The sequence below is a fragment of the Adiantum capillus-veneris genome, chromosome 12, assembly GCF_014529385.1.
Source record: "Adiantum capillus-veneris isolate H3 chromosome 12, ASM1452938v2, whole genome shotgun sequence".
Classification (NCBI taxonomy): Eukaryota; Viridiplantae; Streptophyta; class Polypodiopsida; order Polypodiales; family Pteridaceae; genus Adiantum; species Adiantum capillus-veneris.
The window spans coordinates 47,388,574-47,460,662 of NC_140942.1; the positions used below are offsets into that span (position 1 = coordinate 47,388,574).

The 72,089-nt window shown below is 41.9% G+C and overlaps 1 protein-coding gene and 1 pseudogene across 2 annotated transcripts; one reads left to right on the forward strand and one right to left on the reverse strand.

Annotated features, from left to right (window-relative positions):
- Positions 1-21,303: 21,303 nt before the first annotated feature.
- LOC147445704 (protein CANDIDATE G PROTEIN-COUPLED RECEPTOR 7 pseudogene) lies at positions 21,304-23,132 on the forward strand (annotated as a pseudogene). The gene is made up of 2 exons (XR_015189803.1): positions 21,304-21,444; positions 21,539-23,132. The product of XR_015189803.1 is annotated as a protein CANDIDATE G PROTEIN-COUPLED RECEPTOR 7 pseudogene (transcript).
- A 2,249-nt stretch (positions 23,133-25,381) lies between these two features.
- LOC147445705 (uncharacterized) lies at positions 25,382-26,841 on the reverse strand. The gene has a single exon (XM_086525146.1). The coding sequence runs from the start codon at positions 26,726-26,728 to the stop codon at positions 25,703-25,705; it is 1,026 nt and encodes a 341-aa protein (XP_086381272.1). The 5' UTR covers positions 26,729-26,841; the 3' UTR covers positions 25,382-25,702.
- Positions 26,842-72,089: the final 45,248 nt, after the last annotated feature.

The following is a 72,089-nucleotide window of genomic DNA, read 5'->3' on the forward strand; positions in this document are numbered from 1 at the left end:
ATGAGTCTTTCTTTTGTGAGCTCACTTAAAGACTGTGCTAAGAACAAGGATTTGTACCAAAGCAGCAGGATACATGCTGATATTTGCAATAGTGGGTTACTTGAAAATAACACGTACTTAGCCAACACGTTAGTCAATTTATATGTCAAGGGTGGTGGACTTGTCTGAGTGCACCTAGTCCTTGACAAGCTTTGGGTTGTTTTCACAGATGGGAAGTGAGGGCCTTTCTCCAAATGCTATCACCTATGCGTGCATCTTGAAGGCATGTGGCTCTATGCAAGATGCTATTGAAAGATAAATCGTGCTTGGCACTACCTTGTTCGATATGAATGTCAAATGTGGTGCACTTAAGAAAGTACAAAAAGGCTATAGGAACACACACACACACACACACACACACACACACACACACACACACACACACACACACACACACACACACACACACACACACACACACACACACACACACTCAATTTTCTCTATGCAACAAGCACTGGTTTCATTTTCCCAAGGCAGAGCAATATCCACTACACAATCAAACATGAAGAGGAAGAGATGAGTCTTTCTTTTGTGAGCTCACTTAAAGACTGTGCTAAGAACAAGGATTTGTACCAAGGCAGCAGTATACATGCTGATATTTGCAATAGTGGGTTACTTGAAAATAACACGTACTTAGCCAACACGTTAGTCAATTTATATGTCAAGGGTGGTGGACTTGTCTGAGTGCACCTAGTCCTTGACAAGCTTTGGGTTGTTTTCACAGATGGGAAGTGAGTGCCTTTCTCCAAATGCTATCACCTACGCGTGCATCTTGAAGGCATGTGGCTCTATGCAAGATGCTATTGAAAAGAGAAATCGTGCTTGGAACTACCTTGTTCGATATGAATGTCAAATGTGGTGCACTTAAGAAAGTACAAAAAGGCTATAAGGAGCTTATTTTTTGGAACGGTGTGCACTGATGTGGGATACGCAGCAGGGCCAGAAAGCTCTAGGCTGATTTCAACTGATGCAAGGTGAGGGCCTCTGTCTGTGGGGGTTGCTTCGGAGTGTGTAAGAGAGGGAAGGAGAAGGGGGAAGGGGTTGAAGCACATACAGACAGGGAGTTGGGTTAGCGGAGAGGAAAGTGAGAGAGTCAACTCTCTCATTTCTCTTAGCTTTTTAGATGGGTACTCTGGCTACAATCAAATCACAACTGCACTAGAGGACCAAGCTAAAATGTCTTTTATAACCGAATTTGAAGTGTTCGCATTTCGTGTTATGGCTTTTGGCTTAACCAATGCCCTTGCTACCTTCCAAAGATTAATAAACACAGCTTTTAGAGAATATTTGAGGGAGTTTTGCGAAAGTTTCTTAGATGACCTTTGTGTTTATTCTTCTTGGAAAGAACATCTATCATGTTTACAAAAAGTGTTTCAAAAGTGAAGATTGTATTGCATCTCATTAAACCCTTTCAAATGCCAATTTTGGGTTAAACATGGAGTCATTTTAGAGCACATAGCGTCCAAAAATGGGATTTCCACATATGAGAGCAAAAGTAAGTCCATTCAGTGATGTTGGGGTAAGCCTTAGCTTACACTCACGGTGAGAACACTCCCTAAAAGCCAAGCATGCACCATAAAAGTGCATTGTCACATTTTCCCTATGGAACCTAGAAAGCCTCACACATGTTGCTCATTCCTTAAAACACATGCTACACACTTATGTCCGCATGCCACTTGTGGTAGCTCACGCTACCCTTTCCATTTCCACTTGTGGTGCATATCCATTCAACCATTGATTGCACTTCTCTACATTGAGCCTATATATGGCCAATACCCAAATCTTGTAATCTCTCTCTCCAATTCTAATCAATCAAGCAATCTATTTTCATTCTACATTGTGTATCGAGCTCACTCTCTAGTCTACTCCTAATTATCAATTGGCTATGGTGAAACCATGAATACCACAATGTTGTATCCACCATAGCTCAACAAATCACAATATATAAATCAAAATAGAATGTGGAGGGCTATGCCCAAAACATGAAATGTGGTGAGAAGCTTTTGGCAATGCAAAGACAAACTTCAAATTAGAATTATATGACTATTACCCAGACAAACATTTGTTTGATAGAATCTGGAACTACGTAGCCCCTCTTTGTCTTTCCAAGAGCTCATTGTGATCGTTCAATCTTGCTAGCAGCCTAGCTAACAAAGAAGCTCTAAAGGCAGCCCATGATGTAATATGTAATGGAAATGGCTTTTCAACTTTGAGAATAGTGGAATTAAGAGAATTAGAGTGAGCATTTTTGTGAGACTACTTTGAGAACATAGAGGGTGAACTTAATTAGCGGTAGCAACATAGCCATTATACTTAATTAACTTGGCATGAACAATACTTTTGCAAGAGAGAGAGTTAGAGAACTTTACAACAATTGAGGACCGGATTTATGTGGAGCCAGTCCCCCTAGGATTTTGTATTATAGATTCTCCCATCAAGAGAGACTTGGTACAATACAATCTTTGTGTTCCTTGTCACCTAGGTGATGCAATGAAGATTGAAAGCTTCATGCATCATGAGCATAACATAAAATTTTTAAAAAGCATTAACCATCCCCGGCCTCAGTCCCAAGGCCTCAAACACCTTCAAAGGTGGAGAGAGCTAGCGGGGAATGAGGGTAGGGAAGAGGAAGAAGAAACATTCATAGGAGAAAGAAATAGTTCCTCACTTATCATCACTCTTGTTTCTTATCATAGCATAATAGCATAGTAATGAAGATGAAGAAAACGGCAAGCTTAAGCATCAGAGCATGGCTCTTGGTTGGATTTGCATTGCATAGCCAAGAGTGTTGGTTTAGGCTCTCAACTTCTCAACAAGCTTGGAGAAGGAGATGGAGTTGTTGCACTTTGCCCAAGTGAGAACGAGCTTGTGAGTGTGTGCGTGAGAGAGAATATACCCCCCCAAGAACACCCCTAGCTTCACTTGGTCGACCCCTCCTTGTAGCTCATGAGAGAATTTGATTGGACCCCTACAAGCTTAGCCAATCACATGCTTTACTTAAATCAAGCAACCATGCTAGCCTTGGGACATGTCCCCCTTTCCCCTTTGGGAGAGAGGACTTGATGAATGCATACACAATTAATTAAATTAGCTAAATTATCATTGGACCCCTTGAGAGGCGGCCAATCAATAGGCTTTAGGCACATCATGAGGGCAACATGAAGAGGAACTTGACAAGTGTCCTAGTTGCTTCTTTAGATAAGGCTTGACTTGTGTGAGGGTGTGTCTGTTCTCTCTCTAACTCCTACAATGAGGGCTCGCCCTCCCTTGTGTAGAGAAAGGTGAAATTAGGCATGATTTTACTAAAATATTTCTATGTTGATATGGTAACAGGAAGGGCTAAGAGCCATCCATTTTCGAAGGGCTAAGAGCCACCCATTCTTGAAGGGCTAAGAGTCCTCTATTTTGGAATGGATAAGAGCCATCTAGTTGTAATCCATTAGTGATTACTTTTCAGATTGAACAATTACAGCTAGTTGTGTACCCATCGATTTTAATGGACAAGCAAGAGTCTTGCCATTACTATTTTTGTTGGGTGTTATTTTAGTGCTACACACTTTGAATGTGAAGATTAAGTTCAGTTTTTGAATGTCACAAATTGTTTGAAGCACATAAATACTTTGGACTTCGCTTTAAGCGGAAATACCCATGCATGCCTGGAGTAATCATCAATGAAAGTCAATAAGTAAAGGTAATTGCTCAAGGACGGAGTTTGCATGGGCCCACAAACATCACTATGTACAAGCTGCAAGCTGCATGTGGCCCTAACTGAACCATCCTTTGGAAACTTTGAACGCTGCATCTTACCCAAAATACAACCTTCACAAAGCATGATTCATGAACTGGATAAGAGGCATTGTTGACACTGCTTGATCAAGTGATCATTAGCTTTGCAATAATGGCAACGCATCTTCTTTTTTCCCTTATCACCAAAATTTCCAGACCAATTGCTGCCAGCAGAAGCATTAGGAACATGTGCTTTTTCACTCGCACAAGAACCATAAGAAGTGGCTGCATTGCTCTTACCACCTTTTCTTTGAGCAACAATAAAGGCATGTTTGACTGCACGCTGTCTAGTCCTATTTTTTTTGGAAAGTGACTCTTGTAACAGCAATGTGCAAAAATTTTGTCAGTGCCGTTCTCTGCATAATAGGTCTCTTACAATCTTCTATGGTTTGTTCTATATAGCACGTGTTGTTCTCGCTCTCCTTCTCCTCTTTTCGGGCTATTTTCACATCAGGTGCAACATTTACCATGGCTCTGACAACAACACAGATGTTTCAAGATGTTTGTTGGTGATGACAGATTGGATGGGGACAATTACCCTATATGGGCTTGCAACATATTCTTGTGGCGAAGGGAGTTTGGAACATTGTGCAGGGCATTGATGTACATCCTGGTTCTGAGGATATAGGCAATGTTAAGGATGTTGCAGGTCTTGATGCAAGGAATGCTGCTGTTAGAGTTGTTTTGCCTACGACAGAACAAGCTCGTTGGGATGTAAAGGATGCACAAGCTCATGCATTGATTGTGTTGTCTATGAAGCGCACCATTACTCCTCACATTTGTTAAGCAAAATCTACAAAACAAGCTTGGGATATTCTGGCTGTTCTTTATGTAAGTTTCAATGAGGTTAAATTGCATTCCTACGTAAAGAGTTGGAATCAAAGATTATGCATGAGGAAGATGATATGGACACTTTCCCTACTGGTGTCAAGGACATCTCTTGTTACAAAAAACACACACATCTTGGAGAAGATGAAGGAATCTCAAGGCGCACAATAGAGAGTGTATTACTTAGTGTACAATGGAAAGATATATAGCCCTAGAATGAATGGGTGTATATACAATGCACAAGGGGAAAAAACCTCCTAGTGAGAGAAAAAATGCCCCGACGGTCCTAAATATGTTAACACACATCACTACCCATGTATATGGTAACGAGAGAGACTTGGTACAATACAATCTTTGAGTTCCTTGTGACCTAGGTGATGCAATGAAGATGGAAAGCTTCATGCATCACGAGCATAACATAAGCTTTGTAAAAGCATTAACCATCCCCGGCCTCAGTCCCAAGGCCTCAAACACCTTCAAAGGTGGAGAGAGCTAACGGGGAATGAGGGTAGGTAAGAGGAAGAAGAAACATTCATATGAGAAAGAAATAGTTTTTCACTTATCATCACTCTTCTTGCTTAGCATAGCATAGTAATGAAGATGGAAAGCTTAAGCATTGAAGCATGGCTCTTGGTTGGATTTGCATTCCATAGCCAAGAGTGTTTGTGTAGGCTCTCAACTTCTCAACAATCTTGGAGAAGGAGATGGAGTTCTTTCACTTTGCCCAAGTGAGAATGAGCTTGTGAGAGTGTGTGAGAGAGTATACCCCCCAAGCACATTCCTAGCTTCTCTTGATCGACCCCTCCTTGTAGCTCAAGCTGAAATTTGATTGGACCCCTACAAGCCTAGCCAACATGTGGCTAAGCATAGGGAGAACTTGACATGTTTCCTTGTGCCCCTTGAGGAAGGGGTGTCCTTTGGGTGAGTGAGGAGTTGGTCAAATCATTCCCCTAGCTTTGGGGCCGGCCCCCTCCTTTGTAGGGCAACTTTTTGACTCAAGCCCCTCAAGCACCTTACCCTCCAAGCATGGGAAGCTTCTCAAGCACCTTAGTCAGCAAGTACAAGCTTAGCAAGAGTATGGGCTCTCTCTCTCTCTCTCTCTCTCTCTCACACACACACACACACACACACACACACACACACACACACACACACACATGCTTCAAGGGCTCGCCCCCTTCTTGTAGGGATTGATTTGAACTTTAAAGCTCATGCCTAGCTTAAGCATGCACCTTAGTTATCAAGCAGCTCATGCACTTTAATCATCAAGAACCTCAATCATAGGCCTAGCTTAACCTAAGGTCTAAGGACTTTTACACAAACCTTTGGAGGTCTTTAATGAAGCTAACTCTAAGGTCTTTTAAGCCCCATTAACTGGCATTGCTCTTTGATAGATCATCTCCAATTTGGATCCATTATCTTTGGTCCCGTGCTGAGATACATCTAAAAGCACATGTCTATATTCTAACTCTTGTTGTCGTTTATTCTCCCACATTACATGATCAGGTTAATATGAGAAAATCATTTGGGTCTAGTTAGATATTAGATTTTATGACATTGAGGTTGATTTGTATATTTCTTGGTGGAGTTCTAATACAATCACTTACAATTGTGAGTTTTGCCCCAAAAAAAACAAGTGAAAGGGTCACAATGGCTTTCTAAAACAATAAGAAAGTGATAAAATCATTAGGTTGAGTTTAACTAGAATTATATAAGGTGAAGCAGCGTTCGGGAATGTCTCTTTTATTAAGCGATCGAGTTCTTCCTTGCAAAGAAGTAAAACAAACATATAGCAATTTTTTTGAAATTTGTAGGATTTTGAACTAAGTTTTGACACCATTGCACCCATTTTTCTTCTCTTTACCATGGTTTGCTCATTAAAATAAATAAATAAATAAATAAATAAATAAATATATGTCTGTGTGTGTGTGTATAAATAGATAACTAAATAAATAAATTTACATATAAAATAAAAAACTCATTAATATACATTATATATTTACTTATTTATATTGTGTGTGTGTGTGTGTGTATATATATATGTGTGTGTGTGTGTGTGTGTGTATGTATATGTATGTATAGAACTTACTAGAATTATGCAAGGTGAAGCGACACTTTATCATTCTAAAAGAATAGAATGCTAGAGAAGTCAAGCCATGTGAGGAAGTGAATGAAAGGTGAAATAAAAATATCCATTTAATACTTAAAACTAAAATAACATTTAAGGTAAGTCTCAATCATCACTGAAAACATTGAAAGTATGCCTAACCCAACACTTCTCCAAGGCTTCTTTTAGAAAACCAAAAAGAGATAGACAACCTTTTTTTCCTCCAAAAGCTAAATAGAATGGGTGTCTTAATGTGATTGTGCTTTCACTCCACTTCTTAAGGGTGGAGAAGGAGGCAATCAATTTTGAACTTAAGCCAGTTTAGATGGGGTGACATAAAACCTTCTTTGTTTTTACGATGGCAATATATCATCGGGCCAAATTGTAGAGGAAAATTTTTGCACCCACAAAAAGATGGGTGACCCCCTCCCCCTCAAAAAGCACTACGATTGTGCACTGTTCAGCGCCGAACATGGAGGGCACATATTGATCTCGCATCAATGGTCAAGTGGGTGTTGCTCTTATCGTAGGGCTATCGCATATCGGATCCTTGTGTCTTGGTCATGTTATTATAGAAGCTTCCTCCACTTCTTGTGAACACAAGCCATGGAGGCAATTGATACCCATGCCATCTCCGTCGGGCTTGTATGAACCTAGCCTTAATTTGCCCAAATCCATCATTTGAATAGAAAGAGTTCTTGAGAATTGGAAACCGGTTGCAAAGCAAGCCTAGACCCTTACTACTTAGGTTGAGTTCAGACAAGACAAAGGAGAGAGCGTATGCACAAGGTGCATGTAAGAAGGCTCCGCGCATAGCAGGGTGGGGGTTGGAGGTGATACCACTAGCCTCGTCTTCTTGCTATCGAGAAAAAAAGAACGAGGTGGGGGTTTGTGTAACTCTGCCTCCTTTGGCAGACTTACAGTGATAGGCATGGGTAGAAAAGTCTAGAGATGACGTTGATAGCAGGGGTTACCCCTGGTGCGAAAGCCTCTAATTTGAGGTTTTGCTTCAATCCCAAGTGTGGGCTGCATAGATTGAAGTATGTTGCTTCACCGTGCAGTAGCACCATGATTGGTTGAAAGTCACAAGCACAAATATTACCTCCGTCCTTTGAGAAACTAGGATGGAAAAAAGAGGAGAAAACATGGTTGTCGATCGTTTAGTCTGAACCCAACCTCAGAGGGGACCTCACGAGAGAGGGGGTAATTTTTAAGATTAGAATGACAAGATGTGACGTGACAAGCAAAACTCGCACACACACACACACACACACACATACACACACGAAGACGGGAGGAGATAACAAAAAGGGAGGAGATAACATGGCCATTTCTAACTGCACTCTTTTTTACCCCCTCTTAGGGGACGAGACAAGATTTGAAGGCTACCCCAGATGTCTAATGACAGGCACGTGCAATTTATGCCCTTCTACATTGAAGGGCAAAATTTACAATTGCCCTTCTAATGAACATATTTTCTTTTGCAACCATCTATATCAAGATACCCAAAAAAAATTCATTATTAGATAAGTTAATACGTCCCTTCATAGCCTTTTAGATAACACATATTGTGTATCTATATCTTTGGCACACTTACTCTTCTCCCTTTCTACAAGCCAAGCTGTCATGAAATCTAATATCTAACCAACCCAAATGATTTTTTCATATTAAAAGGATCATTTAATGTGGGATAATAAACGGGAACAAGGGTTAGAATATAGACATGTGCTTACGGATCTATCTCAACACGGGGGCCAATGGTAAAGTGGTCCAAATGAGAGATGGTCTGTCAAAGAGCAATGCTACCTTATGGAGCTTAAAAGACCTTAGGGTTAGCTTCATTAAAAGACCTCCAAAAGTTAGTGTTAAAAATTTCTTTCACCTTACGCAATCTAGGGCTAACCTTAAGGTGAGAATCGTACCCAAGCATGAGGTGCTAAGATGTTTAAAGTGGTTGTGAGAACCTTGCCCAAAGCTTGAGGTGATTTTTGTGCTTAAATGACTAAGGTTTTTGAAATGTTAAATTCAAAGATAAATTCCCAGAGGCATGAACGTCCATGTCCATGCTTGATTGATTAAGACTTGAAGAATTCAATTCAAAACAAATGACTTAAGAAGCATAAAAGACACATGCTTTCTTGATCGACTAAGTCCTTGAAGTATTCCATCAACTAAATGACTTAATAAGCATAAAAGACATGTTCAAATGATCCTCCACATGTGGCCCTCATGATGTGTTTGAATGCTATTGGATAGGTTTTAAAAGGGGTCCAATGAGAATTTAGCTACATAAAAATAGATAATTAAGTTCTCTCTCAAAGAGGAAAAAGAGGACACATGTACAAAGGGAATAATAAAATAATATAAGAGAGAGAGAGAGAGAGAGAGCGAGAGAGAGAGAGAGAGAGGTGTGGACCAAGCATGAGAGGGGGGTATACTCTCCCACACACACATACACACATTCTCTCATTGTGTAGAGTGCGAAATTTAAGAGCTCCTTCTCCTTATGCAAGTTTGTTGAGAAGTGGAGAGCCTACAGTAGCACTCTTGTCTATGGAATGCAAATCCAACCAAGAGCCATGCTTCAATGCTTAAACTTGCCATCTTCTTCATCTTCATTACTATACTAAGCAAGAAGAGTGATGATAAGTGAGGAACTATTTCTTTCTCCTATAGAATGTTTCTTCTTCCTCTTCCCTACCCTCATTCCCCGCTAGCTCTCTCCACCTTCGAAGGTGTTTGAGGCCTTGGGACTGAGGTTTGGGATAGTTAATGCTTTTTGCAAAGTTTATGTTAAGCTCGTGATGGATGAAGCTTTCCATCTTCATAGCATCACCAAGGTCACAAGGAACATAAAGATTGTATTGTAACAAAGTCTCTCTTGATGGGAGAATCTGTAATACAAACGCCTTTTGGAGGGGGGACCGGCTCCAAGTAAATCCGGTCCTCATGTATTGTCATGTTCTCTAATACTCTCTCTGTTGCAAAAGTATTGTTCATGCCAAGTTAATTAAGTACTATGTTTATGTTTCTACCATCAATTAAGTTCGCCCTCCAAGTTCTCAAAGTAATCTCACAAAAATGCTCACTCTAATTCTCTTAATTCCGCTATTCTCAAAGTTCATAGGCCATTAGCATTACATTGGTATCAGAGCATTTGGTTTCTCTTTTCTTGCTTAAGAAGAGAGGTCCTTAAGTAGCCTATTAATGGTTGATTTTGTTAATTATATTAGGGTAAGTGGGACTGGGATCTATTATTGGTTTTGTTGAGCTCACTATGTGGGATATGGTGCACACCTCGGGAGCTTTGGTCTTAATAATGGAGTTTTCTTAGACTTGCCTACGAATAATGGAGTTTTCTTAGGCTTTACCATTATTGAACCATAAGAAGTCCAAAAGGAGATATCACTCGGCAACTTCGCTATGTTAGATCCACTCCACTACTCTTTATAATTAACCAATTCGAGCCGTGGTTGTAGATACTTAAGTGCCTATTTTCAAAGGCTAAGAGGAATAGCAACTAAGGTTTTGAATTTCCAAAGCATACACTAAGTAAACACATAAGTTTAATTAACATGGCTGACAATAACCAAGAGAGTAGAATGAACATTGACAACTTTGATTTTGCACATGAAGGTGCTAATGATGATGCCCCCATGTTTGTTAATTATCTTGTTACTAGGTTGCAACAAGATATGGGCAACCTCGCTTTGCAAGCCGAAGTTACTCAACAACTTCGTGCTTATGGAATTTCCTTTCCTCTCCAAGAGGAGAGAGAGCTTAGGAGGCCTCTTGATGAGACCCCCAAAAGAAGACTCTCTCCCATACAAGAGAAGGAATCTAAAAATCAAGAAAGTAATGAATCCCTAAGTTCCTCCGAAGATGTGGCTCCACAAAGAAGGCGGACTAAACGATCGCCAACTCCTCCCAAGAGGAAACGGTTAACCCATAGTCCTTCTCCTCGTCACTCCAAAAGAAAAGAGAGGAAACAAAGGAAGATAAGGGCAAGAAAGAGGTCACCCTCTTCTCCTTCTTCATCACCTTCCTCCTCTACCAATGAAACCTATGGCTATTCTCCTAGAGAATACAAGAGGGGAGGACATCGCAAATCTTACCATGCATGGCGAAGGTCACAAAAGATAAAGAAGTTCAAAGAGGGAGGAAAGAGTATCTCTTTTCTCACTTATGATGGCACCTTTGGTGCTACCGACAAAGTATTGGCCTTCATCCAACAATTTGATGCGGCCTTTGGAGACGAGGGCTTCATGGAGTCCTCCAAGCTATGCCATGTAGCTATGCACTTCCAAAAATCGGCTCGTCAATGGTGGGCTAGCCTTCGTGGCAACAACGAAGCCCCAAAGACATGGGAAACTCTACGATTTTTCATCATGAAGCAATTCCTTGCAAGCGATGCAAAGGACAAAGTGCTCACCAAATGGCAGAGTTTGAGGCTTCTCTCTCATGAGTCTATTCAAAAATATGTGGACAAGTTTTGGGATTTACATCTCAAGGCTACTGCCTTTCAAAAGATAGACTTCGCCAAGAAAAAGCAACAATTCTGTGCGGGATTACTTGAAGAGATGGCCGAGTATGTCAACTCTCAATGGCCTAGTTCTATCAGCGAAGTAATCTACCATACCATGGTTGCTTCGCGCATCAATTTCCAACAAGGGGTTAGACGGAATGTCAAGCCCATGAAAATAAAGACAAAAGTGATGCAAAGGGAAAAATTAATGTCCAAAATTCTTCCGAAGGCCATTCCAACAACAACAACAACAACAACAATCGGTCCAAGGAGAAAGGAGTTTACAAAGATAAAAATAAACTCTCTCCTGAAGAGCTTGAAACTTTTCGCAAGGATCACAAATGTTTTAAGTGGGGGGAGCAAGGACATGGTTATCGTTCTTGCCCCAAAAGAAATGCTCGCAATGAGACTCCTAGAGCTTCCACTATTGAAGCTCCAAAAGAGGATGCTCATTGCAAAGGATCACCTCTGTCCTATGCTTAGGGAAAGGTAAGGGAGCATGATGCCTTCATCTTGTTTGACCCCGGCTCTACTCACAACTTCATATCAACGGACTTGGCCACCAAGTTGGGCATTCAAGTTGTTGAGATGGAAGATATTCTAACGGCTGACACAACTTTTAAGGGACAGCAAGCCTCCATTACTCCCTTGATTGGGAAGTTGAGGCTTCATGTCCAAAGCTATGTCGACAAAGAAGACTTTTTCATTTCTCCTCTCCAACAACATGAGGATGCTATCCTAGGGCCCATGGGCACCATGGTTTGATCGCATGGTTGCCAACATGAAGTTCCCTGAGAGGAGAATCTACTTAACCTACAGGAGAAAGAACACGTATATAGATGCTAATGAATCTGGTTGTACTATACCACTTGTAAATCCACTAGCTTTTGATAAGTCAATGAAAAGCTCGATTTCTGCATACATGATTTTTGTCAAAGAATCCACTAATGACACTAATGGTTTATCAAGTGAAAATGGTAGGAATCAAGAAGAGTTAGACTTGTCTAACTTTCTAAAAGGATTCCAAGATGTGTTCATCGATGATATCCCTATGGACTTACCTTCAAAACGAGTGGATAATGACCATCGAATTGAGCTCCTATCAGGAAGCTCAACGCCTAACAAACCTCCTTATCGAGTTTCCCAAGCTCAACAAGAGGAGATCATGAGGAAAGTACAAGAATTGGTAGACAAAGGGATGGTGAGGCCTAGCTCCTCTCCCTTTTGTTCTCCAGTCCTTTTAGTGCAAAAGAAAGATGGAACATACCGCATGTGTGTGGACTAGCGTGCACTAAACCATATCACTATCAAAACTAGATTTCCCATACCTCGGGTAGAAAATCCGTTTGATAAACTACAAGGCTCTACCTACTTCAGTAGGATTGACCTTAAAAGTGGCTATCATCAAATAAGGATAGTGGAGGAAGATATCCTAAAGACCGTGTTTCGTACAACGTTTGGTCTTTATGAATATCTAGTAATGCCTTTTGGCTTGACCAATGCACCTACCACATTCTATTTTTTTATGGAGAAAATATTTAGACCCCACGGTAAGTTCACAGGAGTGTTCTTTGATGATATCATCTTCTACTCCAAGTCCTTGGAGGAACACAAGCAACATCTTCATGTGATTTTTCAAGCATTGACGAGAACAAGCTTTTTCTCAACCAAAAGAAAAGCAATTTTTTTCTTCAAGAGATTCAATACTTAGGTCATATTATCTCTCAAGATGGTATCCGTATGGATCCATCGAAGTTAGAGGTGATAAAAGCATGGTCTACTCCAAGGAATCTACATGAGCTAAGAAGCTTTATTGGTATGTGTGCATACTATAGATGCTTCATAGCAAAATTTTCTCAAATAGCAGGACCATTACATAACTTAACAAAGAAGAACGTTAAGTATTCATGGACTGCTAAGGAGCAAAAGCGTTTGACAAGCTCAAAGAGAAGCTTACCTCTCAACCAGTCCTCATGCTTTCGGATCTCTCAAAACCAGTTGAGGTCCAATGTGATGCTTGTGGTGATTGCCTTGGAGCTGTCTTGCTTCAAGAAGGGCATGCCATAGCATATGAGAGCCGAAGGCTCAATATGGTTTTATTGGAGACTCCATTCATTTTACGAACAGACCATCAAAGTCTCAAGTACTTCATGACGCAAACAAAGCTTTCCGACAAACAAATGAGGTGGGAAAACTTTCTTTCGCAATTTAATTTCCACATTGCTCACATTGCTGGTAAGCACAATCAAGTGGCTGATGCACTTTCACGATGACCAAAAGTTAATACTGTGTCTATGGCAACTCACAATGATCTACCTTCTATGATAGATGAGTATGCTACTGACCCTGACTTTAAAGACATAATGTCAGCCCTTGCTTTGGGGAAGAAAGATGAACCATTCACCTTGCAGGATGGTTATCTTCTCCATGGCAATAGGCTATGTGTTACCCACTCCCTTCGTAAGAAAGTCATGTATGAATCCCATGCTCCTCCCTATGCGGGGCATAGAGGAATTCAACCTACTCTTCGAGGAGTAGAGACATACTTTTATTGGCCTACCATGAAAGTGGACATACAAGAGTATGTTTCAAAATGTGTGGTATGCCAAAAGACCAAGTATGATAGAGGGAAGCAACCTGGATTACTCCAACCATTGCCAATCCCTAATTCACCACGGGAGAGTATATCCATGGATTTTATCTTTGGATTACCCAAGTCTATCCATGGGAATATGGGAATATGGACAATAGTCGACAGGTTTAGCAAGCAAGCATACTTTATCCCTGTCAAGAAGACTATTAAGGCACACCAAATGGCAACTCTCTTCATATCCTAGATTTTCAAACACCATCGATTGCCAACATCCATCGTGTCAGATGGAAATCCTAGAATGACCAGTAATTTTTGGAAAGGTCTCTTCGAAAATCTTGGTACAAGATTGAATTTCTCTTCGGCCTATTACCCACAAACAGATGGCCAAAGTGAGATAGCCAATCTTACGATTCTTGATCTACTAAAGACCTATGTTACAGAAGTAGATCAACGCTCACAATGGGAAAAGTACTTACCTCTTGTAAAGTATGCGTATAATAATATTATCCATACTTCTACGAGAAAATTACCTTTTGAAATCATAGAGGGAAGGCCTAAAAGTCCCTTGCTACTTAAAGTACATGGGAAGATCTTCGCTACTGATGAGTATAGCCGTGACCTGCAAGCATCTTTTCAAAAGATTAAGGAGGCTATATCCATCTCTCAACTAAGGAAAAAAGCTGCTACTGACAAGCATAGAGGGGCCTTAACGTTCAAAGAAAATGATTTGGTCTTACTTAAGTTTCCTAAGGCTCGATTGAGGCAAATGACGGGCAAAAATCCTACGGGCCATCAAAAGTATTATGCTAAACTAGCAAAAAGATACTATGGTCCTTTTCAAATTTTGAATCCAATCAATGAGGTGGATTATCAACTCAAGTTACCTAACCATTGGCTCATACACAATGCTTTTCATGTGAGCCTACTTAAGCCCTACAAAGGAGAGTCTCCAAATGAACCAATTATTGAAGACCCTCCCGAAATCGAAGACCAAGAAGAGGTGCTACAACCCGAAGCTATCCTTCAGCATGAAGACAAGGTACTACGACATGGTAAGATTATCCGACGATATCTTATAAAGTTCAAAAATTTATCCTTTTGAAGATGCTACATGGATGCAAGGAATCCAGCGTAATGATAGTATGAACCGTGTCAACGCTTACAATGCTACATTAGAGTAAGAAAATGTACATGTTTCTTTTAAATGATCAATGTTTTTCTCTTATAAGACTAATTCTCTCTTTATTGTGTACAAATTTAAGTAGTATGCATACTAAGAATCATGTTTGTGATGACGACGTCTCTCAAACACCATGTAGAATTTGTCACTCTACTTGGGAGGTTGAAATGGACTAAAGAGCTGACATGCTTGCGACAACTATGTCTTTCAAGCCCCAAATGGATTAGTCATCCATCTTAGAATGATGTCGTAGGGTAAAAAGGGATCCTCTACCCGCTAAGACAAATTGACTAATGACTATGGCTTTATCTCTTTTACCTCATAGTCGAGGATGACTATGATTTCAAGAGAGAGGTAATGTCATAAAATCTAATATCTAACCAACTCAAATGATTTTCTCATAATAAACTGATCATTTAATGTGGGATAATAAACGAGAACAAGGGTTAGAATATTCACATGTGCTTACGGATCTATCTCAACACGGGGCCAATGATAAAGGGGTCCAAATGAGAGATGGTTTGTCAAAGAGCAATGCTACCTAATGGAGCCTAAAAGACCTTAGGGTTAGCTTCATTAAAGACCTCCAAAAGTTAGTGTTAAAAAGTCCTTTGACCTTATGCAAGCTAGGGCTAACCTCGAGGTGGGAATCGTACCCAAGCATGAGGTGCTAAGACGCTTAAAGTGGTTGTGGGAACCTTGCCCAAAGCTTGAGGTGATTTTTGTGCTTAAATAACTAAGGGTTTTGAAATATTAAATTCAAAGATAGATTCTCAAGAGGCATGAAAGTCCATGCTTGATTGATTAAGGCTTGGAGAATTCAATTCAAAACAAATTACTTAAGAAGCATAAAAGACACATGCTTGCTTGATTGACTAAGTCCTTGAAGTATTCCATTCAACCAAATGACTTAATAAGCATAAAATACACATGTTCAAATGATCCTCCACATGTGGCCCCCATGATGTGTTTGAATGCTATTGGATAGGTTTTAAAAGGGTTCCAATGAGAATTTAGATACATAAAAATAAATAATTAAGTTTTTTCTCTCAAAGAGGAAAAAGAGGACACATGTCCAAAGGAAATAATAAAATAATAAGAGAGAGAGAGAGAGAGAGAGAGAGAGAGAGAGAGGTGTGGACCAAGTATGAGAGGGGGGGTATACTCTCCCACACAAACACACATTCTCTCATTGTGTGGAGTGCAAAATGCAAGAGCTCCATCTCCTTCTGCAAGTTTGTTGAGAAGTGGAGAGCCTACACCAACACTCTTGGTTATGGAATGCAAATCCAACCAAGAGCCATGCTTCAATGCTTAAGCTTGACATCTTCTTCATCTTCATTACTATGCTATTATGCTATGCTAAGCAAGAAGAGCAATGATAGGTGAAGAACTATTTTTTTCTCCTATGGAATGTTTATTCTTCCTCTTCCCTACCCTCATTCCCCGCTAGCTCTCTCCACCTTCGAAGGTGTTTGAGGCCTTGGGATAGTTAATGCTTTTTTCAAAGTTTATGTTAAGCTCGTGATGGATGAAGCTTTCCATCTTCATAGCATCACCAAGGTCACAAGGAACACAAAGATTGTATTGTAACAAAGTCTCTCTTGATGGGAGAATCTATAATTCAAACGCCTTATGGAGGGGGGATAGGATCCAAGTAAATCCGGTCCTCATCTATTGTCATGTTCTCTAATACTCTCTCTCTTGCAAAAGTATTGTTCATGCCAAGTTAATTAAGTACTATGTTTATGTTGCTACCATCAATTAAGTTCGCCCCTCCAAGTTCTCAAAGTAATCTCACAAAAATGCTCTCTAATTCTTAGGCCATTAGCATTACACAAGGTAAATCCCAAGCCTTGAGCTTTGTCAATTGAATGCCTTCGGAAAGAGACGTGTATGCTACCCCTTTTATTGTAAAAATAGACATAAATAATGTTTTAGTAAGAAACTATAGCTCAAGATCACGCACCCGGTCAAGCCATTTGACCATGTGGAAAATTGGAGTTTTACCATAGTCCGAGCAAGATTTTTCGAGCAAACAAAAACCCGAGCAAAACTCACAATTTCATGCCTTATGTGGTTCTATGTCTTAGAAGCTACACTATCCTTACTCACACATTTATGAGCTCTATTATGACAAGCCGCTATCATATATAGCATTAAAGAGAGCTGTAATCTTTGTCAATGGTGACATTGTCCTTCCACTCTCCTCATAAATTTATTGATTTTCTAGCATTTTACAAATGTTACCTTGAAAAAGTCTCAATGGCGTTGCACATGGCTTCTATCTCTGAATACACTAACTTGAATGAGTGCATTCTAGTTATTCCAACACTACAAATGTTCCTACCATTGACTATCTACTAGCCTCAAAGATGGGTTTGAAGAGTCTTGAACTTGTGAGAAGTTATCAATGAGCGAATTGAAATTATTATTTTGCATTTGTAGGTTCCACTCCTCGTGTCCTCTCTCTCTCTCTCTCTCTCTCTCTCTCTCTCTCTCTCTCTCTCTCTCTCCAAGTCAAGACACAAACACTTTTGGACATTCTCAAACTCTTTCCAAGTCAAGACACAAACACCCTACATGCTCTTACTTCTTGAGTCCGGATTGCTTCCCATTGAGGTCTTGGGCATGCAAAGGGTTGTGGAGTACATGCGTAAGACACAACGTAGCTCTTTGCATCGACTTCCTAGAATCGCATATGAAGCAAGTCAAATGGTTCAAAAGACATGCAAGAGCAAAATACTAAGTTCGGGGTGGATGCTTGATATCAAGAAATGGTTTGGAAGATGGGATGCATGTCACTTGGTCAAGGATGCGTCGATCGACTCCCAAGTTAATGAGGCCTTCTTACAACGCCAATGTATCACGGCTTGGGAGAAATCCAGAGGTTCTCGCTTCAGCCATTACACCACACACGTTGCCCCAAACTACAAATCTCTCTTCTTCTCGGAACGAGGTAACCGAACCCATTCCTACATCCTTGAGCCCATCCCGTTGAGTGCGATCCGCACCATTGCCTCCATTCGTCTTAGCTCCCATTCTCTACGTTGCGAGACAGGACGTTGGGGCACTGGCGAGGAGTGTCATCGACTTTGCACCTTATGCCCTCGTCAAGTGCGAGAGAGTGAGTACCACACACTACTTGAGTGCTCAGCTTTTGACCACATTAGGTCCTCTTTTCCCCATATATCCAGCCATGATCTCTCCCTACATACCTTCCTCTCCCAACCACGATGTGGACTCTCTATTACGACGCTCATTTCAGCCATTTTTGAGCATCGAGTCACTTATGAACTCCACTCACACCACGTGACATGTTCATTTGGTCCCATAGGTCATATTTAACCTCCCAGGACGATAATAGAACTATCTATCTCTCTCTCTCTCTCTCTCTCTCTCTCTCTCTCTCTCTCTCTCTCTCTCTCTCTCTCTCTCTCTCTCTCTCTGCAAAATGAGGTATAGTCCAATAATACTGAAAAGACCAAATAAAAACACATATCCCATTCTCTGGCCCACTAGTACTTAATATGAAAAAAATTGGCAAAGCATGAAGCAATGGTGCAATACTTTGACCATGTTCTATGATGAACGTGATTGTAATGGCATCCACAGCTATGATCTTTGCACTAATTGAACCAGTTCTTTGCAGCTTCCATTTCTCAATAATAGTAGTTATTTCATCCTCGTTGCATTGCACATCTAGAGGGACCTTGATAAAGTCCATAGCAGTGCCCATGTGACGCTTTAACATCTCTTATTGTATCTGCAAAGGGGAAAGGGAATTAGAGACATTGTCTGTGAAATGGGCGGGGCAGGGGCAGGGTGGGGTAGGGCGCTTGGAACTGCATTGGGCTTTCCCCAAACTTTCCATTCTTCATGCTCTTCCTCATCTATTTTGTCTTCTAGCAAGTCGTCCGACTCTTCCGCAACGTCCACCTTCTTGGTTGCTGCTGCCCGAAACACCATTATCGCCATTATATCAGTCGCCCAAAGCACATATTTTTGTCTTTGATCCATTTTGGCTTTGCATATTTGGCTCTATCACACGTCACCATGTGTGTGTGTGTGTGTGTGTGTGTGTGTGTGCGCGCGCGCGCGTTCGCGGTCCACAAGTTTCTGCCAACAGCTTGCTCGTTTAGCGCATATATAGCCCACTCAGATCTGATCTCCGTAGTATAGTCCCTGCAATCTGCCCGAGCTCTTCGCCATCTGATCTGCCTCACGCTTCACCCTCTACGTCCCTCCATAGCAAAGACCTTGATAAGCCCGCACACCCCTTGCTGCAACCTTCGATACCTTACCACCAGCCTTGTCACCCTTCACATCCAACGTCCGACCTCAACCTTCACAACCCTCTGTGTATCTCAAAACATGTCTGCGGCAGCCCATTCTGCCCTAGACCAGATCGATAAGCTCTAGGTGCACATCAACTTGAAGTTGCTACAACGTCTCTAAAGCTACCTACAGCCTCTCTCAATGCCAACAACTAGACCTCAAATATGTGAACGAAATTTAAGGCTAGCCATCTGCATCGACGCGGATGGCTAGAGGCACATATTTCGTTTTATGAAAGCACCTTCCTCTAGCCATCCTCGCCAGCTAGAGGCAGGTTTTTTTACTGTTCTCTTAGGTCTTTAAAAAAATATGTCTACTAGATCTCTCCACAATAAAGTCACTATTTGGTATACAGATTCGGTTTGCCAAAAAAATCTCTAAGTTTTTTTAAAATAATGGTCCCAATACGCAATCACGATTAAAGATGCGATCACAATTAGATCACAATTAGATTCGAGGGTAGAGATTGGTCAATGGAAGACTTGGCAAATTAAAGATGCGATCACAATTAGATCCGAGGGTAGAGATTGGTCAATGGAAGACTTGGCAAATGCGTTTTAGTAATGGGGGTTTGCCACTAAGAGCGAGGGTTTGGACCTATGGCCATCGGGTAGGAGTGGAAGGTGCATGCAAATGCAATGGCTTGAGGGAGCAACAGAAAACAATGGCAGGAGGGAGCCTTTAGGTTCTCAAGGTAGGCAGCCCTTGTAAGCTTGACATCTTGACAAGTTGAGGGAGCCTTTAGGTTCTCAAGGTAGGCAGCCCTTGTAAGCTTGACATCTTGACAAGTTGGGAAGATGTAAATGAAGGCACAAGCTTGGTAGCCCTTATTCTCCTAGACCTAAGAGCCACGCCTTCTCCCCACACATGTTCCCAACCTTTCAAGTTCCAAACGTATTTTCTTTTGCATGCCCACTTTATCTTATCTTATCTTAAAATATACTAAAAATGGGACCCTATTTTGATGATCTCCTAAATTCACTAAAATTCGTATTTATCATGCATGAACATGGGTATCACCTATTGAAGTTTCATTGAAAGTTACTTGTACCCATTTCAATCCATACTAAGTATAGATCCCAATAGCCATTGTTGAAATTGATTACGACTCACACAAGTTCTTCCTAGCCATCCACGTCAACACAGATAGCAAGGGATAGGTTCACGTGTCCATTCGCCAATGTGGAATATGGCTAGAGGCAAGTGTTAGAGATCATTGATAGGTCTCTTTTGCAAAGCATAAATGCATTCACACCAAGCATTTGAAAATCTACCAAGATAGTATAAAAGCTTTGTGTAAGGGTTCATTTGGATGTGCACCGCAAATAACATGTCCACTTAGAAGGTTCATGGCATGGTTGAGTGACCACCAAGTTTTGCTCCATCTGTTTGGGTGGATAATGTTCTGTGGCTAGCATGTCCAAAACTAACATAATTTGTTTGTTGCTTCGCACTAGAAGAAATTGCTCATTATTTGGTGTTTCTCCATTGTTGCTATTTAGCATACGTAAAATGTGTTGGCGAAAAAGCTATAATATTCAATCTTACTATGTAACCAAACATTTAAGCTTAGTATTTTTGTTTTTGGAAAAAAACTATATGATGGATGTGTTTCCAAAAACTAACAGAAAACCCATGAGTGCATTATGACTATCTTGCAAAGGTTGTTAGAAAATTCATAGGTTTTGCTCGGCTTATGGTTTGCTCGATCATGCTTGCTCGAATTTTGGGATTCCTCGAAAAATTGAGACTATAGAATTTGTAACTATATAGAAAAAAATTTAACAAATAACCATTTGGTAAGAACGGATAGCTCCCTACGCAAGGTTGATAGTAGCTTGAAGGACAGAAGGGCGTCGAAAACTATCGGGCAATGGGCAGTAGGCCATTGTGGTGGTTGAAATTTTAGCTTGCTAATCAGTGGGACCAGTCCGGACGAAATGTGAAACAATATAAGCGCCCAAAAGGTGAGTTAGCTGATGCCGATGACGCAACAGACTTCTTCGACGGCAACGAGGCTCTACAGCTCATCATACTCTCTGCAGGTTTGCTTTCGTCCGTCGCGCGCACGCGCACGCGCACGCGCACACACACACACAGACCTAATTAGAATAATTGCAACTTTCTGGGTCTTTGCAGAGCCTCGCTCGCCGTTGCGATCTGCTTCATGCAACATCTTGCAGATCATAGCAAAAGCAGATCCATGGCTTCTTGTCTTGGCGGATGTGCGACATGGGTTCCTTTTCTGATGCTTTTCGTCTGGTTCACTTGCATTCCAAATGCGACTGCAGGGATCCACCATCAGTCTATCAAGGATGACAATCGAATGGTCATTGTGCTAGAGCAGTTTGGATCCACATCAAGAGGACACCTGGATCTTGAATTGAGCAATGTTGAATGGTCCAATGCGGGGGACAACGCACCCCTCTCGCTCAATTCCATGGGTTTCTTCACAGTTACAGAAGACGATTGGTTGCAAGTGATTCGAGAATACGAGCAGAAATCGATCAAGTGTATATTGGAAAGCCGAGCAGTTCAGCTCTTATTCACCTTCGCAAAGTTTAGTGGCACAGGGCCATACCACTACAATCACACATACCCATTCCCACGAGCGAATCGCTACTTGGTCATGTTCAACAACTGCTTGGGGTTGAGGGTGTCGATGTCTGTGCGTGCATCCATGTATAACATGGAAGGGCACACCAAGGATTATCTCTCTGAAGGACAGACGCAGCTTCCATTGCTCTTTTTCTGCTTTTTCTGGGTCTATGTAGCTCTTGCTGGCATCTGGACGTATGTATGCATAAAGCAGAAGATAACAGCACACCGAATACACATCCTTATGGGGATTTTGGTTGCATTAAAAGCATTCTACATGTTTTCAGAGGCGGAGGACAAGTTCTATGTCAAGAAAACAGGGACTCCCCATGGGTGGGATGTCGCGTTTTACGCCTTCAGTTTCTTGAAGGGGGTGATGCTCTTTGTGGTGATAGTGTTGATAGGCACAGGGTGGTCGTTTCTCAAGCCCTATTTGCAAGGAAAGGAAAAGAAGGTGCTGATGGTTGTGATACCATTACAAGTCCTGGCGAACATAGCGACAATAGTGATTGGCGAGTCGGGCTTGTCTGATAGAAACTGGCTTACATGGTATCAACTGCTATTACTTATCGATGTGATTTGCTGTTGTGCGGTTTTGTTCCCAATAGTTTGGTCAATCAAGCATCTTCGGGAAGCGGCTCACACAGACGGAAAGGCAGCAAGAAACTTAGCGAAGCTCACACTCTTTCGACAATACTATATTGTGGTGGTAAGCTACATCTACTTCACGCGGATTGTGGTTTCCGTCTTGCAAACGGTTACGTCATACCACTACATGTGGGTTAGTGAGTTGGCTCGGGAGCTTGCCACTCTCAGCTTCTACGTTTTCACAGGTTATAAGTTCCGCCCTATTCCGCATAATCCTTACTTTGTGCTCGATGAGGAGGAGGAGGAAGTGGCTGTGGAGGAGATGCTCAAGGATGATGACTTTGAACTGTAGAGATTTTGTAAGTATTATTTGTTTCAAGGCAGGTGGTGTGTCTGCTCATTCATTGTATTTATAAATCTTTGGTTAAAAAAAATTTAGGGTTTGTTCACGGGCAAGCTTGCTGGTTAACTTGCACAACCGCATGCCTACAATGCAGCCAATTTTCATGTATCCATTGCTTGATTAAATTGTGGCGTTTATTGAGCTTTTTAAGCGTTAAGTTTTAACTATGTGGGCCTCACTCTGTGTACATATGAGACAAATTCTTTCATTTCTTGATTACAAGAGAAAGACTATGTGGATCATGTGCTCTTTCTATTTTCTGTGAGATGTTGGACACCCCCCCCCCCCCCCCCCCCCCAAAAAAAAAAAAAAAAAAAAAAAGAATTGAAATGCAGCACCATCATTTGCTGCTCTCGCCTTGCTAAGATTGGTCATAATTTCAAATGATTTCTTGGTTCACTTGCCTGTACATTGAAGACAAACCATTTCATTCTTGAGTTGTTAAGCACAAATTCAAATGTCTGTGTATGAGAGTAGTGTGTGTTTAATGTCTATCAACTGGCTTTCTAAAACAAGTGTCAGAGAAGAAGAGAGTTAGGCATACATTCAAGAAATTATTTTATTGTGCGTGCTGATTGAACCTACCTTGTCATGTGAAGCATTTAAGTCTTCTTTTGTTTTTCAGTTTGTCAGAAGGTCCCTTCATTTCATAGCCTTACATTACTTGACTTCCTTTTCATTTTATTATTCCAGAATGCCAGTGTGAACCTTCACCTTTTTTCTTTGTGACGACATTAGATGGAGTAAGCAACATTATTTCTAGGGAGAATTTTCAAAGCGGACGTTTTCTGTAGAATGAGTCGCACCAAGTAGTAATGGCTGGTCTAATTTGTATGTGACCAAAAGGACCTAGCATTTGCAAAGTGAAGCATTGGCCTTGCTTTGAGTGAAATCATATTAAAATGTTGGATCCTAAGAGAGCTTTTGTAGCGACACCGAGTTATATAATGATCCAAGTAGCACTGTCATGCAACATGCATGCAAAACATCGAAAGTTATGCTTGGAAATAGCACTCCAAAATTTTTGCAAGTTCTTACACCCAAAATTCTGGCATGCTGAACCCTGCCTTGAAGAGAATGAAGAAAAGCACAATTTTTTTGTATGCCGTACCTTTAGTTTGTAAATGGGTTCTTTCATTTCAGGCCTCATGTGACTTCCGTTTACTTTCTTTGTTTCACAATTATGAAATGTTCGCGGACAACTCCTGTGATGGACCCATAGATTTTTATAAGTAACATGGTGGTGAAGTTTTCTGTCTGCAAAACGAGTGGATGATAGAATGGAAGCGGTGGTGAACAACCAGAAGTTGAGAAACTATACACTGACAAACTGACACATTAACATCTTTAGAAATGACTACTACCGACTCGGATGGTATTTTAGACATTTTTGCCGAGTTGGACAAAAGCTCGGAATAATTTGAGGCAGATTAGTGCCAATGAATCGATTTTTTCCACATGTAACCATGAAATCAATTCAACCATCCCTCTATCTACATCATCGCTAGAGGTAACGTACTACATGAGGACTCGCCAAGACGTCACTCCTTGGTGGCATCCAATGCTTGAAAAAAACCTAGCTAAAAACTGAGATTCACCTCAAAATTGTAAATTTGATGGCGAGAATTTACAAAGATTAGAGAAATTATTGTAAAAGCCTTTGAATATAATCAACTTACCTCTAAAGCTACTAATATGTAGGTTGTTACAAGTGTTTTTTCAGCAGTGGTGGCATCCTCCAGCATTTATGGAGCCTGATCTCTCCCTTGTTGAAAGCATTTTCATCCAAAGAGATGATGGTGTTTGCTTCCACAAACCGATAAATCACAAATACTTTGGGATGCATATTGCCATCTCATAGGCGGTTTGCCCAAGAAACAAAGGCAAGAAAATTAGTATTCACCCTCATCTCAATCCACTACGTGAGTTCAAGAGGAGAGAAAACCCACTTTGGAAGGTGCCTCGCACGTCCTTGCAACACCAATCGAACCATTTGCTTTTTTAGCCACCAGTGATAACACAAATAGCACATTCAACTGATACATCCTTCTCCTCTTACCGCACGTTTGACCCCGTCTTATGAAGGTCTTAGGTTACAATGTGAACTACCCTTCAAAAAATACACAAACATAACCAAAGCGCTAGGAAACATGAGGGGCAAGGATGCCCATCAGATAAGAAACAAACCTGAGTCCCATCCAATGAATACTAAGGCATTTCGAAAATTTAGCCAGTAAAAAACGAGCATATTGCGTCTTATTTGAAAAATTTTCAAATGACTTATCTCCACTTGATCCACAATGATATTACACAGTCTACCGTGTATGACCCACGGTCGTAAATACAAATGGAACAGCATACATTTAAACAAACATGCGATAAAGAGAGAGACATCACTAATTCATCCGTCTTGATTGGGAGGTTCTAAGCACAAATATGGCGAGGTTTCCCACTGCACCATTGGAAACAAGTGTTTGCACCACATCTATCCGATAAGACACAAAACTATGCAAGAAACCAACACGAGCCTTTTACAACGCCTCACAAAATTGTAGTCTATACTCTTCCCTACATTCCTCAACATACATAGGCTTTATCAAGAAGAGCCTGTTATGCTTGTTCTTGAGAGAGCACAAACATTACTAGATGCTTGCACAACACTAGTATAAGGACCGCCAAAACATCATCAAGTAACCCTGTATCGGATGCGCATATCATCGAGAAGCTACGCTTACCTTAAGAGGCCTCCCATCTGCTACCGTGCCATTTAGAGCCGCAATTGCCGCATTCATTTCCTCTGCAGTTGACATCGCCACAAAGCCAAACCCTCGAGAGCTTCCAGTTTCTCTGTCCCGCATGACACGAGCTTCAAGAACGTTGCCATGATTGCGGAAGAGGCTAAGCAAGCCATTATCATCCATATTCCAAGAGAGATTCCCCACAAAGATGCGGTGTGCGGTGGGCCCATATGCTCGGGGAGGGGGGGGAGCTGCCCAATTGGGTTCTACAGCACTTGTCATTGATGAATCGAAAGTGTTTCCACTAGGAATTGTAGTTGTAGTGTTAGAAGCTCCGTACATACCAGCACCACTACCACCACTTCCTGCATAGCTACTTCCGCCATAGCTGCCACCGGAGTAACTACCACCAGAGTAGCTTCTGTCTCTAGAATAATTCCTGCTTGGGCGATTGCGCCGCCCACCAATCTCTCTTTCATGGGGCCTCTTCTCAACAAAATCCATGCGAATGCACCTCCCCTTGAACTTGCGACCATCAAGCCGGACAATTGCCATACATGCCTCCTGCTTGGTAGTGTATTCGACAAACCCGCCAACACCTTGTGCATTCAACTCCGGATCATCAGTGAACTCCAGGGCTGCCACATTCACATCGGGAATGCTGTCCAGCCATTCACGAAGCTCGCCCTGATCGCAGTTAGGAGGAAGATTCCATAGCTTGAGGCGATTACCGACAGGGATGCCTTCAACAAAGGGTATCTTGTAGAAATCGGGGTCAAGAGCACGTATCTGCGTGCAGGGATGAGAGGTCCGCTTCGTGGACACGGAAAGAACGCTGCCAAATTTGCTGGTGGCGGTGGTCGAAGAAGAAGAAGAAACACGACGCCCACCGAGGATGGCCTGCGCAGGAAAGAAGGCAGTCCTGCTGCTGCTTGCAACCTGACCATCATTTGAGGAACAGGCTAAGGCAATGGCAGCCCATGAAGCAGACGCTGCTGCCATCTCTCTCTCTCTCTCTCTCTCTCCGCTGACTATCGACTTATCAGAAATACCCCATTCTCTGCTAGGTGGCCTAGGGCATGTATGTTGTTGGATATTTTGCACCCTTGGTCTTAACTGGTGTTCCAAATTTTGCACCCCGGTGTTCAAATTTTGGCATGGGGACCATATATAGAATGTGTTCAACTATGCAAGTCATTTTGGAACTATGCCAGTTTTGGCACAACTAGATCCGCAAAATATTATTGATAACTAGTGCACGCGTAATGACATCCTTAGTGGCATTAGTATTACTATTACACGATGTTTACATAAAAGCAGTCTTTACTATATTTTTAAACTGTACAAATACAAAATTCTGGATCTACATATGGCATCTTCTACATTTTATTATACGCGAATCTTTCCAAATTCATTCCTTGCCTGCTATCACACACACGGAACAACAAAACCAGTGACCACGCCTTCAAATTCGAACTTGGAAGCTTTTGTCAAGAATTCTCGATGCTAATCACTTTAGCTAGGTGTTTTTGATGCTACCAAACCCTAACTGTAATTTAAACAAAAAAATAATCAAGACTCTCCCAACCCCTCATCTGCCTGTCCTGCCTCTTGCTGCTCAAGTTCACACCACCACCCGCTACTCAAGTTCATGCCACCACCTCGCTGCTTAGGTTCCCTCAAACTCTGACCTGTCCTCTTTCATTCGACTTTTGCTCTTTCGTTCCCTTCAATCAAAATTGGCATTGACACCAGATTCCACTAATACTTTCTTTTTCCAGATCGTAGGCACAAACTGGCTACAATTTGAGCTTGCCTTGTAGTGTAAAAGTCGACAAATCCTTCAATTTTGACCTGAGAACTGCAAGAGTTTCAAATGTGCATGTCAGAAAGAAAAAATCTCAACCACATGCCACCAATTCTTTCTCATCCTTGATTGGATTAGTGCCAGATTTGCAATTTCACACCACTTATTTTTTCATAGGGTTGCTCGATCTCCTACTGTGACTCGGCAGACAAACTAAATAAGGGCATATTGTTGAGATGTCAAGCTCAACATGTACGACTCATGGATGACTACCACCGACGGTCATCATCACAGGTGCGCCTTGGTGGATACGCATATCTTCACCAATGATAACTACAACTGTACTACATCAAGTTGGTCTACCTACTAGAGTGATGACACACTTATCCATTGACCTCACTCACTACCGGTTTACACTAGATCATTGTACTAGTTCCCTTTTATGTTGTTATTTTCTTCCTTATGTATTGTAGACCTCTTATCTTGAGTTAGTGAAGAAGAAGAAGAACATCTTTTTGCCTCTATCTTTGTGTGTGTGTGCGCGTGTGCGCGCACTTACAAGAGCTCCAGCTCTCTCCTTCCTTCTCTTTCTCTCTCTCTCTCTCTCTCTTAACATGGTATCAGAGCCTGGTTGTGTCTAAGGAGCTTGAAGCAGCAAGCAAGAGCAATTGAAGAAGAGGTCTCAGGATTCCCGGGAGCCATCGTCAAAGATCTCCGATTGAGGTGCTTCCTTTTGGAGATTGTGCACCTCAAACTTCTATAGAGTCCTTTCGGCTAAGACTGTGCAACCAAATTTCCACTTCGAGTGAGATTCGACCCCATTTTGGAGTTAGAGTGTGTTCGCATGTAGAAACGCTACGGTCCGAGATTTTGCAGATCTACATTTTGGAGGTGCAAAAAGCTTCGGTTTGGCTGCAGTATTCATACATATTGTTTGGCAGTGTGAAACAAGTGTTTTTCTGTAGATTGTGGTGATAGATAATAGTCTATTATTATTAGCTGGTTACTCAAAGACTTGGTGAAGGGTTGTAAATATGTTGTCCAATAATGATGGACTTAACCAGATTGTCAGTGAGAAGCTGGACAAGGAAAACTTCCATGCTTGGAAGTTCTTGGGACTACATTGATGGAGAGCATGAGACATCACCACCAATACCAGAGCAAGGTGTGAGTGTTGTGAAAATAAACCTCTGCTCAACTTTTCATGAAAGTAATATGCTGACATACTGATCAATGGCAACCAAGTCCTTGACTTGCTGCTGCTTCTTGCCAGTAGCCAACCTCATCAAAACTGATGATGAAGGTTAAGAACTTGAGAATAACAGGCAGAGACTAAAACTAGTCGTAAAATGCCTTTCATCATATGAAGCAAACTCCAAACCAGAAAGGTAACCGATCTAGTTGTGTCGCTTTGTGCTAAAGTATGCACTTAACATATCCTTTAGCGTGGTTTACTAACGTATGCACTTAGCATATCCTTTAGTAATAAATAGAATGCTTGTAAATTGTCCATCCACCGCGGGATGAATAGGAGAGAATAAGAATGAGGTGCTTTCCCCAATCAATTAAAGACAGTCCTCCGTGACTAACGATAACCTACAACTAACCAAGTGAGGTTCCAGTCGGATACTTGATGTGCAGTGGAGCGAAGTAAACTCATAGAGTTTAGATCATCCAATCATAGACAGTCGTACTAAACCATTATCGTATATGGCCGGGTGTGAACTCATACTAAATCCGCTAGAGAGGTTGCACTTGAAGTGCAAACACTTGCAGAAATAATAAAGTCCATGAATTTGCATGCCGCTCCGAACAAATGTGTGTTAAACACTAGGGCCCATAACACGTAGTGTGCATGCATTTAACACAAACAAATTCGAGCCGCAATTCCATGACGAGACTTTCCATGGTACCGATGTGAAAGCCGTGCAACATAAGTTGGCCATAATAGAATGTGAAAATGCAGTCACACCTAGGTACCAACCGTGAGACATTCTCATTAACATAGCATACTTGGCTATACGGAGAAACAACCATCCATTACTTGGTTGTTTCATAGCACTTGTAATCTGAACAAGTCTGTACTTAGTACCCGACAATTTTTGGCCACTGAAATTGTTCCTGATACTATATGCTCCAAATGGTCTAACAAACAGATGCGACCAACACCTAGGGACGTTGTCACGACACATCATTAGGAATTAGGCACCAGTGTCAATCCCAAAGACTCATGTTCTCCACATGTGGAATATGTCTCAAATGAGGATGTCAAGAAAAGTGACATCCATCAAGTACGAGATGTACTTGTGTGTGGAGGCAACTCTAAACACTCTGCGACGTGAGTGAGTGGGACTCTCATAGACTTACTCCACACTAGCTAAACCGAAGTCCGTGAGTTCCTAGACCATGTTGTATCCCATGTGACAACATGTGCCAGACAGAACCCTACTATGCAGTTCTATAACTGTTTCAACAAGAATCAAACCTATCATGGTATCTTGACGAACAGTGAAGAGAGAAAGTGACAACACTTTCTCAAAAGGCGATGACCTTGTTACATGGCTAAAGAGCAAGCTGGATGAAAGATATCTAGCTTAAACATCCCCTTGACAAAGACAAATAAATTGAAACTTGTAACCTTGGGTGTTGCCTATGCAATCGAAACCGGTTGGTTAGAATCTACATAGTCAAACCCCTTGGCAAGACCCTTGATAGAAACTTCTCAACTAGCAGGTAACGATAACCAACATAGTCGGCCGTGTACAAAAATGTTTGGAATCAACTTGAAAAGTTGAATTTTTCACTACCCCGTGGTAGATTGCGGACTTCTTTCCTTGAAAGTATAATTGGAATAGATCAAGCTATGATCCTCAATGCCTATGGGGTGATTTAGTAATCACCCACTGGGTCTTACCTCAAAACTGCGCTTCCATAGACATTCATAGTGCTATAGAGAGATCAAGAGATCGACACAAGTGAGAGGCCTAGCTCTTATGAACAACTAGGCTGTCTCAATTTTTTGTTGCCTCTAGACTCCTTGGTATAGATTAGTTGATGTGAGTTTAAGAGTATCAGAAACTCAACTCGATTTTGGCACTAAAAACATGTAGTGCTAACAGAACACCCAAAACATCTGTAATGGCAAGACTCTTGCTTGGTCATTAACATCGATGGGGACTCCACTGGGTAGATTTGTTCAAGCTGGAGAACAATCCCCAGGAGATGCCAGCATTTGGGTCCTACCCTAGGTTTGACAATGGCTCTTAGCCTTTGTGGCTCATAGCCCTTATGCCAATAACAAATTAGTGTTCAATTGACGAGCCGATGAAGACTAATTTGGGTGACGTCTTGGCCACTTGCTAGCTGAGAGTTAGAGCACCTTGGTTGAGTTGACTCACGAGCAAAACATGTATCAAAAGCTTCTTAGAAATTTTTCATTATTCTTCGAGAAAAAGAAGAAAGAGAGCATGCTGGGCTGAGTAACTTTCCTTAAGTTATTGGAGCGTGTACCCAATCTGCGTGCTCTTATGCATCTTATGCCTGGCTTGCAGCTTATCTTATAAGTATGCAACAATCTGCTTGTATGACTCTCTCATGGAGAGAGGTAACACAGAACATGAGTCACATCTTGACCCATCAAGGCATGCAAGCACGGTCTCCTCCTCCTTCCAGGCCTCAGAGAGAGAGAAAATCTCCATAGCCTTGCATAGGCGAGGGACCCAGAGAGAGATTACACAAGCCACGCTCTTCCTTCTCCTTCCCTCCTCCATAGCCTCTCCCTTCCATGGAGCTCTGATACTAGTGAAAGGCCAAAGGGTAGTCTGGAATGTGGTTCTCCTCCCAGCCTCCCTACTTATAGCCCTTGGCCCTTGCAAGTAGGTACCCTTAACTTATGCTTGGCCCTCAGCTCCTAGCCGTATTGAGCCATTCAGTCCCTAGCCCTTGGCTTGCTACCCATCCTACCATTGGCCTGACACACAATGCTTGGGACACCTTACTGTCGTTGAATGTAACCAACACAAAGGCAAATAAGCTACATTTGAAGATTGAGTTGAATACTGTGTAGAAGAAAAAATTGTCCATCAATGACTATTCATTGAAGATAAAGAATATATATGATTCACTTGCATCGATTCATGTTACAATCGATGATGATGACAAAGTGAAAGGATGTCTGAGAGGCTTGGGTCCCAATTTAAGACTGGCATTCAAATTCAAGAGAAAATTCCCTCATTTATAGATTTAGTGTCCTTATTAATTGTGGAAGAGAAGGAACTTGAGGAAGGTTTCTCTACGCAGGGTGGAAAACAATTTTGAGCAGGCCATTTGCAACAAAGAGGAAGAGGTAGAGGACGTGGTACAAGGTGTGGACAAGGCCGAGGAAGAGGTAACCACCAAGCACAACAGCAGAATAAAATTAGGGTCAGAACACAAAAACATTTGAGACAGGGGGAGTCCAAGAGGTTGTGGAAATACGCAACACAATAATACAGGTCAACATAGAAATGTAGTATGTTGGGATTGTAGAAGACATGGTCACTTTGAACGTGACTGCCCAGACAGGAGGCAACAAAATAATTATGAGCCTAAGAGGTTATTTGTGGTGCAGCACATGCTCAATCCTATGTCTACAAATGTGGAAAAATCCAGTGATAATGTCTCGTATGGGGATTCTGGTGCTTCGAAATGCAAACTTTGCAAAGTCCTAGTTATGTAGAGACTGGGGATGATACTGCATGTCCCATTATGCATACAGGGTATGTGCCATTGTCTATGAAATATGGTAAAGTAAAGTACTTGACTGATGTACTGCATGTACCCAACATCACAAAGAATTTGGTCTTTGTTGGGCAAATGGTTGAGCAGGGCTTGTAGGTCAGGTTTAACACTGATGGTCTCTTTGTCAAAGAGCATAAGAAGAATGAAAAATTGGTTGTGCAAGGAAAAAAAAAGTGGGTAGAATGTTTACTTTGAATGTAACTGTGCCGAGGTGAATGCCGCTATGTTTGCACAAGGTGCAAGAGTTGTTGCAGATATTGAGATTTGACGCAAGCGTATCGGTCATGTTAATTTGTAGAGGTTGAAGTTGATGCAAACTAAAGAGATAGCTACAAGTTTGCCAACATTTAAAGTTTCTGAATTGCAAAAAGTTTTTGAAGCTTGTTAGTTCGGAAAGCAAGCAAAAGTATCCTTTTCTCATAATAAGCATGTAAGCAGGAATGTATTACTAAGCGGAAGAAAATGCACATTGCAGAGGTTTCTAGAGTGTTGATGAATGAGAAGAACATGCCTCATTGTTATTGGGATGAGGTTATTGCTACAGATGTTTACATTATGAACATGACCCCTACTACTGCAGTACATGCTATGACACCCAAAGAGAAGTTTTGTGGTGGAAAATTGGATGTATCAGATTTAAAAGTGTTTTGATGTATTGTCTATGTGCATGTGCCGGATGAGCTAAGAAGTAAGCTTGATCCGAAAGCAAAAAAATTGTGTTCATTGGTTACTCTCTTAAGTAGAAAGGATACAAATGTTACAATCCTATCATGCGTAAAGTGACGGTGAGCAAGGATGTTGTTTTTTATGAAATGGCAAGTTGGTATGCTGATGTAAAAGATGAATTAGGGGATTATCTAAAAGAGAATGTGGCTACAAAAGATGCAAGTCACTACATTTTCAGGTTTTGAGTGGACCGCAAGGGTTACCTAGTGCAGGTCATGGTGCGAAGCCATGGAGTGGTAGGTTGCATGAAATAGTGAGTCCTATTAACTCTTCAAATGTATCAAGGAAAGGGAAAGAAAAGGTTGATGGTGCCCCTAAGCTGTCAAATTTGAGTGCTAGTCATGATAATTGTGATAGCAGTGGTTCTGGGCGAAGGAGGGAACAAGGCACGCCAAAGTGATTCTGGACCATGCATGTCTAAAAGAGTAAGAAATCTTGTGCAAAGATTGACTTATGACTATTATGTGGTTGTCATTGTGCATATATGGTGAAGATTACAGAGGAGGTAGAACCCACATGTCTTGAGGATGTTGTTAAAGATGAAAAATGGCGGCATGCTATGGATGAAGAGATGGCTGCGCCTGATGCAAATGGAACAAATGTGGTGCCATTACCGAAGGGAAAGAATGAAATTGGATGTAAGTGGTTTAAAAAATAAAACATAATGCTGATGGAAATATGAGGAGGTACACGGCTAGGTTTGTGGCCAAAGGTTATGCAAAGACTTATGGGATTGATTATGAGGAAACATTTAGCCATGTAGCTAAGATGGCTATTGTTCGTGTGTTTATTGCAGCGGCTGCGGCTTTAGGGTGGATGTTGAAAAAAATGGATAGAAAGAATGTTTTTTTGAATCAAGATTTGGAGGAAATTGTGTATATGGAGCAGCCACAAGGCTATGCAAATATGACTCTACATGATCTTGTATGCAGGCTAAAGAAAGCATTGTATGGGCTGAAGCAAGCACCTAGAGCTTGGTATGAAAGGATTGTGGCTTCCTAGATCATTCATTGTATGTGCGAAAGAATGAGGCAGGAACTGTGATTATATGCATCTATGTGGATGACTTGATTGTGGGAGGTGTGTTGCTTTTTTTTTTTGGGAGCAAATGCTGTGTTTATATCTCTCTACCACTGCATGCATTTTTATATGCTTATGTATTGCATTTTCATTGTGTTGCATTCATTTGCATCCATATGATCACTTTTTGTATATTCTTGCTTAAAATTGATGCTTCTAATTTTGGTGAAAGAAGGTCTTTGCCATTTTACAGTTCTCAAGTACCAAGGAGTTTTAACACTATCAATGGAATTTTGAGCAAATGGATTATCCCCTCGGTTTCGGACATCTAGTAGCAAAATGTGTCTCTACTTGCATTTATGCCAATATTTTCAAGGGAGTCATAGGTGCTGCAAAGGTCTAAGGTGAAAGGATGATTTTTTAAAATAAAAATCATGGTTTAAAATAAAATAAAATTGAAAGGGTGTCTTTTGGGCTTTTGCCTGCTCGTGGAGGAGAAGTGGAGGAGATGTGCCCATTTGCTTCTTTGCCGACTGCATTGGGAGCAAGCTATGAGCCTTATTGCACCCTGTGTGTGTGTGTGTGTGTGTATGCGTGTGAGAGATCATTTGAAGAGAGAGACCAGAAACTCTCTATGTCGCAAATTGAAAGAGGACGAGGGAGACCATCTTGCAGTAGGCTCATAAAAAAAGGGAGAATAAGAGGCATAATCGAAGGGAGATAGAGTGTTACCTCTTGTTGCATTCGAAGGGAGATAATAGAGAGAGAAAGAAACCCTGTTGTATGCTCATCTGAGAAGGGTCTCAAGATAGAGGGAGTAGCTCCTCTTGGTAGCCATTGCCGAATAGGGAGTGATAGAGAGAGAAGCTCCCTCTATAGTGAATCAAGGGGAGAGAAAACTTGTGGCCTGCTAAGTGAAGAGGAGAGAGGGGAGGACTACATGGCTATGGTCCAAGGGCGTGCAGGGTTGCATTGAATAGAGAGAGAATCTACAAGGCCGAGCAACAGAAGCAAGAAGAGAGAGAGAGAGAGAGAGAGAGAGAGAGAGAGAGAGAGAGAGAGAGAGAGAGAGAGAGAGAGAGAGAGAGAGAGAGAGAGAGAGAGAGAGAGTAGCTCTCAGCCAATCTAATCAAGTGAGAGGAGGAGAGAGAGAATTGGGCAATCGAGGGAGTCTCCAGAGTAGAGAGAGAAGCCCATTTGCATAGCGTGAGAGAGGGAGCACTACCGAGAAGAGCCGAGAGAGAGAAAGAGGGGTTTCTTCATGTGTTTTAGTTTGATATACAAAGTTATATATATATATATATATATATATATATATATATATATATATATATATATATATATATATATATATATATATACTAGTACGGATGGCCGCCTTCAGTGGCCTCTCTCGCTTTCTCTCTCCCTCTTTATCGCGTGTCTAGGAGCCACTCTTATTTTTGGAATTTAGCCTTCATCTTGCAGCTTGTGCCAGGTGTAAAGGGGACTCCCTTCCGCCATATTATGTTAGTGTGTGTGTGTGTGTGTGTATATATATATATATATAAAAGAAGTTCTATTTGCCTTAAATCCCCCTAAGGGGGGATCCCATATGAGAGGAAGGGAGAGGAGAGAGATCTCTTTCTCTGTAGAATTGGAAAAGAGCAAGAGGGAGAAGAGTTTAAACCTCTCAGTTGATGGTTCTGAGTAAAAATCGGCATGCCAAAGTTGTAGAGAGAGAATTGATCTCTCTTGGCTATAGTAAAAAGAAACAAGAGTGAGAGAGTTGCATTTTTAGTCATGAGTGAGAGGCATTCTGTGAGGAGAGAAGTTTGGGAGAGAATATCATTTTTTGTTGTTCAAAGTCAATGAGTGACAACCTTTGAAGTGTCCACGTCAAAGTGAAGAACTCCCGCCTTGCGACTGGAACCTTTGAAATTAAAGACACAACATTCAAGCTAAAATTTGAAGGCAATACCTATATTTTGATAAACTACATTAAAAAAAACACACACATGCTCTTATATAGCACTGTTGAGGAGTAGCCAAATCATAGCACATTGTAATTATTATTTTAAATTGAAGCATTATATCCCTTGAGTATCCTTTTGAGGGTCATTAGATGCCCAAAACCTCGACAACAGAGTGCTACCCATCATTGCACATCACCAGATAAGTTTGATTTTCCTCTCTTGGGACATTAAAAATCCAAGTCTCTAGTTTTTGTAAAATTTGCACGTGCATGAAAATTATCAATACAAATATCAGGTTTTGTATTATCTCTTGTGTTCCGCCTCGGTCTCGTCTCTCTTGGATCACCATTTCATAATAATAATCATAAGTGTGTTTCTATTTTGTGAGCTTGTTGTTCATCACACTGTTACCATATACATGTGGTAGTGATGTGTGTGAACACACTTAGGATCGTTGGGACATTTTTTCCCTCACTAGGAGGTTTTACCCTCGTGCATTGTATATATGCCCATCACTCTAGGGCTACCTTATCTTTCCATTGCACACTAAGTAATACACTCCCTGTTGTGTGCCTTGAGCTTCGCTCATCTTCTCCAAGCTGTGTGTGTTTTCCTACAACCCTAATTCCAACAATTGGTATCAGAGCAGGTTACATCCTCTCGGGCTTAATTGCCACTAGCTCCAGCACATGCTTGTTCATTTTCTCCGATTTCTATGAGCTTTGGCGAGCGTTTGCAAGTTGACAAATATTTTGGGCAAGCTTGTAGAGCTTAGTCTACTCAGATTTTTCTTTGGGGGATCATTTCGCCCTCCGTTTCCACTATGAGCAATACTGTGCAGGCTATTTCGTCATTTTGTACAAAAAATTTGTCAGTGTCGTTTTTTGCGTAACAGGTCCTGTACAGTCTTCTATGGTTTGTGCTATATAGCATGTGTTAATCCCACACTATTTCTCCTCTTTTTGGGAAGTTTTCAAATCAGGTGCAGACAACAACACAATTTGTGTTCGAGATGTTTGCTGATGCGGATAGGTTGGATGGGGACAATTATCCTATGTGGGCTTACATGATGCAACATATGCTTGTGTCAAAGGGCGTTTTGGAACATTTTGTAGGGCATTGATGTACGCCCTGGTTGTGAGGATGTAGGCGACGTTGAGGATGTTGCAGGTTTTGGTGGCAGGGTTGCTACTGCGAGAGCTGTTTTGCCTACGTCTGAGCAAGCTCTTTGGACTATAAAAGATGCACAAGCTCATGCATTGATTGCATTGTTTGTGAATCACACTATTACTGCTCACATTTGTTCAAAAAAAATTGCAAAACAAGCTTGGCATATTCTAGCTGGTCTTTATGCAAGTCACAATGAGGCAAAAATTGCATTGCTGCGTAAAGAGCTAGATTATGCATGAGGAAGATGACATAGACACTTTCCTTACTGGTGTCAAGGATCAATGAAAAATTTATTTCTGCAGGTGAAGTCATTTCAGAAAGTTCCCTTGTGCAGATGTTCTTGATGCCTTGTCAAATTCTTACCAAACTTTTGCTAGTACTTGGAGACTTATGACCCAAGAAAATTCTGAAGCTGTCAAGTTTGATGCATTATGCGCATTGTTCTTGCAAGAGTCACTTTCCCAACAGGACAGCGTCCAGTTGAACATGCCTTTATTGCTGCTCAAATAAAAGGTGGTAACAACAATGTAGCCACTTCTCACAATTCTTCTACGAATGGTGAATCGCATGTTCCTAATGCTTCTGCTGGCAGCAATTCGTTTGGGAATTTTGGTGATAAGGGCAAAAAGAAGATTCGTTGCCATTATTGTAAAGCTAATGATCATTTGATCATGAAGTGTCCTAAGTTGAAGGTCAAAGAGGCTAAGAAGAAAGAGGTTGGTTCCACTAAAAATGCAACTATTGTTGAGTCTTTTGTGAAAGGAAATTGTGATCCTGATGTTGGCACAAAATGGGCTTTTAGTGCAGAGTGCACTTATGCTCCTTCTATCGATGATGCATGTTTGTCAGTTGCTACAGATGCTCAAGTGTGGTACTTTGATAGTGGTGCTACAAAGCACATTACCTCTCATCGCGACTTGTTTACCTCTCTTGAGGATGTCCCTCATGGAAATTCAGCCACTTGTGCCAACAATGCCTCTTATCCGGTCAACGGAGTTGGAAGTATTGTGCTTACTACTGCAAATGGAAGTTCTTTCACACTTGTTGATGCATTGTATGTACCTGGGATCAAGAAGAATCTTTTGTCTGTATCTGCACTTGCTAGACTTGGTCTTGTAGTCAAATTTTTAGATGACAGATGTACAATACATGATCTCAGTTTCGATGATGAAATTCTTGCATTTGGCATTTTATGTCGTGGAATGTATAAGCTCACTTTATATGACAAGTGTGGGCATAATTTTGCAAATGCACTTGTGGATTCTAAGGCTATTTTAGATGCAAAACTTCGGCATGCACGAATTGGGCATCTGAATTTTGCCAGTTTGCTGCATTTGCAAAAAATTGATATGGTTGCTTCTTTGCTGCCTCTTGAAGCACTTATCAAACATGTTTGTGAATGCTGTATTTTGGGTAAGATGGAGCATTCAAAGTTTCCAAACGATGGTTTAGTTAGGGCTAGATACAGGTTGCAGCTTGTGCATAGTGATGTTTGTGGGCCTATGCAAACTCCGTCCTTGGGAAATTACCTTTACTTTGTGACTTTCATTGATGATTACTCGAGGCATGCATGGGTATATCCGCTTAAAGAAAAGTATAAAGTATTTATGTGCTTCAAACAATTTCTGGCTATGGCTAAAAATGTCTCGAAATGTACTATAGGCACCCTCCATTTCGATCGACAGGGGGAGTATATGTCTCATGAGTTTAATGAATTTCTGGCTAGTCGTGGGATAAAACACCAATGTACAGTGCCTTATATGTCTCAACAAAATGGTGTTTCTTAGAGGAAAAATAGGTCACTTACGAAAATGGCACGATGTATGGTCTCAAGAGTCAAGCTTTGCTGCATTCGTTTTGGCTTGAGGCCATCATGTGTGCCACTTATGTACTAAACAGGTGTCCTACAAAAGCTTTTGAGTCTATGACTCCATATGAAGCATGGAATGATAGAAAGCCTTCTATTGAGCACATGCATGTTTTTGGTTGTTTGGCATATGCTTTGGTGCCACAAAACACAACGCAGGAAATTGGATGATAAGGTTGTTAAATGTATTTTTGTTGGTTATAGTGTTGAGAGCAAAGGTTATAGGTTGTATCATCAGCAAACAAAGCATATCTCTCAATGGATGAGGAAAGGACTGAGAATGAGCTAGCTAGAGGTATGCCTAAATGGCTAGTGCATACTTTGCATGACAGTAAATTGGATGCACCTTTGTCTAGTCGTACTCATTCAGGTTCTCCCCATGCATCTTATGCATCAGATTGTTATGCTTTGGCTGTGCCTAGCTTACATGATGTTGAGGAACCTCTGTCCTTTGATGAAGCACATAATTCAAAAAATTGGATGGCTGCCATGCAATCAAAATGTGATACCCTTATAGAAAATGACACCTGGACTTTATGTGATTTTCCCCTTGGCAAAAAGACCATTGGTACAAAGTGGGTTTTACAAGTTGAAACACAAGTCGGATGGTGAGATTGATCGCTATAAGCCTCGACTTGTTGCAAAAAGGTTATGCACAGTAAAAAGGCATAGATTATGAAGATACTTTTTCTCCCACTTGTCGTATGAATACTGTGTGTTTTCTCTCTCTCTCTCTCTCTCTCTCTCACACACACACACACACACACACACAAGGAGAGAAGGGAGAGCCAGGTATTCTCCCTCCCTCTCCTCTCTCTCATGTTCCCTTCCCCTCTTTCTTCCCCCCCCCCCCCCCCCCCCCCCCCAACATACACACACACACACATTGTGTGTGCGTACGTGCGTGTGTGTGTGTGTGTGTGTGTGAGAGAGAGAGAGAGAGAGAGAGAGAGAGAGAGAGAGAGAAGAAGAAGAAGAAGAAGAAGAAGAAGAAGAAAATTTTAACGTCATATGAAACTATCCCAAGAGAGCTTAAATATCTACCTGACGAGGAGAGTTAAACTCAAGACCAGAGAGAGAGAGAGAGAGAGAGAGAGAGAGAGAGAGAGAGAGAGAGAGAGAGAGAGAGAGAGAGAGAGAGAGAGAGAGAGAGAGAGAGAGAGAGAGAGAATGCACACACACATGCATAAACAAAGAACACACACACACACAAGCACACACACACATTGAGAGAGGAAAAGAGGGAGGGAGGGGGAGAGAGAGAGAGAGAGAGAGAGAGAGAGAGAGAGAGAGAGAGAGAGAGAGAGAGAGAGAGAGAGATGAGATGAAACATTATATTAAACGTCTTCAAAATGCCAAAATGATTTATGAGACCAATATAATAAACTCCTTGTGGATCTAATCTAATGTCTGCGTTGTCCGACGAGAAAGTAGTGCATCGGTCGATGAAGAGCTTCATCAATGTTTGCCTTTGTAAATAGACGTACTGGGCATCTCCCATATCGCACTAGAGTAGTCTTGATCCTCTGATGGCGCCTTGATCGATGTCCTGGACGTCCAGCTCTCCCGAGTTCAATGGCTCTGTCAACTAATTTATCTTTAGTATGAGTGTGTGTGTGTGTGTGTGTGTGTGAGAGAGAGAGAGAGAGAGAGAGAGAGAGAGAGAGAGAGAGAGAGAGAGAGAGAGAGAGAGAGAGAGAGTTCTATTATCATCCTCGGAGGTCAAATATGACCTATGGGACCAAATGAACATGTCACGTGGAGTGAGTGGAGGTCATAAGTGACTCTCGATGCTCAAAAATGGCTGAAATGAGCGTTTCAATAGAGAGTCCACATCGTGGTTGGGAGAGGAAGGTATGTAGGGAGATCTCATGTTGAATATATGGGGAAAAGAGGACCTAATGTGGTCAAAAGCTGAGCGCTCAAGTAGTGTGTGGTACTCACTTTCTCGTACTTGGCGAGGGCATAAGGTGCAAAGTCGATGAGACTCCTCGCCAATGCCCCAACGTCCTGTCTCACAGCGTAGAGAATGGGAGCTAAGACGAATGGAGGCAATGGTGCGGATTGCACTCAATGGAATGGATGCAAGGATGTAGGGATGGGTTCGATTACCTCGTTTGGAGAAGAAGAGAGATTTGTAGTTTGGGGCAATGTGTGTGGTGTAATGGCTGAAGCGAGAACCTCCGGATTCTCCCAAGCCATGACACATTGGCGTTGTAAGAAGGCCTCTTTAACTTGGGAGTCGATCAACGCATCCTTGACCAAGTGACATGCATCCCATCTTCCAAACCATTTCTTGATGTCAAGCATCCACCCCGAAAATAGTATTTTGCTCTTGCATGTCTTTTGGACCTTTTAACTTGCTCCATATGCGATTCTAGGAAGTCGATACAAAGGGCTACGTTGTGTTTTAAGCATGTACTCCACAACCCTTTGCATGCCCAAGACCTCAATGGGAAGCGATCTAGACTCAAGAAGTAAGAGCATGTAGGATGTTTGTGTCTTGACTTGGAGAAAGTTGGTGAGAAAATGCTTTTGGACATTCTCAAACTCTTTCCAAGTAGACTTCCCGATGCTACCACCCCACACCTCCACTCAATAACGAAGCACCAGTGTCACCAACTTGTCAAAGAGGTACTTTTTGTGAGCCTAACACTTGATCTCTCCAGCATTGCACATGTTCTCAAACACACACACACACACACACACACACACCCACACACACACACAGAGAGAGAGAGAGAGAGAGAGAGAGAGAGAGAGAGAGAGAGAGAGAGAGAGAGAGAGAGAGAGAGAGAGATACACACGTAGACACAAACACACATACATTGAGAGAGAGAAAGAGAAAGAAAGAGAGAGAATGAGAGATAGAGAAACATATATAAATAAAGAGAGAGAGAGAGAGAAAGAGAGATAGAGATAGAGAGAGCCATAGGTTTAGGATTTAGTTTTTATATTTAAGTTAGAGTTTAAGTTTAGATTTACTCTTAGAGCTTTGGGTTTAGGTTTAAGATATAACTCTATATTTAAGTTTTAGAGCATAGTTAGTATTTGAAAATAGTTAGTGATTAGAGCTTAGGTTTAGATTTAATATTAGATTTTGGATTTAGTTTTTATATTTAAGTTTAGCTTTAGGATTATGGTTTAAATTTAGAGTTAGGTTTATGGTTATGTTCACAATAGTTTACATGTAGCTCACATGGCTTTAGGTATATAGTTGTTTGCAAGCTCACATGTGCAAACGGCTTTTGGACAAGCCATTTGTGCATGTGAGCTTGCAAGTAAGTAAAGAGCAATGATTGTAAGTGAAGCCATCATTTTGTGGGGTGCGCAATGCGAGAGTGCAGAGGCTTCTATAGAGTGCTTTGAAAAAGATATTTTTAACGTCCCCAAGATGGAGTTGGGTGTATCTAAGATAGAGTGTACCCACTTCTCGTAGTCCGCACCGAAGCGTGATCTCCACAATGAGGCTAACTCATCGAGTTGCACTCGTCCCCGAAGAAGGAAATTGCGACGCGTGGCATACTTCTAGAACTTGGCAAGTTACTGGGGTAAGAAGCTCCACGTAACTCGCCGAGTGACGTGGTCATGCCACAAAGGCCAAGTATTATTTCCACGTACATGCACACACGGAATTGCCACGTAACTCGTCGAGTAACGTGGCTATGCCAACATAGGCAAGCCACGTAACTTGACGAGTTATGTGACAAAGCCTACTAGATTGCTACTGAAGCGGTCCGGGGCGGGCAACAAGAAGAGCAACCTCTGGACACCCTTCAAGGCTCCCGTGCTGCTCAATGGGCCTGGGGCACAACACAGCACAAACCAAAACAACAAACCCCCAACCAAATCCCAACTACACAAGGGGCACCACCTAGTTTAAGAGCGAACTAGGACGCAAAAGAGGAGAATCGTTAGAGCAACCCACAAATAAGCAAGGAATTTACACTAACCCTAACACCAATGGAACACTCTCACACACTAAAACACGAGAGAGAGAGAGAGAGAGAGAGAGAGAGAGAGAGAGAGAGAGAGAGAGAGAGAGAGAGAGAGAGAGAGAGAGAGAGAGAGATGGTGCTCGGGCTGCTTTGAAGTGTATCGTTAATGATCAAGCAAACATAAATATATATATGTAAGAAAGAGAGAGAAGGGGGAAGGGGGTACTTGTTGCACTAATGCCTTCTTACAAATCTGTCATGACCAATCAAAGTGAGATTAGTATTTGTTCAACATAGCCTGAGTAAATTACACCACAACACATCACAAGAAAAAAGCCACCCCAATCACTGTCTTAAGGCCAGGGGAGTCCTCTCCACCCTGTCGCCCTCTTACAACATGTGGGATTTATGGCTAAATTGATAACAGTACCCGGAGACAAGCTATCAAGAACTTACATAAAACACCAAGACACTTACACATCATTATTGTCCATGACTTCACGTTGGAAGGGAGACAAGGTATCCATGCTTAGTCCAAATTCACCCTCCTTGATTCAACAAATGTTGGGCTTACTCTAGTAGGAGAAATGATAGATTTCCTACCCTCAATTTAATGATCCCTCTCTCTTACAATGGCATAGAGTTCCCTTGCTAATCACCCCTAATACAACACATACATATGCCTAAGACAATGAGCTTCCACTCAAGAGCTCCTTCTAGAGAGGTTGAGCTTGGCTTCTCAAGCTATAGCATAGTGCTCTTGCTTATGGCTCCCTTTTTTGTGCTAGCTACACCCTCCTTTGATAAGTTTATTTAGCGTAACACCCTATTCATCGTTGAAGGCTAGGGTTACTCCTCTAACCATGGTTGGGTTAGATTTTCAGCAATTTATCTAATTTCTTTTGCTTGGAATTATCAAGAAGTTGGTGGGGAAAGAGAGAGGAGAGAAATGGAGGTGATAGGACTTTTCATAGTGGGTTAGTGTTAGTAGAGTTAGTATTAATTTACAAATGGAATTGGATATTTACAATGGGAGTATCCATGTAGGATACAAATAAGGACTCTTAAGAGGTAAGAAAAGGTGGATTTCTTACAAGGTTGATGCTCCAAGTGTCTTGAGTAGGGCCAATTTTGACGCTTGTTGACGGTCCACTAGCTTTGACGGTACATTTTTTCTCCACTCCTGACCTTCCTTGAGAGACGAGGTAATTGAAGCTGAGCAATCAACCACCATGATGCTGTCTTTTAAGAGAAGAGGCTGAATTTTGTGGTTTTTTTGATAGATATGGGTAATTTGGAGGAGGAAAAATGAGACTAGGTGGTCAATTTTGGAATGGAATTGTGTGTGGGAGGTATGAGTTCACCATGGTTTCTCTTATTCTTCAAGGTTGAGGAGAAGGTGAGTAGGGTGCAGAGAGGAGTGGTGAGAGAGGTGGGGATGATGAGTGGAGAAGTGTGTGTGAAAGAGGAAAATGATAAAGTGGAAGAGAGAGTGTGGCTGCATAGCATGGGAAAACTGGGGTCCACTAATAAAATCATAGCTCACAGCTCGTAGCTCAAAAAAATATGAAAACATTTGAGGCAAAAGTTCAGCCCACAAGCTACAACTTTTGTTTGTATCACCTTTTCAAATTCGGAGAGCAAGTGAACTTTAAAAATTCAGCAAAACCGACCGTTTTTTTCCACTGCACAAGGTCCTTGTGGGGTCCTTCTTTGGATGATTCTTTTGAATACCTCCAAGAGTGAACCCTCCATAGTGCATGTATGCATGCCACCTACCCTTGACCTTATTTGGTAGGTCTATAATTGAAGATATTGTTGAGATCATGATATAAGTGAATAGTACAACTAAGAAAATCAAATATTGAGGGGTCTAAAAAATATGTACATGTCAAATATAAATAATATAAGTGGAAAAAATATAAAGGGGTCAAAAGAAATCTCTCTCATTATGAGGCTACCATAAAAAGATAAATATTTTTGGTGTTCTAATTTTTTAGAAAAAAACAAAATAGATGTAGGAAGGGAAAAATCACAATAGTGAAAAAATATACACATAAATAAAACTAGTTTTTTTGGATTTTTGTTGGGGTGGAGTTACACCAAATATAAGAGAAGCTTACATAAAAATATTTCTATATGGAATAAAGAGTATGAAAAATGGTAAGAAAAATTGTGGTAATGGTGAGGCAATGTACAGAGCATAAATAACACACACCTAGGTAGAAATATTTAAATAAATACCAAAATAATTATGAAAAAATCTTTTATTTAGGCCCTATATACAAAGAAATATTTACATACGCATGGGCCATAATATACTTATATTTTTTATATTTTTTATATTTTTGGCTCAACTAGCCCCATGACTAGCTAATTGAGGGTTTTTTATTTCAGTAAGGAGATAAGGGAAAAGTCCCCTAACTCACACGCACCTATATACAGTGAAAGGGTGAGGGTAACCACAGTGTTTGAGTGATTTGATAGGGGGGGATAACTCACTATGGCAATCACAGAGAGCCGAAAAACGGCTATCATTAGCCCTCCCCCAGGATGATGGTATATTCATGTACCATCATAAAGAATCTTTTCCAAAGAGAGTGCTTCAGAGTCCTTGACAAGATCTTCATTGTTTGGCCCCTTGGAATTTTGGTTTGTGTTACACTCATGCTTCATGGAACAATACTTACATGGGATAGTTGCCTTTTGCTCTGGTAGATCCTTTGGTAGAAGGCGACTCAAGTAAGGCTTCAAGCGATATCCGTTTACCTTCCTGGAGTGCTCTTTCCCATTCAAGTCCATAAGTTGATAGTAACTTGAATTGAAAGCCTTCTTGACTATGTATGGCCCCTGCCATCTTGTTTCAAATTTGGCATCAAAACGATTATCGAGTCGATTGTCATACCTTAGCACAAGATCTCCTTCATTGATGCCTTTGTCCTTCAGTTTCTTGTCAAGCTTCTCCTTTGTCTGTGTGGCTTTATTCTTATAGCACTCGTATGCTGCTTCTCTTTTCCACTCAAGCTCAGCTAAGGTAAGAAGTCGATCCATCCATGCTTCTTGATCATCTTGTGCTGATTTGCCATGAAGTCGCATTGTTGAAATGTTTAGTTCAATTGGCTGTAAAGCCTCTTGACCATAGACCAAGTGAAATGGTGTGAACTCCGTGGCTTCCCTATATGTGGTTCGATACGCCCACAAGGCACCATCCAAGAAGTCATCCCACAACTTTGTCTTGTTTTTCACCATCTTTCTAATGATGCCTGCAATGACACCATTAGCTTTTTCTACCAAACCATTTGATTGGGGATAGTAGGGTGTACTGTGACGATGTAGAATGCGAAGTTCTTCACAGACTTCTGTGAGCAATCCCTTTCTAAACCCTGGACCATTATCAGAAACAATCTCCAAAGGTGTGCCAAATCTACAAAAAATGTGAGTGTAGACGAATTTGCTCACTGTCCTCTCATTTACCTTTGCCACACTTTGTGCTTCCACCCACCTAGTCATATAGTCTACAGCCACTAGAATGTAGAGTTTACCATTTTTTGTCCTAGGCAGAGGACCCATAGCATCAATGCCCCACTTTTCAAAGGGTCCATTTGCAAGCACAATTTGCCTTGGACCATAAATCAATCTTCTATTCCCATTTACCTGACAATTGTGACAACTTTTACACCAATGTTGGACATCCACATGCAGACTTGGCCAAACATACCCCGCAAGCAAAATCTTCTTCACAGTTAATTCTTGGGCAAAATGACCACCACATGCTTCTTCATGCAAACCTTTTAGAATGGATGGAATTTCCTCAATAGTTGGTACTCTTCTGCACACTTGATCCCTCCCTCTTTGATAGAGGGAGCCTTCTAGGAAGAGATATGCGCTTGCCTTCTTCATGAGTCTCCTCTTCTGAGCCTTCGTGAAGTCTTGTGGAAACTCACCCTCCAAAATGTAGCCAATAATGGGAGCCAATGACTCCAATCCCTGGTATCTCGGTTGCTTGACAGCTACTGCCACCATGATGACCTGCACTTCTCTCTCAACACATGTAACTGCTTGTTGTGCAAGTAAATCGGCATCTTCATTTTGTTTCCTCGGAATATGATATAGTTGCACTTCTTCAAACTGATTAAACATCCTACGAATGGCATGAACTTTTGTCCTTAAGCTTTCATTCTTGCATGCCCAAATGCCTAAAATCTATTTAACAATGAGAAGTGCATCTCCTTTTACCATGAGACGTTGTATCCCTTGGCCAATGCACATCTTCAAACCATGAAGTAGAGTGTCGTATTCTGCTTCATTGTTGCTAGTTGAACCTGGTAGATTGACCTTCTCTTTCATGACCACCTCTCCACTTGGGTTGAGCAATACTAGCCCTCCCCCTGCTTTCCCTGTGGCTCGACGAAAAGCTCCATCAAAGAACAAGGTAAAAGCATTAGGAATACTTTTTGGTGGTGGCAATGGTAGGGTCTTTACTTGAGGCACCTTAATTTCCTTCTCATGTACCCTATAAATGAGAATCCCTACCAATTGTGCACGCACACTATCTTCTACCTTGAAAGAGTATTGGAACTCTTGCAACTCCATAATCCACTATGGTATGGGCGATCAAGGCCGATTATATGCGCTAAAATGGGTTGTTTGTGCCAAACGGCCGATTTTAGTGTATAGTATGGATCGGGACCGCTCAAACCATATCGGATGACTGTAGGACTTTGCAAGGGTGGGGATGAGTCTCATTCTCCCACTTGTATAAATTTATACATCCATCCAAATCGGTGTGGGCGATCAAGGTCCATACTATGCGCTAAAATGGGTTGTATGACTCATACGGCCCATTTTAGCGCATAGTATGGGTCAAGACCGCCCAAACCATATTGTATGGCTGTGAAAAATTGTATGGATATGAGTGAGCACTACTATTCCACCCGTGCAAATTTTTACATTCATCGATATGGTATTTGTGCAATCCAATATAGTTTGGGTGGTCTCAAACCATATTATGCGCAAGAATGGGTCGTATGGTTCATACGGTTCATTTTAGCCCATAATATGGGCTTTGATCACCCAAACCATATCAAATAGCTATGAGACTTTTCACAAGTGAGGAAATAGTACTTAACCCAACCCATGCAAAGCTTTAAGGCCATCCAATATGTTTTGAGAGGTTTGACCCATACTATGTGCTAAAATTTGTTGTATGAGCCATATATCTCATTTTTAGCACATAGTATGGACCTTGACTGCCCATACCATATCAGATGGCTAGAAAAATTTGTAGGGGTGGAAAAATTATACTCTCCTCCACTTGTGAAAAGTCTTGTGGCCATCCAATGTAGTTTGGGCAATCCCGACCCATATTATGTGCTAAAATGGGCCGTATGGCTCATACGTCCCATTTTAGCACATAATATGGGCCTTGACGGCCCATACCATATTGGATGATTATGTAACATTTCAATGGTGAAGTACCATTTATCACCCCCATCCTTGCAGATTCTTGTGGCCATCCGATATGTTTTGGGTGGTCCCTAACCATACTATGTGCTAAAATGGACCATATGTCTTATACAACCCATTTTAGCACATATTATGGATCCTAATCATCCATACCATATCGAATGGCTATGAAACTTTGCAAGGATGAAAAAATAGTTATCATACCCACCCTTATAAATTCTTGTGGCCATTCAATATGGTTTAGGTGGTTTCAAACCATACTATGCGGTAGAATGGGTCGTATGGCTCATACGGTCCATTTTAGCGCATAGTATGGGCTTTGACCACGCAAACCATATCAAATAGCTGTGGGACTTTGCGTGAGTGAGGAAATAGTACTCATACCTATCCATGCAAAGTCTTATGGCCATCAATTATGGTTTCAGAGGTCTCGACCCATACTATGTTCTAAAATTTGTTGTATGAGTCATATGTCTCATTTTAGCACATACTATAGGCCTTGACTGCCAATACCATATCGGATGACTGAGAAAATTTATAAGGGTGAAAAATTTATACTCTCTTCCACTTGTGCAAAGTCTTGTGGACATCCAATATAGTTTGGGCAGTCCCGACCCATACATGCGCTAAAATGGACCGGTGTATGGCTTATACGTCCCATTTTAGCGCGTAATATGGGCCTTGACCGCCCATACCATATTAGATGGTTGTGTAACATTGTAGGGTGAAGTAATGGTGATCACACCCATCCCTACAAAGTCTTGTGGCCATACCATATGTTTTGGGCGGTCCCTAACCATACTATGTGCTAAATCGGACCATATGTTTCATACGGCCCACTTTAGCACATATTATGGGTCCTAATCGTCCATACCATATCGGATGGATATGAAACTTTTTAAGGATGGAATAATAGTGCTCATCCTCACCCATACAAAGTCTTGTGGCCATCCAATTTGGTTTTGGTGGTCTCAAACCATACTATGCGCTAGAATGGGTCGTATGGCTCATACGGTACTTTTTTGCGCACAGTATGGGCTCTGACCACCCAAACCACATCGAATAGCTGTGAGACTTTGAAAAGTGAAGAAATAGTACTCAACCCTACCCATGCAAAGTCTTATGGCCATCCATTATGGTTTCAGAGGTCTCAACCTATACTATGTGCGAAAATTTGTTATATGAGTCATATGTCTCATTTTAGTGCATAGTCTGGGCCTTGACTGCCCATACCATATCGGATGACTGGGAAAATTTGCAAGGGTGGAAAAATTGTACTCTCCCCTTCTCGTGGAAAGTCTTGTAGCCATCCAATATAGTTTGGACAATCCTGACCCATACTATGCGCTAAAATGAGCTGTATGGCTCATACGTCCCATTTTAGCGCATAATATGGGGCTTGACCACCCATACCATATCAGATGGTTGTGTAACATTGTAGGGGTCAATTAACAGTAATCACCCCCATCCTTGAAAATTCATGTGGCCATCCGATATGTTTTGGGCGGTCCCTAACCATACGATGTGCTAAAATGGACCATATGTTCATACGACCTATTTTAGCACATATTATGGGTCCTAATTGTCCATACCATATCAAATGGATATGAAAATTTGAATGGATAGAAGAATAGTGCTCATCTTCACCCATACAAAGTCTTGTGGTCATCCAATATGGTTTCGGTGGTTTCAAACCATACTATACGCTAAAATGGGTCGTATGGCTCATACGATCCATTTTAACACATAGTATGGGCTTTGACCATGCAAACCATATCAAAGAGCTGTAAGACTTTTACACAAGTGAGGAAATAGTACTCAATCTTACCCATGAAAAGTCTTATGGCCATCCAATATGGTTTGAGAGGTCTCAACCCATACTATGTGCTAAAATTTTATGTATGAGCCATATATCTCATTTTAGCACATAGTATGGGCCTTGTTTGCCCATACCATATCGAATGGATAGGAAAATTTTCAAGGGTGGAAAAAATTGTTCCTTGGAGCGTAGTCTAGGGCCTCAACACACAGCTTGGACGGGAGGTCCGTTCCATGGGCGACACACTCAGCCACCTTGTCAAGCGGTTTGCACAGCCAGGAGGCCCTTCTCAGGTACATTTTTGTAGTCTTCACATACAAATATTTAATTGGTAGAGCGGTGGGTAATACTTTAAAAAAAAAAACTAGGTGCCATTATGTGCACTTAAATCCCCACCCCTAAAAAGTTTTATGGGCAACGCAATCCGTTTTGACAGTCTACTGTGACACAATCGCCAGTTTTTGACCATTGGGCCCTTAGCAAAGACAAACCGAAAAAATTGGCGATTGTGCCACCCTAGACCAACGAGACGAGAGTGGATGGCCATGAATATTTACACGGGCAAGAAAATCACTTAAATTCACGCCCTGCAAAGTTCCATGGGCAATGCAATTTATCTTGACGAGCTACGATGGCACAATCGCAAGTTTTTGACCATTGGGCCCTTAGCAAAGCCAAAACAAAAAAATTGGCGATTGTGCCACCCTAGACCGACGAGACGGGAGCGGATGGCCATGAAACATTACAAGGGTAGGGAAAGCACCTAAATCCCCACTCTTGCAAAGTTTCATGGCTATCACAATCCGTCGCGACAGGCTACGGTGGCACAATCGCGTGTTTTGACTATTGGGCCCTTAGGGAAGCCAAAACGAAAAAATTGGCGATTGTGCCATCCTAGACCCACGAGATGGGGGCGGATGGCCATGAAACATTGCAAGGGTAGGGAAAGCACCTAAATCCCCACCCTTGCAAAGTTTCACGGGCAACGCAATCCGTCTCGACGATCTACTGAGCAGAATCTCCAGTTTTTGACCATTGGACCCTTAACGAAGCCAAAACCAAAAAAATTGGCGATTGTGCTACCCTAGACCAACGAAACGGGAGCGGATGGCCATGAAACATTGTAGAGGCAAGGAAAGCACCTAAATCCCCGCCTTTGCAAAGTTTCATGAGCATCCCAATCCGTCTCAACGGCCTACGGTAAGTAGGCTTGCCTTTTTTATTAGTATCCCCTCCTCCTCCCTTTGGATAAAAGAAGGGCTGAAGACTCTGCAAGCAAATAGAAGAAAAAAACAAGTCTTCGATAATAAGGTACCAATTCTTGCTAAGAAAACAAAGTGCTTGGCACTTTATTGCTCCGCTCTTTAGTTTGTAAAGTGTGGCACAACCACGAGTTTTTGACCATTGGGCCCTTAGCAAAGCCGAAACGGAAAAAATTGGCGATTGTGCCACCCTAGACCGACAAGACGAGAGCGGATGGCCATAAAACTTTGCAACGGTAGGGAAAGCACTTAAATTCCCGCCCCTGCAAAGTTTCATGGGTAACACAATCCGTCTCGACGGTCTACTATGGTACAATCGCCAGCTTTTGACCATTGCAAACTTAGCGATGGGCACTTAGCGAAGCCAAAATGAAAAAATTGACGATTGTGCCACCCTAGGCCGACGAGACAAGAGCGGATGGACATGAAACTTTGCAAGGGTAGGGAAAGCACCTAAATACCTACCCCTGCAATGTTTCATGGGCATTGCAATCTGTTTCCACGGTCTACGATGGCACAATTGCGAGTTTTTGACCATTGGGCCCTTAGCAAAGCCAAAACCAAAAAATTGACGATTGTGGCACCTTAGACCGGCGAGACGGGAGCGGATGGCCATGAAACACTGCAAGGGTAGGGAAAGAACCTAATTCCTCACCCCTGCAAAGTTTCATGGGGATCGCAATCCGTTTCCACGGTCTATGATGACACAATTGCTAGTTTTTGACCATTGGATCCTTAGCGAAGCCAAAACCAAAAAATTGGCGATTGTGCCACTGAAACATTGCAAGGACAGGGAAAGAACCTAAATCCCTACCCCTGCAAAGTTTCATGGGCAAAGCAATCCGTCTCGATAGTCTACTATGGCACAATCGCCAGTTTTTGACCATTGGGCCCTTAGCAAAGCCAAAACGAAAAAATTGGCGATTGTGCCATCCTAGACCGATGAGACGAGAGCGGATGGCCATGAAACATTGCAGGGACAGAGAAAGCACCTAAATCCCCATCCCTGCAAAGTTTCATGGCCATTGCAATCTCTCTCGTGGAAACCTTCTCTTACGGCCTTCCGCCAACAAGGGGGTTTCCCAGTTTGTCGGCCCTTAGCAAAGCCAAAACAAAAAAATTGGCGATTGTGCACCCTAAACTGACGAGATGGGAGTGGATGGCCATGAAACTTTGCAGGGGTAGGGAAAGCACCTAAATCCCCACCCCTGCAAAGTTTCATGGGCATCGCAATCCGTTTCCACGGTCTACGGTGGCACAATCGCTAGTTTTTGACCATTGGGCCCTTAGCGAAGCCAAAACCAAAAAATTGGCGATTGTGCCACCCTAGACCGACGAGACAGGAGCAGAGGGCCATGAAACATTGCAGGGGTAGGGAAAGCACCTAAATCCCCACCCCTACAAAGTTTCATGGGCAATGCAATCCGTCTCGACGGTCTACTGTGGCACAATCGCCAAATTTTTACCATTGGGCCCTTAAGCAAAGCCAAAACGGAAAAATTGGCGATTGTGCCACCCTAGACCGATGAGACGGGAGAGGATGGCCATGAAACATTGCAGGGACAAAGAAAACACCTAAATCCCTGCCCCTGCAAAGTTTCATGGCCATCGCAATCCATCTCGTGGAAACCTTCTCTTACGGACTTCCCCCAACAAGGGGGTTTCCTAGTTTGCCGGCCCATAGGTCATGGTTCTTGGGGGGTTTGTCGGCCCGTGCCGGATTGTGTACAGCTTTAAGATAGTGGTGCTTAGTTGAGACGGGAACGGGGCAGACCACAACACGAAGGATGGGTGAGGTGAGGCGAAGAGTTCCCCACACCCCTCTTGTGACGTTGGGATGCAACCCCCTCCCTCCACTACAACATGTCGCACAAAAATAAACACAGATACTGGTGAGACAACATTTCTTTTAAAAGTAAAATACGTTGGAATAAGCATCGTAATAAACACCGGTATCGTAGCGTCGATATATATACTGGTATTCACCGTCGGAATATACACATTTATAATCGTTGAAATACATGCAGTTATATACGCATGTATGCACACAGTTATATGCGTCAAAAATTTTATTTGATATCTACGATTCTTCCAAGGCCTATACCGGTGCATATATCGAAATCTGTTCGGACGACCAAACCTGCAATTTTTTTTTGGGCAGAGAGGGCTGGGAACTGATGCTGCATGTATTGCAGCAACAGAAAACAAGCCTCTTTACCCAAAGGAAGAGTGCACAAGCAACCGTACTCCACCTACAAGTTGATGCTAAAGAGCGGGTTTATATACAGATTAGCAAAGCTGTAAAAAGAACAAAACCACTAAGTCAAAAGCTTAATCGAAGTTCTCAAAAGCATAACCATAACATTGACTCCCAAACCATAGGCGCAACGGCATAACCATAACCATAACCATAATCTGATTGCCAAACCATAACTAGCACATGATTGCCATACCATCACTAAAAACCATAACTAGCACATGATTGCTATTGGAATTAGGGTTGCAGAGAAACGCACACAGCTTGGAGAAGACGAAGGAAGCTCAAGGCACACAATAGAGAGTGTGTTACTTAGTGTACAATGGAAAGATAGATAGCCCTAGAGTGATGGGAGACATACAATGCTCGAGGGAAAAAACCTCCTAAAGAGGGAAAAAATGCCCCGGCGGTCCTAGTTCACACACATCACTACCACATGTATATGGTAACAAATCCCCCTTGGAGTGATGCGGTGAATGAGAGCTGGCACATGAGTAAAGGGAAGTGCCATGCCCTGAGGACATGATCAGTCCACAAAGGGGAGTAAGCCCAAAGCTTTGCAGAAAGCTCAAGCTTCTCACGAGACAATGCCTTTGTGAAAAGGTCTGCAAGGTTGTCCTGTGTTGGCACATAAGCCAAGCTGATCTCTCCTACTGAGAGCCTCTCCCTGACATAATGGTAATGCAACTCAATAAGCTTTGTGCGAGCATGAAGAACTGGGTTCCTCGCAACTGCCAATGCGCTCTGACTGTCAGTGTAGATAGTGTTGGCAGTGTCCTGTCCAACACCCAAATCAGCCATAAGGCGTCTGAGCCATACACACTCAACCGTAGCTGTGAAGACTGCCCTGTACTCAGCCTCACAACTCAAAGTGGCCACAGTAGGTTGCTTCTTGCTCAACCATGATATACATGAACTGCCAAGCATGAAACAAAAACCACTTGTGGACACTCGCGTGTCAAAACAACCAGCCCAATCTGAGTCCGAAAAAGCATGTAAGTCTGGCGGAAATGATCCCCCCTTGGGATAAAACAAGCCAAGATGTAAAGTGCCACTAAGGTAGTGAAAAATCCTCTTGACAGCTTGCCAATGCTTAGACCCTAGGCTATGCATAAATCTGCTGACCTATGAGACTGCAAACTGAATATCCGGCCTCGTGTTGCATACATAAATGAGGCAGCCAACAGCAGTTTGGTAAAGAGTGACACCAGCAGGATCGCCAGCATCATGTAGATTCACCTTCAAACCTGTTTCCATGCGAGTGGCAATAGGTTTGCAATCCTCAAGTCCAAACTTACATAGCAATGTTTCTATGTAACTTTTCTGACACAAGGCAATACCACCATCACACTGGTTAAACTGTATACCCAAGTAATGATGCAATAGCCCCAAATCTTTCATCTTGAAAGTAGCATTCAAATCAGCCTTAAATTCAGCAATATGTCTCTCATTTGGTCTAGTGATTAGCAAATCATCCACATAAAGAACCACAATGAGAAGTACATCACCCTCACGCTTTACATACAATGTGCTTTCTGTTGGACTGTTATGAAAGCCTCGTTTAACCAAATGAGTGTCAGATTTCTCATACCAAGCACGAGGAGATTGCTTCAACCCATACAAAGACTTCTTACATCTGCACACTTTGTCCTCTTGTCCTTTTATGAGAAAACCGCGAGGCTGCGTTACATAAACTTCCTCAAATATGTCACCATTCAAGAAAGCAGTAACAATGTCTGATTGATGTACATCCCAACCAAAATGAGCTGCCAATGCACATAGAAAACGCACAGTAGTCATACGACAAGTGGGAGCAAAAGTCTCTTCATAATCTATGCCTTTTTGCTGTGCATAACCTTTTGCAACAAGTCGAGCCTTATGGCGATCGATCTCACCATCCGACTTGCGTTTCAACTTGTAAACCCACTTCGTACCAATGGACTTTTTGCCAGGAGGTAAATCACATAAAGTCCATGTGTCATTTTCTATAAGTGCATCATATTCTGATTGCATGGTAGCCATCCAATTTTCTGAATTCTGTGCTTCATCAAAAGACAGAGGCTCCTCAACATCATGTAAGCTAGACACAGCCAAATCATAACAATCTGATGCATAAGATGCATGGTGAGAGCCTGAACGAGTACGACTAGACAAAGGTGCATCCAATTTACTGTCATGCAAAGTGTGCACCAGCCATTTTGGCATACCTCTAGCCTGCTCATTTTCACCCCTTTCCTCATCAAGTACATCATGTACATCTGCATCAGTAATAGGCTGATCTAAAACATTTTCAGAAACCCCCATAGGCTGTACATTTGCCTCATTGGAACTTACATTCATATTTTCACCACTGAAAAGAGGCAACAAAGTGTCATAAATGTCCTGTGAGCTTACATTACTGTCTCTACAAACACTACATCTCGAGAAACCAGAATACGTTTTGTTTGTGGATGATACAACCTGTAACCTTTCCTTTCAGACTTTTGACCATACATCGTGCCATTTCCGTCAGTGGCCTGTTTTTCCTCTCAGCAACACCATTTTGGTGAGGTGTAGAAGGACTGTACATTGGTGTTTTATCCCACGACTAGCCAGAAATGCATTAAATTCATGAGACATACACTCCTCCCCTTGATCGGAATGGAGGGTGCCCATAGTACATTTCGAGACATTTTCAGCCATAGCCAGAAATTGTTTGAAGCACATAAAAACTTCGGACTTCGCTTAATGCGGAAATACCCATGCATGCCTGGAGTAATCATCAATGAAAGTCATGAAGTATAGGTAATTGCCCAAGGACGGAGTTTGCATGGGCCCACAAACATCACTATGCACAAGCTGCAACCTGCATGTGGCCCGAACTGAACCATCCTTTGGAAAGTTAGAACGGTGCATCTTACCCAAAATACAGCCTTCACAAACATGTTTGACAGGTGTTTCAAGAGGCGGCAAAGAAGAAACCATATCAGATTTTTGCAAACGCAGTAAACTGGAAAAATTCGGATGACCAAAATGTGCATGCCAAAGTTTTGCATCTGAAATAGCCCTTGAATCGAAATAGCCCTTGAATCTGAAATAGCATTTTCAAAATTTTGTGCACACTTGTCATACAAAGTGAGCTTATACAGCCCACGACACAAAAGGCCAGATGCAACAATTTCATCACCAAAACTGAGATCATGAGTTGTACATTTGTCATCCACAAATTTGACTACAAGTCCAAGTCTAGCAAGTGCGGATACAGACAAGAGATTCTTCTTGATCCCAGGTACATAAAGTGCATCAACAAGTGTGAAGGAACTGCCATTTGAAGCAGTAAGCACAATCTTTCCAACTCCGTGAACTGGATAAGAGGCATTGTTGGCACAAGTGACAAAATTCCCATGAGGGACAGACTGGAGAGAGGTAAAAAATTCACGATGTGAGGTAATGTGCTTTGTAGCACCACTGTCAAAATACCACACATGTGAATCTGCAGCAACTGACAAGCATGCATCATGGACATCAGGATTGTAAGTGCACTCTGCGCTAAAAGTCCATTCTGCATCAACATCAGCATCACAGTCTCCTTTCACAGAAGACTCAACAATGGCTGCATTTGTAGTGGAACCAGCATTTGCAGTGGAACCACCCTCTTTCTTCTTAGCCTCTTTAGCCTTCAACTTAGGACACGACTTGATCAAGTGATCATTAGCTTTACAATAATGGAAATGAATCTTCTTTTTGCCCTTATCACCAGAATTTCCAGACAAATTGCTGCAATCAGAAGCATTAGGAATAGAATTTTTGCCACTCGCAGTAGAACCATAAGAAGTGGCTGCATTGCTGTTACCACCCTTTCTTTGAGAAGCAATAAAAGCCTGTTCAACTGCACGCTGTCTAGTCCTGTTTTTTCTGGAAAGTGACTCTTGCAACAACAATGTGCATAATGCATCAAACTTGACAACTTCTAGATTTCCTTGGGTCATAAGTCTTCAAGTACTAGCAAAAGTCTGGTAAGAATCTCGTAAGGCATCAAGAACAGTCTGCACAAGGGAACTGTCTGAAATAACTTCACCTATAGAAATAAGTTGCTCATTGATATCCTTGACACTAGCAAGGAAAGTGTCCATATCATCTTCCTCATGCATAATCTTCGACTCTAGCTCTTTACGCAGCAAAGCAATTTTAGCCTCATTACGGCTTGCATAAAGACCTGCTAGAATAACCCAAGCTTGTTTTGCAGATTTTGCTGAACGGATGTGAGGAACAATGGTGCGCTTCACATATAACGCAATAAATGCATGAGCCTGCGCATCCTTAACATCCCAATGAGCTTGTTCTGCCGTAGGCAAAACAACTCTAACAGCAGCAATCCTTGCAACAAGACCTGCAACATCCTCAACATCGCCTACATCCTCAGAACCAAGACGTACATCAATGCCCTGCACAATGTTCCAGACGCCCTTTGACGCAAGAACATGTTGCATCATATAAGCCCACATAGGGTAGTTGTCCCCATCCAACTTGTCCTCAGCAGCATACATCTTGAACACATCTGTGTTGTTGTTGTCAGCCATGGTAAATGCTGCACCTGATGTGAAAACTGCCCGAAAATAGGAGAAACGGAGTGGGAACAACACGTGCTATATAGCACAAACCGTAGAAGACTATGAGGCACCTGTTATGCAAAAAATGGCATTGACAAAAATTTTGCACAAAATGACAAAATAGCCTGTGCAGTACTGTCTGTAGCGGAAACGGAGGCAAAAATGACCCCGAATCAAAAATCTGAGTAGACTGAGCTCTATGACTTTGCCCAAAATATTTGTCGACCTGCGAACGCTCGCCAAAGCTCACTGAAATCGGAGAAAGTGCGCACGCGTGTGCTGGAGCAGCTGACGACTAAGCCCGGGAGGATGCAACCTGCTCTGATACCAATTGTTGGAATTAGGGTTGCAGAGAAACGCACACAGCTTGGAGAAGACGAAGGAAGCTCAAGGCACACAATAGAGAGTGTGTTACTTAGTTTGCAATGGAAAGATAGATAGCCCTAGAGTGATGGGCGTATATACAATGCTCGGGGAAAAAAAACTCCTAAAGAGGGAAAAAATGCCCCGACGGTCCTAGTGTGTTCACACACATCACTACCACATGTATATGGTAACAATTTCCATACCATTGCTGAAAACCATAACCATAACTTGACTGTCAAACCCTAACCATACCATGATTGCCATACCATCATTGCAAAACCATAACCATAACTTGATTGCCAAACCATGACCAAAACCTCTGTGCCATACCATAACCATAACCTCTGTGCCATACCATAATTGTGAAACAAGTCATACATAATCACAAACGGAATGCAAAACCATAAACATAAGCACTACAAAATTGTACATGCAAACAATCACTGAGTAAGACTGTATCAAGAAGACCACAGCTACAAAAAAGACTGTACAATGAAGACTGTATGAAGATGACTGAGTAAGACTGTATCAAAAAGACTGTCATGGTAATGCCTCCCAATTGACGTTCTCTCCCTCCTCCTGCACCTCGACCAAAAGGGCCACAAGTCCATTCTTGTACACATACTTCTCCTCTCGACGTGTCGGAAGGTGCTTCACGGCAACTTCCTACAAAATTATGGTTTAATCATGAGATAAATTTTCAAACTTCATATATTTTCAACAATGTAAAGCATACGTATAATACTTACAAACTCATGTTGAAGTGTGTCGTAGCCTCCACTCCCAAGATGTGACGCTCCAACAGACTCCAAACATGCTCTGGCTACATCTCTCTATACTGCTAAAATCTGTTTGGATTGCCTTGTGTCTCTCGTGTAATCCTCGCCCACTCCTCTGCGTCCAACCATGCCGGCTTTGGACTACTGGCATTGTACCTATGTCTTGCCTCTGACTGACGGTGTAATATTGTGGCCTTCACCACGCCCAAGATCCAGCCATTCAAGACTGGATGGTACCCCTCTGCAGGCCTGTACTCTCTGTGAATGGCCTCGATAATGTAACTCTTTCTTTGATTGTCCAGATTATCCAAAAACTCCATCACAAAGTGACCAAATTGAGCTGTACAGAGCTGTCGAATCCTCTATTGCATGGCCTTTCTGACCCTATCCGCCACAACAGCCCCATCCCTGCTCTTGTACACCTTGCTAGGATCATGTTCGTGTGATCCCCATGGTGTATGTGTTGTGCCAATCGGTGAACTATCTACTGAAGAGAGTGGGGGATGCTCTCTCAGTGGTGTGGACGCATCGATAGAATCGCTACCACAACAATCACCGTCTCCAAAATGATTCCTACCTCGTCTCGAGGATGAACCACCCGTCGGTGTAGGGGGCACACTAGTCCTAGGTGTAGGGGGCACACTCGACTGAGGTGTGGGCCCGGTCGGTGTAGGGACCACACTAGTCCTAGGCATAGGGTCAGTTGTAGTAGGTCTAGAGGAACCTGCTGCCCAAAGGTTCTGTGCCATCGCTATCTGCTCTTATGTGAACTGTGTCAAAAAGAGACCCATCTACTCGGGTGACATGCTGACCGGAGTGACATGAAAACTAAAATTAGGAGAATATGGCTCATCGTCATTGGAAATGGCTACATATACACAAATAACACCCACAAAATAGGTCAGTTTACAGAAGAAACGCTTAATTAATACAAACAAAAAACAAATAAATCACCAACACAAATGAATGAATCTAAAGTGTATTGTAGACTAATAAAAAGAGTTTTACAAAAGAGTTCCTAGCAAAAATCATTAGTTAAACTCTTGTCTTCTATGAGATCTGATGCACCAAATATGTCTATCTCAATCTGTACTTCTGCATCTTTGTCATCAAACCCTACTTCTTCGTCGCTCTTCGCATCAGCTTCAGTATTTGACACTTCATCTCTAGGTTGAGGCATATGCTCACACCACTGACCTCTAGCTCAAAATCCAAACTTATATCATCCGTCGGCCTTGCAGTTTGTTCATGAATCACCTCTTTGACCTCAACGTCCAATCCTTCACACACTTGCTTGCTCCGTGGAGCAAGTTGAACAACATAGGGCTAGTACGGTTTAGACAGATCATTTTCATCATTTTCTCTCCGCAGTGGATCTAGTGTGAATACAACTTGTTCACAATTCTCCAAAAGTACAAATATATCATGTGCATCTATCCACACCCGCCTAGAGTTCACTTGAATCAACCCACTCTTGTCTTTGCGCACAGTTGCATTAGGGCCGCTGGTAATAACTTTGAATCACTTGACATCAAAGATAAAAATATCAAACTTTGTAAAGCTGATCTTCAAGATGTCTTGGATGTAGCCAAAGTATTCAAGCTGGCTAGTCTCTGTGTTCTCATCCCTAGCACTACTCCCACTTTCTTAGACGAAGCTTTCTCTAACACCATTTTTGAAAGTGACCCTTTGTTCATCGATCCGTTGCACTATGAAGCGTTTCCCATGCGACCACAAAGCTCCATATTTGTGATACTTCAGCCACAAAATTGAAACAGACTTAAAGTTATTAAAGTAATGTTATCATGTGGAGCTCGAAAAGGAAGTTGTTAAAATATACATGCCAATCGCAACCCCTTGACATCTCCTCTTCCTCTTCAGTAATTATAAGACCTAGGGTAATTGAACCTGGGATCCTCCTCCCTACCGCCCCTTATATAGACTAGCTCCTAGCACTTGCCCTAAGCGGATCCCCAGTCCGCACTGGTCCTTGGCCTAGGTCCCTGACCCCCTAGGTTGGGCCTTGCCCCGTAGGACTCTTGTCCTGACATTACTCCCCCCTTGAGGAAGAGTTTTTGTCCTCGAAAACACAAGTAGTAATATCTTCTTAAGAATAATGATGTTCTCTTTATTGACATCCCATAAGTGAGCCAGTTGTCTGTATGACCGATAATTGGTGCAACGAGGAGGTTCAATGAAACCAAGATGAATATCTTGATTTTCAACATTGTTGTCCGTTTGCAACCACTTGGGTCTAAATGGTAACTCCATTTATAACTCACTTGAGTGTTGTAAAGGAGTAACCACAACTAAGAGTCACTTGGGTTTAAATGGTAACTCCATTATAACTCACTTGAGTATTGTAAAGGAGTAACCACAACTAAGAGTCACTTGGGTTTAAATGGTAACTCCATTTATAACTCACTTGAGTACTGTAAAAGAGGAACCACAACTAAGAGTTTTCCAAAGGCATAACCAGTTTTCAGATCTTCTGAAGGTACTGGAATAATGCAAGGAAACCTTGGCGTAACTTTCCATGCAGTTGTGAGCCAGATTTCCTACTCGCCTGAGTATCTTGAACAGTCCGTTACATGTTCATCCCTAATGAAGGTTACTTGCCAACATACTCTGTCAGCACATCTGGTAAGTCCTTGACACAATCTCCAACCCCACCACAAGAGGTTTTCAAAGTCAAAAATCATACTTAAGCAAATTCTAGAATAGGGAGAAAATCATCTATTTAGAAATGCGTTGTGTTAACATATTCTCTTAGCAGATCCTTTAGCACAAGATTACTCTTTGTAATCTTTGTAATCTACCTATCCCCTTGGATAACTGACAGTACTGAGGTGTGTTTTCCTCACGGTTTACAGACAGCCGTCCCAGATGACTGGTAGATGGAGAATCACAGTAGTGTACAACCATCGTGGTTAACTTGAGAAAATCTACAAACGCCCAAACCGAGCCATGACCTTTATTGGTGATTAGTAGACCAAAAAGTTATCTCATAGAGATAGTGCACATAGAGTGCAAAATACTTTATAAGCAACAACCTGAGGAATATGTATGCCGTTCCAAATCAGCCTTTGCTAAACACTAGGGCCCATAACACCTAGTGTGCATGCATTTAGCAAAAACTAACCCGAACCTGTATATCCATAATGATCTTTGCCAATACTTATGGCAATTGTGATGCGCCTAGCACGCATTAAAAGGAATGTAAATAGTTCTGAAAAGAAACTAAATACTTTTAGTTGCAATCTTTTGCAAGCCTTGCTGAAACATCTAAATCACAATAGAAGGTGAAACATTGATCACTTCTAGGTACAGACAATGAAACTTTTTCATTAACAACTTATAGCCTTGCTATATGTATAAACAACCATCTGTAATGTTGTTTAGCACTACTTGTACCTTAAAAAGTCATTCTAAGTATCCAAAAATTTCTGGCCACGAAATTACTCTTGATACGGCGTGCTAAAAATGGTCTAGAAAACAGATGTGACCACAAACTAGGGACTTTGTCGTGACACATAATTGAAATAATGGCGCCAGTGTTAGTCCAGAGACTCATATTCTCCACATGTGGAATATGTCTCATGTAAGGATGTGTAAAAAAAAACATCCTTCAAGTACAAGATGTACCTGTGTGTGGAGGTAACTGCAAACACTCTACGACGGGAGTGAGAGGGACCCTCATTAGCCTTGCTCCACACTGGCTAAACCGAACTCCTTGAGTTTCGAGACCATGTTGTATCCCACGTGACAACATGTGCCAAATTGAACCCTACAAGTAGGTTCGTAACAGCATAAGGCAGAAAGATAGATTGGACAGCTGGCCCAAAATACTTTGTGCCGTCATGCCCTTGGCATGGCTCTGTAACATTCAAGCGTACTTAGACGTCTTGAAAAAACCAAGCAAAGAATACTAAAAGTGGAATAATACCAAATCAATAGATGCGTACCTAGAGATTTGAACGTAATTACCTGTATTCCAATGGAGAGGAGCACGTACCCTACCTGAAAAAAAAAACAAACAGCATTGCACTGGAAACCTTGGGTGTTGCTTTTGCAATCCAAGCCCTTGGATTAGAATCTACGTAGTCAAAACCCTTGGTAAGACTCTTTGTAGAAACTGCTCAACTAGCAGATAACGGTAACCAACAGAGTCAACCGTGTAAAAAATGATTGGAATCAACTTGAAAAGTGTGTCCGTCCGCTACCGTGTGTGGCAGATTACGAAATTCTTTCCTTGGAGAGATCAATTGTGATCCTTAATGTAGAACAAACTATGATCCTTAATTCCTATGGGGTGATGTAACAATCACCCGCCGGGTCTTACCCCAAAACAGTGGTACCGTGACCACAAAGCATCATAACCACTTGAGGCTATAGAATGCTATAGACAAGACGTCGTGACCTTGATCTCCCGACTAGGACTACCTTGTTCTATCGTGTAGAAAAAGGACACTATCTGTGAGGCATTGAGAAGAGAAACACCTCACAAGAAAATAGGAATGACTCATAGGCATGAGAGTCGTATCCAAGTGACGTACCACAGTGTAACTCATAGTCAAAACTATGGTAAAAGAACCACCAAGACAAAGTGATCCTCATGCCTTGCATGTAAGGACAAAACACCTCAAGTGTATACTGCACTTTCAACTTGGTATACATTCTTTAAATCCCAACACTATAGTGAAACAACTAGATGTTCACAAGAGAACTTCATGGATCCTAGCCTAGCCTGAAGTCGGGCAAGCCTTGCTTACCAAATCCTAGTCGTGTCTTGCACAAGTCAAGAAATAACAACAACTCAAGCAGCTCTATTGTTGCGTTTTACAACTCCCCACATGCCTTAGATGTGGTGTATACATAGCATACATATTTTGCTCGATGAGAGGTTATCTCGAAGACAAGAGAGTTGAACACAACTCTTTTTTCCCACACAAAGGAGAAACCGTGTCTCACCAAAGTATCAAAAAGTCTCGAATGGACAACCACTAGAATTATGCCTTGCATATTCCATGTTTAAATCTCTAACACATGCTTGTAGCAGTGTGTCATGTAGATCTGGAGCAAGTAAACCATAATATATGCAATCACAAGGGAGCCAGCATCTTCACGCATCAAAAAAGATGTACCCTTACTCAACATACAAGGTCATGCCCAATTCATAGAGTATGCCTTGTCATGCAAGTAGGAGGCATACCAATTCATGCAAGCAAGAAAATCCCAAGCAACATGTTACATACTATGGTCTACTAGTACTCTAGCAGAGCATACACCTTGTGTGACCACTCTACCCACCTTGTGACGAAGAGTATGCTTTAATTTACTATTTATGGCTCATAGATACAAACACAACATACTTTACATGCCAGAAACTACGTGTAGTCTTCATAAGACCTCGCAACTGGGAGTGTGCATATGTGCACAAAGACAACGGCATCCATGGAAGTAAGTTCAAAGTACTCTGGATAGATAAAAGAACGTAAGCTGCTCACAAACCTCGTAGGATGTGCAATCAGCTCATACACCTCTTGTGTATGACTCCGATTTGATAACTGAGAAGCATACCACGACATGAAAGTCGCTGCTTCCTAACCCTCATATACATACAGAAATAAGATGGATATGTGCAAGTAGGATAGTCTCAAGCACTAGGTGAATTTACCATGAGCAACAACCATCATTGCACCGTAAGTCACTACAAGCGCTTCAAAATAACATGCCATGCATTCTTGAATCTCGTGTAGAGAGCTTGTCATATCGACTCAAGCAACATAAAAATATGTTTGTAATCCTTGTAGGATAATGTAATCCATAGACGTGATGCCGTATTACAGTTGTAGACATAGACTCATAGCCTAGTGACATGTAGACAAGCTATTGTTACCTGTTTTACATGTTGCCCAACGTGCTCACCATCTAGGTCGCATAATCGTAAAATAGTGGCATGTACTCCAAGATCAAAGTAAGTGCATAACATGTCGTACATGTCAGCAACTATACCATGAAAGGTTATGTCGTACAGAATATTGTTTATATATCTTAAAAAACATGATCTACTGAAACAAGAAGGCATACCTTGGCATTAGGTCATGCATAGCATACCTCAACAATATGCTTCAAGCCTTAACCACCATGTAGTTAACAATTAGGACTATGACAGATGCTTTGCATGTCCAGGTATTCAAGCCGTTATCATGAGTAGTCATATATGGAGCCGTGTTCCTTGGTAAGCTACAACACCTAGAAGGGATTATGCATCCAATGCATGGAGCCATGCTTCTGAAAGCCTTGCTTCCCCCTCCTCTAGATAGCACCAATGAATCCCATGGAATGTCTCTTGCCGACAGTGAATTGAGTTACCATTTCTGAATGCCGGCTTCGTAGAATCGAATTATTGATTGGCCTTGCTTGAGTTACAGGCAAAGGCCATCCCTGAGCTTCATGTACTAGTAGACAAATGGTGTCATTCATCGATGCAATCCAAGGCCTTGCCCATCTCCATGAGATTTGTAAACACATGATTTTGGTAATGATCACAAGCCCTGCTTGTGTCATGAGTGCCCTAATTGAAAAATTATGGAAAAACAACCATGGCAATGCGTATATCCTTTACATGCCATAACCATGCCGCAAAATTAACAAATCCAAATACAACTACATACCTCAGTAATGAAGCGAATCATCTTGCCATGTCGATCACATGGCTAGGGTGTTCAAGAAAATTGGCCTAGCCAATAGCATGGTTCGAGGCCTTTTGGTCCATGTTAGTGATGGGAGCAAAGCGAACCCCGAACCCCGACGGCCTCTAAAACACCGGGGACCGAATGGCGCGCCTCGAGCCTGTCATGGTAAAGCAAACAGGGGGCACCACCTAGCTTCAGCGGCTAGGACGCAAACAACACACCACCATAACAAAGTTTTCGTCCAAGAGAGATGGATGCTTGGGAGTAATGATGAAGAGGAAAGGGAATGAGATCAAGTGAGAGAGAGAGAGAGAGAGTGAGTGAGGGAGGGGGTATAGCGGCTTAGTACTTAGGCACCACAAAAGGATGGCGAATCCGCACACCCTCAGACACATACAAAAGCTCACTCCAAACACAAGACTAGGTGGTGATTCCGCACACCTCACATGGGCAAAACATTGCAAAAAAACATACTCACAAAACCTCAAGCTTTATTTAGAGAATAAGGCGATGAAATGGGGAGCATAGGGTAGGGGAATGAGAAGGGAGAGCGTGGTAGAGCACATGGCGGATAGGTGGGAGTTGATGGCGAAGACTCGCACGAGGGTTATGGCCATCATACTTCATTTAGTTTCCCTTCATCTTCCATAGCCCAAGTGTGTAGAGGTCATGCTCAAGACGAGCATGGTGATTGCAATGATGGTGATGGTGTGGGTGTGTGTGTGTGCACTAGGCACACACAGTGCATAGTGTACTCTTTGGTGATGGTGTGTGTCCTTAGTGTGATGGTGACCCCTCTTTATATAGGGGAGGAGGGGGGAGAAATTCTAGAATTTAGAAATGAAGAAATCATTATCTACATAGGCCATGTGACTGTGGGCCCCACTTGTCTGGCTGTGTGTATATGTGCCAGAACAGGAGTCTCATGAGAGAGAGAGATGGGTTGATGAAAAAAAGTGAGAGGTGACATGGAGAATAAAGTAATTACAAGAGGGGAGTGTGTTCAGAGGTGAATCTGTGTGCAGATGTGTGTGAACACAAGAAAAATCAGGTAACCACCGGGTGGGGATGGGTCTGTGGGCACCTTTTTTAGTGAAACTGAGTGTGTGTGAGTGTGGGGGAGGTTATTTAGCTACAAGACATGAGACATGGCACCCTTTAGAGAGAGAGGGGGTTATTTGGGTTATGGGATATGATAGAAGAGAGAAAGAGGGGGTGGGGTATACTATTTTGGCAGATAGGGTAAGTTGCATGTGAGTTAGGGTGCATTATTGGTGAGTTATAATGCATTATTGGTGAGAGGTGGGGTAGCTTGAGGGGAGAGAGAAAGGAGAAAGGACAAGGGGAAGAGAGAGGGGGTTGACCTTTTGAGTGGAGGAGAGGAAAAGGGACACCCGACGGGGCAACAATGAAGAAAAAGGAGGCAAGGTGGGGATGGGCTACCCCGCAGGCATGAGGTGGCCTATTTTACCTTTCTTATATATTTACATAATCATACTTTATTTTTTTCTTACTTTTTCCAATTCCTTTTATCACTCCCTCCCTAAGAGGGGGTTTTCATGGGGTGGGGATGAGAGAAGAGGGGTATGGGAGCTTGGCTTGTGAAAAGCCCCCATCACTAGTACTTAAATATTTCCTGCATGCTCTGCGACACCATGCATCTTACCTTTCTGTCCATGCCGGTACCTTGCATGCTTTCCTTGTATCCTACCTTGACTGCTACCAAGGTGGGATACGCCGCTTAAACAAGGCTTGGGATGTAAGTACAGGCCTTGGGAACCCTTGCATGTGCCTTGCGGGCCTGCTCCTCCGTGGGAATACAGGCTTAAAATAAAGTAGGGGGGCCCAAAATAGGGTGGCCTACTCCAAAAATAGAGTGACGCAGCGGCAACGATGGCGGGCCGACTGCGCCAAGATACGCACGGCAATGGCGGGTGTTACAGGGCTTTTCAGCCCCTTGCGAAGTGACGACTTTTCCTCCGTGGCCCATGGCGAACCTAACCAGCCCATAGCGGCGCGATTTCGTGCAGGTCGGCCACTGGGTCTCCTTGTGTGCAGGCAGTCGATCCCACGGCCCTGCATGCCGACCGGTCGCTTTTTTGCCTGCTAAGGGCTCCTGCCCACGGCTTCTTGAGCCCGCCATGGAAGCTCTCATATAAGAGGTTACTCCTATGGCTTTGGGCCTCTCCATGCACGCTTTCCAGTTGAAAAGAGAGAGAGAGAGAGAGCGAGAGAGAGACAGAGAGAGATCATGCAAGCCCTGCAAGGCCTACCTCTTCCCTTCCCCCCTCCTCCATGGCTGCTCCTTCCCTGAGCTCTGATACCAATATAAGACCTAGGGTAACTGAACCTGGGATCCTCCTCCCTACCACCCCTTATATAGGCTAGCTCCTAGCACTTGCCCTAAGCGGATCCCCAGTCCGCCGCACTGGTCCAGCCAGCCCTTGGCCTAGGTCCCTGACCCCCTAGGTTGGGCCTTGCCCCGTAGGACCCTTGTCTTGACAGTAATCAACACTCCATTCCCCTTTTCCTCTGAGATTGTCGCATCTAACCACCACCCAGTTGGAAAGTTAGGCAATTTCTGAAGATGATCTGGAAAAGGAAGGTTTCTAGTGGCACGGTTGCGCTTGAATTGCAGGCGATTTGTCAAGCATTGTTGCTTTTCTCCTTCGTACCTCTCTAGCCACTTTTGCATGATGTGTGAGTTGAGAAGGCAAAATCTCATAACCTTTTCTCGCATTGTGATGTCCATCTTCCTAACGATGCCTTGTCCCTTCGGCTCGTCCCCTGTCACCTTCACGTTGACCTCATTAGTCCACATTGGGGGCATCTCTGGATCAATTGAGACCAAAAATTCACTAATGAGGACAAGAGACTCTTGTACAAGCCATCCTTCGGCCATGCTTCCCTCGGGGCGAGCTCTTTGACAAACGAACCCCTTTAAAGTATTCATAAATCTCCAAGAAAAACATCCACCTGCTATGTACTACCCTAGCAACTACAACTTCATCAAACACATGCACAAGTACATGCATTTGGATGGTAAGAATGTTGTTGGAAAGTACTTCTCCACCATGCACACTACTTCAATAGCATTTAAGCGTGTTGCATCGATGCTGTCTTCTCTTATCTCTTTTGAACCGATCCAGTGTACCAACTCATTGATTTTGTAGATTGTTCTTCTAATGTCATATGTCAAACAATCCTTTATGGAAATTGGTAAGATAAACTGTAAAAATTTGTGCCAATTGTGGGACTTAAGACCATTGAGATTGTCATCTCTCGTAAAAGCCGTTTTCAAACATCGCATGCACCTAGTGGGAGTCTTGAATGAAGATATAGTATTCTTCACTTATTGCTCTTTTGCACGACTCAAAACCCATGGTCCTTTTGGTATAGCAAACTTCCGATTATGTTTAAGTTAAGGCCACATCTCTGGCATTCAAACCACAGCCTGCAGTTCATCTCTTTGGGCCTTGCTCTCCCTTTTTCCAGTGATGGTTTTCCATATGATCTCCACCACATTCTTAAAGATGTGCATTGGGTCGAGCAAATTATTAATCAGCAGGTCACTCCAGTATGAGAGTTCATGGAAAATAGAAAGTCTTTTCATTGTAGGTGGCATCCAATCTCGCCTCTCTAAAGTCTTTTCATTCTTGAACTCCGTTTGCGTTTTTTCTATTTTATCGCTAGCTCTAACCTAACTTATAATTTAACCTAACCTATAACCTACACCTAATGTAACCTAACATAACGTAGAATTTATAACCTAACCTCTAATCTATAACCTTAACCTAATCTAACCGACGTCCGTTTGCGTTTTTAGAAGTACACGAGTCATCTTCGAAGTCCGTTTGCGTTTTTCTTACTATTAATTTGCCGCAAGCTCTAACCTAGCCTATAATCTAACTTAACTTATAACCTAAACCTAACCTAACCTAGAAAAACCCTAAAACTAAACCTAACCTATAGGCTAACCTAACCGAAGTTCGTTTGTATTTTTTAAAGTACATGAGTCATCTTCGAAGTCCATTTGCGTTTTTTCTACTATTCATTTGTCGCTAGCTCTAATGTAACCTATAATCTAACCTAACATATAACCTAAACCTAACTTAGGTTAACATAATCTATAACCTAACCTTCAATCTAAACCTAACCTAACCGAAGTCCCTTTGCGGTTTTTGAAGTACACTAGTCATCTTCGAAGTCCGTTTGCGTTTTTTCTACTATTAATTTGTCGCTAGCTCTAACCTAACCTATAATTTAGCCTAACTTATAACCTAAACCTATACCTAACCTATAATCTAACCTAAACCTAATCTATAACTTAACCTATAACCTAACCTAATCAAAGTCTGTTTGCGTTTTTTGAAGTACATGAGTCATCTTCGAAGTCCGTTTGCATGCGTTTTTTCTACTATTAATTTTCCGCTAGCTCTAACCTAACATAACCTATAACGTAAACCTAACCTATAACCTAATCTAGGATAACCTAATCTAGGATAACCTATAACCAAAACCTAACCTATAACGTAACATAATCGAAGTCCGTTTGTATTTTTTCTACTATTTGTTGCTAGCTCTAACCTAACCTATAATTGAGACAATCTTGCATGGTGAATGGTGTGTATTCTAATCCAACCATTGATGTCAAGGTGTTATCTTAAATAGATCTTCCTTTGATGAAACCTTGTTGGTGAGGAGTGATAACCTTATCCAGAGTGAGAGAGAGTTTTAGGGCAATTGACTTGGCAATAATTTTGTAAGCTACTGACATCATGGTTATGGGTCACCAATGTTTCAGTTGGAAGCATCATATTTTTTTCGAACCAAACCTATAACCTAAATAGTAGTTAACTTAACCTATAACCTAACCTAACCTTTTACGTGTATACAACCTATAACCTAACCTAACCTAGCCTATACCTAACTTGTTTCCTAAACCTAACATATAATCTAGCTGACCTAGCCTATAACCTATAACTTAACCTAATCTATAACTTAAACTTAAACCTAGAACTTAACTTATAAGCTATTTTAACCTAATTAATTTCCTATAACTTAACCTAACCTATAAGCTAACCTAACATATAACCTAACCTAACTTATAACCTAAACCTAATCTAACCTAACCTATGACCTAACCTAGTCTAACTTTTAACCTAACTTATAACCTATAACTTAACATATAACCTATACCCTAACCTAACCTATAGCTTAAACTAAACCTAACCGAAACCTATTACCTAAACCTCATCAATCGCATAATTTCGAAACGACATAATTCAAAACAAAATTTCTTCAAAACATAATTTCAAAACAAGATTTTTTCATAGCATAATTTTGAAACAACATTATTTCAAAACAACATGACGAGATCGTAGCATAATTTCATAACATAATTACAAAGCATAATTTCAAAATAAAATTATCTCAAACCATAATTTCACAACACAAACCATAATTTCATAACAATTTTTTTTCGAAGGATTATTTCAAAATAAAGTGGCCTAAAAACATAAAGCATTGAAAGTATAAAGCATGAAATTTTATTTTGTCAATATACAAATTAATTCAAATTAATTTAATATGCATTAAAATTTTGAGCACTCACATGCGGCCTATTTGAGCAATAAAGGGTCTTGTAAACGTCCTTGAACCTGCAAAAATGCATAGACACACACTATGTTAAACCCTAAACCCTAAACCTACAAGCAAACTTGAAAAGAATTTCACCTTAGTGTTAGAGAGTAGTCCACAAGCAAGATTTTCACCTCTGGCAAGTTGTTAGGCACCAGATCTGCAGTAGATGAGGAGGAGGAGGGCAAGAGAAGAGGCACAAAAACTAGAGAAATACGTAGGAAA

Coding starts and splice junctions, on each gene's coding strand:
- LOC147445705 (XM_086525146.1), bottom strand. CDS start 26,728: ATGGCAGCAGCGTCTGCTTCATGGGCTGCCATTGCCTTAGCCTGTTCC.